The sequence below is a fragment of the Arachis ipaensis genome, chromosome B9 (genome assembly GCF_059453495.1).
Source record: "Arachis ipaensis isolate K30076 ecotype BB chromosome B9, ASM5945349v1, whole genome shotgun sequence".
Classification (NCBI taxonomy): Eukaryota; Viridiplantae; Streptophyta; class Magnoliopsida; order Fabales; family Fabaceae; genus Arachis; species Arachis ipaensis.
Window position 1 is genome coordinate 96,105,503 of NC_142444.1, and position 72,089 is coordinate 96,177,591.

General features: G+C 39.0%; 4 non-coding genes across 4 annotated transcripts; 1 reads left to right on the forward strand and 3 right to left on the reverse strand.

Annotated features, from left to right (window-relative positions):
- Window positions 1-8,144: 8,144 nt before the first annotated feature.
- Window positions 8,145-8,252, reverse strand: LOC148545547 (small nucleolar RNA R71). The gene has a single exon (XR_015901614.1). It is a non-coding gene; the product is annotated as a small nucleolar RNA R71 (small nucleolar RNA).
- A 28,331-nt stretch (window positions 8,253-36,583) lies between these two features.
- LOC148545548 (small nucleolar RNA R71) lies at window positions 36,584-36,687 on the reverse strand. The gene has a single exon (XR_015900274.1). It is a non-coding gene; the product is annotated as a small nucleolar RNA R71 (small nucleolar RNA).
- A 5,336-nt stretch (window positions 36,688-42,023) lies between these two features.
- LOC148545549 (small nucleolar RNA R71) lies at window positions 42,024-42,127 on the reverse strand. The gene has a single exon (XR_015900465.1). It is a non-coding gene; the product is annotated as a small nucleolar RNA R71 (small nucleolar RNA).
- Window positions 42,128-69,496: 27,369 nt separating this feature from the next.
- On the forward strand, window positions 69,497-69,603 carry LOC148545550 (small nucleolar RNA R71). The gene has a single exon (XR_015901562.1). It is a non-coding gene; the product is annotated as a small nucleolar RNA R71 (small nucleolar RNA).
- Window positions 69,604-72,089: the final 2,486 nt, after the last annotated feature.

Below are 72,089 nucleotides of genomic sequence, written 5' to 3' on the forward strand. Positions count from 1 at the left end.
CATGGAGAAATCATCCAAATTTCTCATGGAAGGATCAAAGGCCTCAACAAGGCTTTAATAATGGTGGAAGAAACAGGTTTAGCAATAGCAAGCCTTTTCCATCATCCACTCAGCAACAGACAGAGAATTCTGAGCAGAATCCATCTAGCTTAGCAAACTTAGTCTCTGATCTATCTAAGGCCACTGTAAGTTTCATGAATGAAACAAGGTCTTCCATTAGAAATCTGGAAGCACAAGTGGGCCAGCTGAGTAAAAGGATCACTGAAATCCCTCCTAGTACTCTTCCAAGCAATACAGAAGAGAGTCCAAAAGGAGAGTGCAAGGCCATTGACATAAGTACCATGGCCGAACCTGTAAGGAAAGGAGAGGACGTGAATCCCAAGGAGGAAGACCCCCTGGGACGTCCAGTGATCAATAAGGAGCTTCCCTTTGAGGAACCTAAGGAATCTGAGACTCATCTAGAGACCACAAAAAATTCCATTGAACCTCCTTATACCATTCATGAGCTCTGATGAGTACTCCTCTTTTGAAGAGAATGAGGATGTTACTGAAGAGCAAATTGCCAAGTTTCTTGGTGCAATCATGAAGCTGAATGCCAAATTATTTGGTATTGAAACTTGGGAAGATGAACGTCCCTTGTTCACCAATGAACTAAGTGATCTGGATCAACTGACATTGCCTCAGAAGAGACAGGATCCTGGAAAGTTCATAATACCTTGTACCATAGGTACCATGATCTTTAAGGCTCTGTGTGACCTTGGTTCAGGAATAAACCTCATGCCCCTCTCTGTAATAGAGAAACTGGGAATCTATGGGGTACAAGCTGCTAAAATCTCATTAGAGATGGCAGATAATTCAAGAAAACAGGCTTATGGACAAGTAGAGGACGTGTTAGTAAAGGTTGAAGGCCTTTACATCCCTGCTGATTTCATAGTCTTAGATACTAGGAAGGAAGAGGATGAATCCATCATCCTAGGAAGACCTTTCCTAGCCACATCAAGAGCTGTGATTGATGTGGACAGAGGGGAATTGATCCTTCAATTGAATAAGGACAACCTTGTGTTTACAACTCAAGGATCTCTCTCTGCATCCATGGAGAGGAAGCAAAAAAAGCTTCTCTCAAAGTAGAGTCAAACAAAGCCCCCACAGTCAAACTCTAAGTTTGGTGTTGGGAGGCCACAACCAAACTCTAAGTTTGGTGGTGAACTCCCATATCTAAACTCTAAGTTTGGTGTTGGAGAGTCTCAACAATGCTCTGCACATCTGTGAGGTTCCATGAGAGCCCACTGTCAAGCTATTGACATTAAAGAAGCGCTTGTTGGGAGGCAACCCAATTTTTATCTAACTATATTTTTCTTAGTTACATGTCTTTATAGGTTCATGATCATGTGGAGTCACAAAATAAATATAAAAATTGAAAATGGAATCAAAAACAGCAGAAGAAAAATCACACCCTGGAGGAAGCACCTGCCTGGCGTTCAACGCCAGAACAGAGCATGGTTCTGGCGCTGAACGCCCAAAATGGGCAGTGTCTGGGCGCTGAACGCCCAGAACAAGCATGGTTCTGGCGTTCAACGCCAGAAATGGCCAACAAATGGGCACCAACCTGGCGCTGAACGCCCAGAGTTGCGTGCAAGGGCATTTTGCATGCCTAATTTGGTGCAAGGGTGTAAATTCTTGAACACCTCAGGATCTGTGGACCCCACAAGATCATCTCAGGATCTGTGGACCCCACAGGATCATCTCAGGATCTGTAGACCCCACAGGATCCCCATCTACCTCCACTCACTTCTTCTCATCCCTCCCCACTCTCTTTCACACAATCCCATAAAACCCTTCACCAATCACCTCAATCCCTCTTCCCCATCACCTCTTCACCACTCACATCCATCCACTCTTCCCCATAAACCTACCTCATAAACTCCACCTACCTTCAAATATCAAAACCAATTTCCCACCCAACCCACCCTAAATGGCCGAACCTTAACCCCCCTCCCTCCCCTATATATAGCCCTCCATTCTTCCTCTTTTTCACACAACAAAACCCTCTCCTCTCTAATTGGCCGAAACACACTTCACCCCGCTTTTCCATATTTTCTTCTTCTTCTTCATCTATTCTTTCTTCTCTTACTCGAGGGCAAGCAATATTCTAAGTTTGGTGTGGTAAAAGCATAAGCTTTTTGTTTTTCCATTACCATTGATGGCACCTAAGACTGGAGAATCCTCTAGAAAGCGGAAAGGGAAGACAAAAGCTTCCACCTCCGAGTCATGGAAGATAGAAAGGTTCATCTCCAAAGCCCATCAAGACCACTTCTATGATGTTGTGGCCAAGAAGAAGGTGATTCCCGAGGTCCCTTTCAAACTCAAAAGAAATGAGTATCCGGAGATCCGACATGAAATTCAAAGAAGAGGTTGGGAAGTTCTAACAAATTCCATCCAACAAGTCGGCATCCTAATGGTTCAAGAGTTCTATGCCAATGCATGGATCACCAAGAACCATGATCAAAGTAAGAACCCGGATCCAAAGAACTATGTTACAATGGTTCGGGGGAAATACTTAGATTTTAGTCCGGAAAATGTGAGGTTGGCGTTTAACTTGTCCATGATGCAAGGAGATGAACGCCCCTACACTAGAAGGGTCAACTTTAATCAAAGGTTGGACCAAGTCCTTATGGACATATGTGTGGAAGGAGCTCAATGGAAGATTGACTCCAAAGGCAAGTCGGTTCAACTAAGAAGATTGGACCTCAAGCCTGTGGCTAGAGGATGGTTGGAGTTCATTCAATGCTCAATCATTCCCACTAGCAACTGATCTGAAGTTACTGTGGATCGGGCCATCATGATTCATAGCATCATGATTGGAGAGGAAATAGAAGTTCATGAAGTCATCTCTAATGAACTCTACAAAATAGCCGAAAAGTCATCCCCCATGGCAAGGCTAGCTTTTCCTCATCTTATCTGCCATCTATGTTACTCAACTGGAGCTTTCATAGAAGGAGACATTCCTATTAAGGAAGAGAAGCCCATCACTAAGAAAAAGATGGAGCAAGCAAGAGAGCCCATTCATGGAGCTCAAGAGGCGCAAGAAGCTCACCACCATGAGATCCCAGAGATGCCTCAAATGCATTTTCCTCCACAAAACTACTGGGATCAAATCAACACTCCCTAGGAGAATTAAGTGCCAACATGGGACAATTAAGGGTGGAACATCAAGAGCACTCCATCATGCTCCATGAAATAAGAGAAGATCAAAAAGCAATGAGGGAGGAGCAACAAAGACAAGGAAGAGACATAGAAGAGCTCAAGGACATAATTGGTTCCTCAAGAAGGAAACGCCACCATCACTAAGGTGGATTCATTCCTTGTTCTTATTTCTTCTACTTTTCGTTTTCTATGTTATGTGCTTATCTATGTTTGTGTCTTCATTACATGATCATTAGTGGTTAGTAACTTTGTCTTAAAGTTATGAATGTCCTATGAATCCATCACCTCTCTTAAATGAAAAATGTTTTAATTCAAAAGAATAAGAAGTACATGAGTTTCGAATTTATCATTGAACTTAGTCTAATTATATTGATGTCGTGGCAATGCTTCTTGTTTTCTGAATGTATGCTTGAACAGTGCATATGTCTTTTGAAGTTGTTGTTTAAGAATGTTAAATATGTCAGCTCTTGAAAGAATGATGACAAGGAGACATGTTATTTGATAATCTGAAAAATCATAAAAATGATTCTTGAAGCAAGAAAAAGCAGCAAAGAACAAAGCTTGCAGAAAAAAAAATAGGCGAAAAAAAAAATAAATAGAAAGAAAAAGAGAAAAAAGCAAGCAGAAAAAGCCAAAAGCTCTTAAAACCAAGAGGCAAGAGCAAAAATCCAATAACCCTTAAAACCAAAAGGCAAGGGTAAATAAAAAGGATCCCAAGGCTCTGAGCATCAGTGGATAGGAGGGCCCAAAGGAATAAAATCCTGGCCTAAGCGGCTAAACCAAGCTGTCCCTAACCATGTGCTTGTGGCGTGAAGGTGTCAAGTGAAAACTTGAGACTGAGCGGTTAAAGTCAAGGTCCAAAGCAAAAGAAGAGTGTGCTTAAGAACCCTGGACACCTCTAATTGGGGACTTTAGCAAAGCTGAGTCACAATCTGAAAAGGTTCACCCAATTATGTGTCTGTGGCATTTATGTATTGATGAGCGGATAATTTATACGCTTTTTGGCATTATTTTTAGTATATTTTTAGTAGAATCTAGTTACTTTTAGGGATGTTTTTAATAGATTTTATGTTAAATTCACATTTATGGACTTTACTATGAGTTTGTGTGTTTTTCTGTGATTTCAGGTATTTTCTGGCTGAAATTGAGGGACTTGAGCAAAAATCAGATTCAGAGGTTGAAGAAGGACTGCTGATGCTGTTGGATTCTGACCTCCCTGCACTCAAAGTGGATTTTCTGGAGTTACAGAACTCGAAATGGCGCGCTTCCAATTGCGTTGGAAAGTAGACATCCAGGGCTTTCCAGCAATATATAATAGTCCATACTTTGGCGAATAATAGACGACGCAAACTGGTGTTCAACGCCAGCTCTCTGCCCAAATCTGGCGTCCAGCGCCAGAAAAGGATCCAAAACCAGAGTTGAACGCCCAAACTGGCACAAAAACTGGCGTTCAACTCCACAAATGGCCTCTGCACGTGTAACACTCAAAGCTCAGCCCAAACACACACCAAGTGGGCCCAGGAAGTGGATTTATGCATCAATAACTTACTTCTGTAAACCCTAGTGACTAGTTTATTATAAATAGGACCTTTTACTATTGTATTAGACATCTTTGGACGCCTGGTTCTTAGATCAGAGGGGCTGGCCATCTCGGCCATGCCTGGACCTTTCACTTATGTATTTTTAACGGTAGAGTTTCTACACTCCATAGATTAAGGTGTGGAGCTCTGCTGTTCCTCAAAGATTAATGCAAAGTACTACTGTTTTCTATTCAACTCATCTTATTTCGCTTCTAAGATATTCATTTGCACTTCAACCTGAATGTGATGAACGTGACAATCATCATCATTCCCTATGAACGCGTGCCTGACAAACACTTCCGTTCTACATGAAATAAGCTAGAATGAATATCTCTTAGATCTCCTAACCAGAATCTTCGTGGCGTAAGCTAGAATGATGGCGGCATTCAAGAGAATCCGGAAAGTCTAAACCTTGTCCGTGGTATTCCGAGTAGGATTCAATGATTGAATGACTGTGACGAGCTCCAAACTCGTGATTGCAGGGCGTTAGTGACAGACGCAAAAGGATAGTAAATCCTATTCCAACATGATCGAGAACCGACAGATGAATAGCCGTGCCGTGACAGGGTGCGTGAGCATATTATTCACTGAAAGGATAAGATGAAGCCATTGACAAAGGTGATGCCTCCAGACGATTAGCCGTGCCGTGACAGGGCATTGGATCATTTTCCCGAGAGATGACCAAAAGTAGCCGTTGACAATGGTGATGTATCACATAAAGCCAGCCATGGAAAGGAGTAAGACTGACTGGATGAAGATAGCAGGAAAGCAGAGGTTCAGAGGAACGAAAGCATCTCCATTCGCTTATCTGAAATTCCTACCAATGATTTACATAAGTATCTCTATCCCTATTCTATTATTTAGTATTCGAAAACATCATTATCAATTTATATCTGCCTAACTGAGATTTGCAAGGTGACCATAGCTTGCTTCATACCAACAATCTCCGTGGGATTCGACCCTTACTCACGTAAGGTATTACTTGGACGACCCAGTGCACTTGCTGGTTAGTTGTATCGAAGTTGTGAACCATGGTATTGGCACCATGTTCTTGGCGCCATTGCCAGGGAAATAAAGAGCCATGAATTTTACATAATTAAAGTGTAATCACGATTACGCGTACCAAGTTGCTCACGTTGCCAGGGATTGTTCGAGCCTGGACATCACAATTTCGTGCACCAAGTTTTTGGCGCCGTTGCCGGGGATTGTTCGAGTTTGGACAACTGACGGTTCATCTTGTTGCTCAGATTAGGTAATTTTCTTTTTGTTTTCTCTTCAAAAATTTTTCAAAAAAATCTTTCAAAAAAATTTTTCTTTTGTTTTCGAAAAAAAATAATAATAAAAATAATATTTTCAAAAATAAATTATTCTATGGCTTCAAAACATTCAAGAATGAATTCTAGAATTTCATGGTAACATGTTGAATCCTATCTGGCTGAAAATCCATACCCAAACTCCTTTGGGATTGGTCTTCAACTAATCACCTCAATGGATTTAAATCCATTCTAAAGCTTGACTGGCTATTAAGCCATGTCTAACCCTCAGATTGGAGCTTTAGACTAAAGAGTAAGATTCTTGGAATTCATATGAAAAATTTTGAATCCTTATTTTTCTTTTTCAAAATGATTTTCAAAAAAAAAAATTTTAAAAAAAATTAGAAAATCATAAAAATCAAAAATATTTTTCTGTTTCTTGTTTGAGTCTTGAGTCATGTTATAAATTTGGTGTCATTTGCATGTGCATCTTGCATTTTTCGAAAATTTCATGCATTCATAGTGTTCTTCATGATCTTCAAGTTGTTCTTGGTAAGTCTTCTTGTTTGATCTTGATGATTTTTTTGTTTTGTGTTATATGGTGTTTTTCATATGCATTCTTGAATTCTTAGTGCGTAAGCATTAAAGAATTCTAAGTTTGGTGTCTTGCATGTTTTCTTTGCATTAAATTTTTTTCAAAATTGTGTCTATGATGTTCATCTTGACATTCATAGTGTTCTTGGTGTTCATCTTGACATTCATAGCATTCTTGCATGCATTCATTGTTTTGATCTAAAATTCTCAATGTATTGCATCATTTTTCTTGTTTTTCTCTCTCATCATAAAAAATTCAAAAATAAAAAAAAATATCTTTCCCTTTTTCTCTCATCAAATTCGAAAAATTGAGTTGACTTTTTCAAAAATTTTTAAAAATCAAAGTTGTTTCTTATGAGTCAAATCAAATTTTCAATTTAAAAATCTTATCTTTTTCAAAATCTTTTTCAAAAAATTCAAATCTTTTTCAAAAACTAATTTCTATCATATCTTTTCAAAAATATCTTCTTATCTTATCTTTTTCAAAATTTGATTTCAAAATATCTTCTCTAACTTCCCAACTTCTTATCTTTTCAAATCTGTTTCAACTAACTAACTAACTTTTTGTTTGTTTCTTAACTTTTTCAAAACTACCCAACTAACTCTCTCTCTCTCTAATTTTCGAAAATATCTTCCCTCTTTTTCAAAAATTTCTTTTTTATTAACTAATTATTTTTATTTTTGATTTTAAAAATTTTTCGAAAAAAATACTAACCTTTTTCAAAAACTATTTTCGAAAATCACTAACTCTTTTTCAAAAACTGTTTTCGAAAATTCACTTCCCCCTCTCATCTTCTTCTATTTGTTTATTGATATACTAACATCTTTCCTTCAACTCTCCAAAAATCCGAACCCCCTCTCTCTCTGAGTTCAGATTTTCTACCCTTCTTTTCTTCTACTAACACAAGGATCCCTATACTGTGGTATAAAGGATCTATATTATTATTACTATTTTTTCTGTGCCCTCTTCTTTGTCATATGAGCAGGAGCAAGGACAAGAACATTCTTGTTAAAGCAGATCCAGAACTTGAAAGGACTCTGAAGAAAAAAGTTAAGAGAAGCTAAAATACAACAATCCAGAGATAACCTTTCAGAAATTTTCGAACAGGAAGAGGAGATGGCAGCCGAAAATAATAATAATGTAAGGAAGATGCTTGGTGACTTTACTGCACCTAATTCCAATTTACATGGAAGAAGCATCTCCATTCCTGCCATTGGAGCAAACAACTTTAAGCTGAAACCTCAATTAGTTTCTCTGATGCAGCAGAACTGCAAGTTTCATGGACTTCCATCTGAAGATTCTTTTCAGTTCTTAACTGAATTCTTGCAGATATGTGATACTGTTAAGACTAATGGAGTAGATCCTGAAGTCTACAGGCTCATGCTTTTCCCTTTTGCTGTAAGAGACAGAGCTAGAATCTGGTTGGACTCTCAACCTAAAGATAGCCTGAACTCTTGGGATAAGCTGGTCACGGCTTTCTTAGCCAAGTACTTTCCTCCTCAAAAGCTGAGCAAGCTTAGAGCTGATGTTCAAACCTTCAGACAGAAAGAAGGTGAATCTCTCTATGAAGCTTGGGAAAGATACAAACAGTTGACCAAAAAGTGTCCTTCTGACATGCTTTCAGAATGGACCATCCTGGATATATTCTATGATGGTTTATCTGAGCTATCAAAGATGTCACTGGACACTTCTGCAGGTGGATCTATTCACCTAAAGAAAACGCCTGCAGAAGCTCAAGAGCTCATTGACATGGTTGCTAATAACCAGTTCATGTACACTTCTGAAAGGAATCCTGTGAGTAATGGGACGCCTATGAAGAAGGGAGTTCTTGAAGTTGATACTCTGAATGCCATATTGGCTCAGAATAAAATATTGACTCAGCAAGTCAATATGATCTCTCAGAGTCTGCATGGAATGCAAGCTGCATCCAACAGTACTCAAGAGGCTTCTTATGAAGAAGAAGCTTATGATCCTGAGAACCCTGCAATAGCAGAGGTGAATTACTTAGGTGAACCTTATGGAAACACCTATAACTCATCATGGAGAAATCATCCAAATCTCTCATGGAAGGATCAAAAGCCTCAACAAGGCTTTAATAATGGTGGAAGAGACAGGTTTAGCAATGGCAAGCCTTTTCCATCATCCACTCAGCAACAGACAGAGAATTCTGAGCAGAACCCATCTAGCTTAGCAAACTTAATCTCTGATCTATCTAAGGCCACTGTGAGTTTTATGAATGAAACAAGGTCTTCCATCAGAAATTTGGAAGCACAAGTGGGCCAGCTGAGTAAAAGGATCACTGAAATCCCTCCTAGTACTCTCCCAAGCAATACAGAAGAGAATCCAAAAGGAGAGTGCAAGGCCATTGACATAAGCATCATGGCCGAACCTGTGAGGAGAGGAGAGGACGTGAATCCCAAGGAGGAAGACCTCCTGGGACGTCCAGTGATCAATAAGGAGCTTCCCTCTGAGGAACCAAAGGACTCTGAGGCTCATCTAGAGACCATAGAGATTCCATTGAACCTCCTTATGCCATTCATGAGCTCTGATGAGTATTCCTCTTCTGAAGAGAATGAGGATGTTACTGAAGAGCAAACTGCCAAGTTTCTTGGTGTAATCATGAAGCTGAATGCCAAATTATTTGGCATTGATGCTTGGGAAGTTGAACCTCCCTTGTTCATCAATGAACTAAGTGATCTGGATCAACTGACATTGCCTCAGAAGAGACAGGATCCTGGAAAGTTCATAATACCCTGTACCATAGGCACCATGATCTTTAAGGCTCTGTGTGACCTTGGTTCAGGAATAAACCTCATGCCCCTCTCTGTAATAGAGAAACTGGGAATCTATGGGGTGCAAGCTGCTTAAATCTCCTTAGAGATGGCAGACAGCTCAAGAAAACAGGCTTATGGATAGGTAGAGGACGTGTTAGTAAAGGTTGAGGGCCTTTATATCCCTACTGATTTCATAGTCTTGGATACTGGAAAGGAAGAGGATGAATCCATCATCCTAGGAAGACCTTTCCTAGCCATAGCAAGAGCTGTGATTGATGTGGATAGAGGAGAACTAGTCCTTCAATTGAATGAGGACAACCTTGTGTTTACAACTCAAGGATCTCTCTCTGCAACCATGGAGAGGAAGCATGAAAAGCTTCTCTCACTACAGAGTCAACCAGAGCCCCCACAATCAAACTCTAAGTTTGGTGTTGGGAGGCCATATCGAAACTCTAAGTTTGGTGTTGAACTCTCATATCCAAACTCTAAGTTCGGTGTTGAGGAGTCTCAACAAAGCTCTGCACATCTGTGAGGCTCCATGAGAGCCCACTGTCAAGCTATTGTCATTAAAGAAGCGCTTGTTGGGAGGCAACCCAATTTTTATTTATCTAACTATATTTTTCTTAGTTATATGTCTTTATAGGTCCATGATCATGTGGAGTCACAAAATCAATTGAAAAATTGAAAACGGAATCAAAAACAGCAGAAGAAAAATCACACCCTGGAGGAGCATCTGTCTGGCGTTCAGCGCCAGAACAGAGCATGGTTCTGGCGCTGAACGCCAGAACAAGCATGGTTCTGGCGTTCAACGCCAGAAATGGCTAGTAAATGGGCGTTGAACGCCCAAAATGGGCACCAACCTGGCGCTGAACGCCTAGAGTTGTGTGCAAGGGCATTTTACATGCCTAAATTGGTGCATGGATGTAAATGCCTTGACACCTCAGGATCTGTGGACCCCACAGGATCATCTCAGGATCTGTGGACCCCACAGGATCCCCACCTACCTCATCATCTCTCTCCCACCCAATCCCACCCATATGGCCGAATACACACTCCCATCCATCTCCTCCATATCTTCTTCTTATTCTTCTATTCTTTCTTCTTTTGCTCGAGGGCGAGCAACATTCTAAGTTTGGTGTGGTAAAAGCATAGCTTTTTTAACCATTGATGGCACCTAAGGCCAGAGAAACCTCTAGAAAGAGGAAAAGGAAGACAAAAGCTTCCATCAAGGGTCTATAGCTCAGTGGTAGAACATTTGACTGCAAATCAAGAGATCCCTGAGATACCTCAGGGGATACATTTTCTTCCACACAATTATTGGAAGCAACTAAGGATGGAACATCAAGAGCACTCTATCATCCTTCATGAAATCAGAGAAGATCTAAAAGCAATGAAGGAGGAGCAACAAAGACAAGGAAGAGACATAGAAGAGCTCAAGGACATCATTGGTTCCTCAAGAAGGAAACGCCACCATCACTAAGGTGGATTCATTCCTTGTTCTTATTTCTTCTGTTTTTTTCGTTTTCTATGTTATGTGCTTATCTATGTCTGTGTCTTCATTACATGATCATTAGTAGTTAGTAACTGTGTCTTAAAGTTATAAATGTCCTATAAATCCATCACCTCTCTTAAAATAAAAACTGTTTTAATTCAAAAGAACAAGAAGTACATGAGTTTTGAATTTATCCTTGAACTTAGTTTAGTTATATTGATGTGGTGGCAATGCTTCTTATTTTCTGAATGTATCCTTGAACAGTGCATATGTCTTTTGAAGTTGTTGTTTAAGAATGTTAAATATGTTGGCTCTTGAAAGAATGATGACTAGGAGACATGTTATTTGATAATCTGAAAAATCATAAAAATGATTCTTGAAGCAAGAAAAAGCAGCAAAGAACAAAGCTTGCAGAAAAAAAAAATAATAATAGGCAAAAAAAAAATAGAAAAAAATAGAAAGAAAAGCAAGCAGAAAAAGCCAAAAGCTCTTAAAACCAAGAGGCAAGAGCAAAAAGCCAATAACCCTTAAAACCAAAAGGCAAGGGCAATAAAAAGGATCCCAAGGCTTTGAGCATCAGTGGATAGGAGGGCCTAAAAGGAATAAAATCCTGGTCTAAGCGGCTAAACCAAGCTGTCCCTAACCATGTGCTTGTGGCGTGTAGGTGTCAAGTAAAAACTTGAGACTGAGCGGTTAAAGTCAAGGTCCAAAGCAAAAAAAAGAGTGTGCTTAAGAACCCTGGACACCTCTAATTGGGGACTTTAGCAAAGCTGAGTCACAATCTGAAAAGGTTCACCCAATTATGTGTCTGTGGCATTTATGTACCCGGTGGTAATACTGGAAAACAAAGTGCTTAGGGCCACGGCCAAGACTCATAAAATAGCTGTGTTTAAGAATCATCATACTGAACTAGGAGAATCAATAACACTATCTGAACTCTGAGTTCCTATAGATGCCAATCATTCTGAACCTCAATGGATAAAGTGAGATGCCAAAACTATTCAAGAGGCAAAAAGCTATAAGTCCCGCTCATTTGATTGGAGCTATGTTTCATTGATAGTTTGGAATTTATAGTATATTCTATTCTTTTTATCCTATTTTGATTTTCAATTGCTTGGGGACAAGCAACAATTTAAGTTTGGTGTTGTGATGAGCGGATAATTTATACGCTTTTTGGCATTATTTTTAGTATATTTTTAGTAGAATCTAGTTACTTTTAGGGATGTTTTTAATAGATTTTATGTTAAATTCACATTTCTGGACTTTACTATGAGTTTGTGTGTTTTTCTGTGATTTCAGGTATTTTCTGGCTGAAATTAAGGGACTTGAGCAAAAATCAGATTCAGAGGTTGAAGAAGGACTGCTGATGCTGTTGGATTCTGACCTCCCTGCACTCAAAGTGGATTTTCTGGAGCTACTGAACTCGAAATGGCGCGCTTCCAATTGCGTTGGAAAGTAGACATCCAGGGCTTTCCAGCAATATATAATAGTCCATACTTTGGCGAATAATAGACGACGCAAACTGGCGTTCAACGCCAGATCTCTGCCCAAATCTGGCGTCCAGCGCCAGAAAAGGATCCAAAACCAGAGTTGAACGCCCAAACTGGCACAAAAACTGGCGTTCAACTCCACAAATGGCCTCTGCACGTGTAACACTCAAAGCTCAGCCCAAACACACACCAAGTGGGCCCAGGAAGTGGATTTATGCATCAATAACTTACTTCTTTAAACCCTAGTGACTAGTTTATTATAAATAGGACCTTTTACTATTGTATTAGACAGCTTTGGACGCCTGGTTCTTAGATCAGAGAGGCTGGCCATCTCGGCCATTCCTGGACCTTTCACTTACGCATTTTTAACGGTAGAGTTTCTACACTCCATAGATTAAGGTGTGGAGCTCTGCTGTTCCTCAAAGATTAATGCAAAGTACTACTGTTTTCTATTCAACTCATCTTATTTCGCTTCTAAGATATTCATTTGCACTTCATCCTGAATGTGATGAACGTGACAATCATCATCATTCCCTATGAACGCGTGCCTGACAAACACTTCCGTTCTACATGAAATAAGCTAGAATGAATATCTCTTAAATCTCCTAACCAGAATCTTCGTGGCGTAAGCTAGAATGATGGCGGCATTCAAGAGAATCCGGAAAGTCTAAACCTTGTCCGTGGTATTCCGAGTAGGATTCAATGATTGAATGACTGTGACGAGCTCCAAACTCACGATTGCAGGGCGTTAGTGACAGACGCAAAAGGATAGTAAATCCTATTCCAGCATGATCGAGAACCGACAGATGAATAGCCGTGCCGTGACAGGGTGCGTGAGCATATTATTCACTGAGAGGATAAGATGAAGCCATTGACAAAGGTGATGCCTCTAGACGATTAGCCGTGCCGTGACAGGGCATTGGATCATTTTCCCGAGAGATGACCGAAAGTAGCCGTTGACAATGGTGATGTATCATATAAAGCCAGCCATGGAAAGGAGTAAGACTGACTGGATGAAGATAGCAGGAAAGCAGAGGTTCAGAGGAACGAAAGCATCTCCATTCGCTTATCTGAAATTCCTACCAATGATTTACATAAGTATCTCTATCCCTATTCTATTATTTAGTATTCGAAAATATCATTATCAATTTATATCTGCCTAACTGAGATTTGCAAGGTGACCATAGCTTGCTTCATACCAACAATCTCCGTGGGATTCGACCCTTACTCACGTAAGGTATTACTTGGACGACCCAGTGCACTTGCTGGTTAGTTGTATTGAAGTTGTGAACCATGGTATTGGCACCATGTTCTTGGCGCCATTGCTAGGGAAAGAAAGAGCCATGAATTTTACATAATTAAAGTGTAATCATGATTACGCGTACCAAGTTGCTCACGTTGCCAGGGATTGTTCGAGCCTGGACATCACAATTTCGTGCACCATGTATCCAGTGGTAATACTGGAAAACAAAGTGCTTAGGGCCACGGCCAAGACTCATAAAATAGCTGTGTTTAAGAATCATCATACTGAACTAGGAGAATCAATAACACTATCTGAACTCTTAGTTCCTATAGATGCCAATCATTCTGAACCTCAATGGATAAAGTGAGATGCCAAAACTATTCAAGAGGCAAAAAGCTATAAGTCCCGCTCATTTGATTGGAGCTATGTTCCATTGATAGTTTGGAATTTATAGTATATTCTATTCTTTTTATCCTATTGTGATGAGCGGATAATTTATACGCTTTTTGGCATTGTTTTTAGTATGTTTTTAGTAGGATCTAGTTACTTTTAGGGATGTTTTCATTAGTTTTTATGTTAAATTCACATTTCTGGACTTTACTATGAGTTTGTGTGTTTTTTTGTGATTTCAGGTATTTTCTGGCTGAAATTGAGGGACTTGAGCAAAAATCAGATTCAGAGGTTGAAGAAGGACTGCTGATGCTGTTGGATTCTAACCTCCCTGCACTCAAAGTGGATTTTCTGGAGCTACAGAACTCGAAATGGCGCGCTTCCAATTGCGTTGGAAAGTCGACATCCAGGGCTTTCGAGCAATATATAATAGTCCATACTTTGGCCAAGAATAGATGATGCAAACTGGCGTTCAACGCCAGCTCTCTGCCCAATTCTGGAGTTCAGCGCCAGAAAGGGATCAAAAACCAGAGTTGAACGCCAGAAATGGATCAAAACCTGGCGTTCAACTCCACAAATGGCCTCTGCACGTGGAAAGTTAAAGCTCAGCCCAAGCACACACCAAGTGGGCCCCGGAAGTGGATTTATGCATCAATTACTTACTTCTGTAAACCCTAGTAGCTAGTTTATTATAAATAAGACCTTTTACTATTGTATTAGATATCTTTGAAAATCTTTTGATCATCTTAGGATCTCAGGATCATCTTTGGATGCCTGGTTCTTAGATCAGAGGGGCTGACCATTCGGCCATGCCTGGACCTTTCACTTATGTATTTTTAACGGTAGAGTTTCTACACTCCATAGATTAAGGTGTGGAGCTCTGCTGTTCCTCAAAGATTAATGCAAAGTACTACTGTTTTCTATTTAACTCATCTTATTTCGCTTCTAAGATATTCATTCGCACTTCAACCTGAATGTGATGAACGTGACAATCATCATCATTCCCCCATGAACGCGTGCCTGACAACCACTTCCGTTCTACTTTCGATTGAATGAGTATCTCTTAGATCTCTTAATCAGAATCTTCGTGGTGTAAGCTAGAATGATGGCGGCATTCAAGAGACTCCGGAAGGTCTAAACCTTGTCTGTGGTATTTCGAGTAGGATTCAATGATTGAATGACTGTGACGAGCTTCAAACTCGCGATTGCCGGGGGTAGTGACAAACGCAAAAGGATAGTAAATCCTATTCCAGCAGGATCGAGAACCGACAGATGAATAGCCGTGCCGTGACAGGGTGCGTTGACCATTTTCACTGAGAGGATAAGATGAAACCATTGACAAGGGTGATGCCTCCAGACGATTAGCCGTGCCGTGACAGGGCATTTGGATCATTTTCCCGAGAGAAGACCGAAAGTAGCCATTGACAGTGGTGATGTATCACATAAAGCCAGCCATGGAAAGGAGTAAGACTGATTGGATGAAGATAGCAGGAAAGCAGAGGTTCAGAGAAACGAAAGCATCTCTATTCGCTTATCTGAAATCCTCACCAGTGATTTACATAAGTATTTATATCCTTATTTTATTGATTATTTTTGAAAACCTCATTACTATTTTGTATCCGCCTGACTGAGATTTACAAGGTGACCATAGCTTGCTTCATACCAACAATCTCCGTGGGATTCGACCCTTACTCACGTAAGGTATTACTTGGACGACCCAGTGCACTTGCTGGTCAGTTGTGCGAAGTTGTGAACCATGGTATTGGCATCATATTTTTGGTGCCATTACCAGGGAAAGAAAGAGTGATGAATTTCATATAATCAAAGTGTAATCACAATTTCTGTGCACCAGCTGTCTAATGCGCCTGCAACCTTTCAGAGATGCATGCTCTCTATTTTCTCTGATATGCTGGAAAAATTTCTGGAAGTCTTCATGGATGACTTCTCAGTATATGGAGATTCATTCAGCTCTTGTCTTGATCACCTGACATTGGTTTTGAAAAGATGCCAAGAGACCAACCTGGTTTTAAACTGGGAAAAATGTCACTTTATGGTGACTGAAGGAATTGTCCTTGGGCATAAAATTTCAAACAAGGGAATAGAGGTGGATCAAGCTAAAATAGAGGTAATTGAAAAATTACCACCACCTGCCAATGTTAAGGCAATCAGAAGCTTTCTGGGGCATGTAGGATTCTATAGGAGGTTTATAAAGGATTTTTCAAAAATTGCAAAACCTCTAAGCAACCTGCTATCTGCTGACATGCCATTTGTGTTTGACACAGAGTGTCTGCAGGCGTTTGAAACTCTGAAAGCTAAGCTGGTCACAGCACCAGTTATCTCTGCACCAGACTGGACATTACCGTTCGAATTAATGTGTGATGCCAGTGATCACGCCATTGGTGCAGTACTGGGGCAGAGGCATGACAAGCTTCTGCATGTCATTTATTATGCTAGCCGTGTTTTGAATGATGCCCAGAAAAATTACACAACCACAGAAAAAGAATTGCTTGCAGTGGTTTATGCCATTGACAAGTTTAGATCATACTTAGTAGGATCAAAAGTGATTGTGTACACAGATCATACTGCTCTTAAATATCTACTCACAAAGCAGGATTCAAAACCCAGACTCATAAGATGGGTGTTGCTTCTGCAAGAGTTTGATATAGAAATAAGAAACAGAAAAAGGACAGAGAACCAAGTGGCTGACCATCAGTCTCGGATAGAACCAATGGAAGGGGTGTCCTCCCCCTCTATTGAGATCTCTGAAACTTTTCCGGATGAGCATTTGTTCGCCATTCAGGAATTACCATGGTTTGCAGATATTGCAAACTACAAAGCTGCAAGGTTCAATCCCAAGGAGTACAGCAGGCAACAAAAGAAAAAATTAATTACTGATGCAAAGTACTACTTGTGGGATGAACCCTATCTCTTTAAAAGATGTGCAGATGGCATAATCCGTAGGTGTGTGCCTAAGGAAGAAGCACAAAGGATCTTATGGCATTGCCATGGGTCACATATGGAGGTCATTTCAGAGGTGAGCAAACAGCCACCAAGCTCCTCCAATGTGGTTTCTACTGGCCTACACTTTACAGAGATTCCAGAGAGTTTGTACGTAACTGTGGCAGTTGCCAGAGAGCTGGTAATTTGCCTCACAGTTACGCCATGCCTCAACAAGGAATCTTGGAGATTGAGTTGTTTGACGTATGGGGTATTGATTTCATGGGGCCTTTCCCACCATCATACTCAAACACTTATATTCTGGTGGCGGTTGACTATGTATCAAAGTGGGTAGAGGCCATTGCCACACCTACCAATGATACTAAAACAGTACTGAAGTTCCTCCAGAAACATATATTCAGCAGGTTTGGTGTCCCTAGAGTACTAATCAGTGATGGGGGCACTCACTTCTGCAACAAACAGCTTTACTCTGCCATGGTCCGGTATGGGATTCGCCATAAGGTGGCAACTCCATATCATCCACAGACAAATGGGCAAGCTGAAGTGTCTAACATAGAACTAAAAAGAATCCTAGAACGGACTGTATGTACCCGTAGAAAGGATTGGGCACGAAGCTTGGATGATGCTCTGTGGGCTTACAGAACAGCATTCAAGACTCCCATAGGGACCTCTCCTTACCAACTTGTGTATGGTAAGGCTTGTCACCTGCCCGTGGAACTGGAACATAAGGCCTACTGGGCAACCAGATTCCTTAACTTTGATGCCAAATTAGCTGGAGAGAAAAGATTGCTCCAGCTGAATGAACTAGAGGAATTCAGATTCACTGCTTTCGAAAATGCCAAGCTTTACAAAGAGAAATAAAAAAGGTGGCATGACAGAAAGCTGTCATCTAGAATCGTTGAACCAGGACAAAAGGTTCTGTTGTTTAACTCTAGGCTCAGGCTATTTCCCGGGAAACTGAAGTCCCGGTGGAGAGGACCATATGTGATTACAAGTGTATCACCATATGGTTATGTGGAGCTTCAAGATATTGATTCTGATAAGAAGTTCATTGTTAATGGACAGAGAATCAAGCACTATCTTGAAGGCAATATTGAGCAAGAGTGCTCAAGGCTGAGGCTAGATTAAAAACTCAGCAAGGTGCAGCTAAAGACAATAAAGAAGCGCTTGCTGGGAGGCAACCCAGCCATGTGGCATCACTTCCTCTAAGCATTTTGCCCTATTCTTGATTTTATTTGTTTATATAAAGTTCATTGATACTAAGGTAAAGAGTCAATTATATAAGTTTACAGGGTTACAGAAGGATTCTGCACACAAAACAGAGAAAAAGAGCTCACTGGCAAGAAAATGCCAGTAAAAGTCTGTTTTGGGCGTTCAACGCCCAAAAGAAGCATCCACTGGGCGTTGAACGCCAGTAAGGATAGCCATCTGGGCGTTAAACGCCAGAAAGAAGCATCTTCTGGGCGTTGAACGCCAGAAAGAAGCTCCTTCTGGCGTTTAACGCCAGATTTACAGCGTCCTGGGCGTTCAGAAAAATGCCCAGTGACAAAGGAGTTCCTGGCGTTCAACGCTAGAAAGAAGCAACAGCTGGGCGTTGAACGCCCAGGATAAGCAGCAGTTGGGCGTTGAACGCGCAAAACATGCAGCGTTTGGGCGTTCAAACGCCAGGATGGTGGGGAGGAGGTAAATTCGTTTTTTCTTCATATTTTTCATTTTAATCTTAATTTTCATGTTTCAATTCATGATTTCTTGCATAAACATGTTACAAACCCTGATTTCTAAAATCCCTAATTTCTAAAAACCCCACTTTAAAAATATCAAATGTATCTTAATCCATAAGTACAAATCCTTTTTTTATCCAATTCAACTCTTTTTCAAAATTTTCAAAACAAATCTATCTCTTTTCATTCAAAAATCTTTTCAACTAATCAATATCTTTTTCAAATCTCCATATTATCTTTTTCAAAAAAAAATCCAAATTTATCTTTTTCAAATATCTTTCATATCTTTTCAATTTTAAATTATATCTTTTTTTATCATACTTATCTCTTTTTAAATCATATCTTCTATCTTATCTTTCTCCCTATTTTTGAAAAACCCACCCCCCTCCCTTTTAAAAACACATTTGGCCTCCTTCCTCTCATCCACCATTCAACACTAGCTCTCCTTCTATCCCTCTCCTTTCTTTTCTTTTGCTTGAGGACAAGCAATCCTCTAAGTTTGGTGTGTTTATCCGTGATCACTAAATCATACCCACTAAGATCATGGCTCCTAAAGGAAAATAACCCACTCCAAGAGGCAAGAAAGAGAGTATTCCAAAACCACTTTGGAATCAAGGGAGGTTCTTAACCAAAGAACATTCAGACCATTACTACAAAATAATGGGTCTAAGATCTGTGATCCCGGAAATCAAGTTCGATCTGAAAGAAGATGAATATCCGGAGATCCAAGAGCAGATTCGAAACAGGAACTGGGAAGTCCTAGCTAATCCTGAAATGAAAGTGGGAAGGAATATGGTTCAAGAATTCTACGCTAATCTGTGGCAAACAGACAGGCAGAGAATATCTGGAGCTGCCCTCTATGACTACAGGACTGTGGTCAAAGGAAAGATTGTTCACATCCACCCTGACAAAATCAGGGAGATCTTTAAGCTACCTCAGCTGAAAGATGACCCAGACTCCTTCAATAGGAGAATAATGAGAACAAACAAGGGCCTGGATAAGATTCTAGAGGATATATGCTTTCCTGGAGCCAGGTGGACCACCAGCACGAAGGGTGCCCCAAGTCAACACAAGAGAGAAGATCTCAAACCAGTCGCCAAAGGATGGCTGGACTTCATTGGGCGTTCTATATTGCCCACCAGCAACCGTTCTGAAGTCAATATTAGAAGAGCAGTGATGATCCATTGCATTATGTTAGGAAAAGAAGTAGAAGTTCATCAACTGATCCCATCTGAATTCTACATACTTACCAACAAGAACTCCAAGGATGCCAGGTTGGCTTATCCAAGCCTAATCTCTATGCTCTGCAAAGATGCTGGAGTAAAGATGGGAATAACAGAGTATATCTCAGTGGAGCAACCAATCACTAAAATCACAATGGAAAAACAACAAATAAAGGATGACCCCATCAAGAGGAGGGCGCAAGAATTCCTACCAGAACTCCCTCAATTTGAATACTGGGAGCATCTTGAGGCATCTGTCACTAAGTTGCAAGAAAGCATGGATCAATTGAAGGAAGAACAGCAAAATCAAAACAGCATACTTTGCAAACTGCTCAGAGAACAAGAGGTGCAAGGGCGTGAGTTAAGAGAACTAAAGCGTCAGAAACTATCTCTTGAAGGGCCAACCACCCCACAGACTAAAGAGGCATCCGCTTTCCAAAGTCAAGGTTGTTGAGTTCTGATCTTAACCTTAACCCTGTGATAACTTTTTTTCTATTATTTGAGTTTCACCTTAGGAGTCATATAATCGCAATTAGTATTTATATTTTGGTTTTATCCCGAATTAAGCTATAATTTATTTTTCTCATCATCATTAAACATGAATAAAATTGAAGATTTTCTTTAGAACAAGGAGGCAATAATTTTCGAGTTTTTAATAAAACAAATTCTAATTGTTTACATGTGGTGGCAATGCTTTCTGCCTTCTGAATGAATGCTTGAACAGTGCATATGTCTTTGGAATTTGATGTTCTTGAATGTTAAATATGTTGGCTCTTGAAAGAATGATAAACATGAGACATGTTATTGGTAATCTGAAAAATCATAAAAATGATTCTTGAAGCAAGAAAAAGCAGTGAATACAAAGCTTGCAAAAAAAAAAAAAAAACAAGCAGAAAAAGCCAATAACCCTTAAAACCAAAAAATAAGGGTAATAAAAAGGATCCAAGGCTTTGAGCATCAGTGGATAGGGGGGCCTAAGGAAATCAAATCCTGGTCTAAGCGGCTAAACCAAGCTGTCCCTAACCATGTGCTTGTGGCGTGAAGGTGTCAAGTGAAAACTTGAGACTGAGCGGTTAAAGTCAAGGTCCAAAGCAAAGAGAAGAGTGTGCTTAAGAACCCTGGACACCTCTAATTGGGGGCTTTAGCAAAGCTGAGTCACAATCTGAAAAGGTTCACCCAATTATGTGTCTGTGGCATTTATGTATCCGGTGGTAATACTGGAAAACAAAGTGCTTAAGGCCACGGCCAAGACTCATAAAAGTAGCTGTGTTCAAGAATCAACATACTGAACTAGGAGAATCAATAACACTATCTGAATTTTAAGTTCCTATAGATGCCAATCATTCTGAGCTTCAATGGATGAAGTGAGATGCCAAAACTGTTCGGAAGCAAAAAGCTACTAGCCCCGCTCATTTAATTAGAATCTGAGCTTCACTCAAAAACTCTGAGATATTATTGTTTCTTGACTCATTTTTATTCTATTTTATCTATCTAGTTGCTTGAGGACAAGCAACAGTTTAAGTTTGGTGTTGTGATAAGCGGATATTTTATACGCTTTTTGGGGTTAATTTCATATAGTTTTTAGTATGTTTTAGTTAGTTTTTAGTTTATTTTCATTAGTTTCTAGGCAAAATTCATATTTCTGGACTTTACTATGAGTTGTGTATTTTTCTGTAATTTCAGGTATTTTCTGGCTGAAATTGAGGGAGCTGAGCAAAAATCTGATTCAGGCTGAAAAAGGACTGCTGATGCTGTTGGATCCTGACCTCTCTGCACTCGGAATGGAATTTCTGGAGCTACAGGAGTCCAATTGACGTGCTTTCAATTGCGTTGGAAAGTAGACATCTAGGGCTTTCCAGAAATATATAATAGTCCATACTTTGCTCAAGGATAGATGATGTAAACTGGCGTTCAATGCCAGTTCCATGTTGCAGTCTGGCGTCCAGCGCCAGAAACACGTTACAAGTTGGAGTTCAACGCCAGAAACAGGTTACAGCCTGGCGTTGAACGCCCAAAACAGCCCAGGCACGTGAGAAGCTTTAGTCTCAGCCCCAGCACACACCAAGTGGGCCCCAGAAGTGGATTTCTGTACTATCTATCATAGTTTACTCATTTTCTGTAAACCTAGGTTACTAGTTTAGTATTTAAACAACTTTTAGAGACTTATTTTGTATCTCATGACATTTTAGATCTGAACTTTGTAATCTCTGACAGCATGAGTCTCTAAACTCCATTGTTGGAGGTGAGGAGCTCTGCTGTGTCCTGATGAATTAATACAAGTATTTCTGTTTTCTATTCAAACATGTGTGTTCCTATCTAAGATATCCATTCGCACTTCAACATGAATGTGATGAATGTGACAATCATCATCATTCCCCCACGAACGCGTGCCTGACAACCACTTCCGTTCACCGTAGAATGAATGAATATCTCTTGGATCTCTTAATCAGAATCTTCGTGGTATAAGCTAGATTGATGGCAGCATTTAAGAGAATCCGGAAAGTCTAAACCTTGTCTGTGGTATTCCGAGTAGGATTCAGGGATTGAATGACTGTGACAAGCTTCAAACTCGCGAGTGCTGGGCATAGTGACAAACGCAAAAGGATAGTAAATCCTATTCCGGTACGATCGAGAACCTGCAGATGATTAGCCGTGCGATGACAGCGCACCTAGACCCTTTTCACTGGAAGGATGGATGGTAGCCATTGACAACGGTGATCCACCAACACACAGCTTGCCATAGGAGGACGTGCGTGCGTGAATCAGAACCAGAGGAAAGCAGAATTTCAGAAGACAAAGCATCTCCAAAACTCCAACATATTCTCCATCATTGCATACAAGTATAATTTGTGTTCTGCCCTTTTATTCCTTGCAATCAAATTTGATAAGTGAATTATTTTATTGTTTTCCTGACTAAGAGTTACAAGATAACCATAGATTGTTTCAAGCCAACAATCTCTGTGGGATCGACCCTTACTCACGTAAGGTATTACTTGGACGACCCAGTGCACTTGCTGGTTAGTTGTGCGAATTTGTGAAGAATTGTGATCTCCAATTTCGTGCACCAGCTACCATCTAGTTGAGAACCCTACTCTTATTTGGCATTAGCCCCTGCCTATGTTCTATTTGCTTTAATATCTTTGTTGTGGGCTTAATTTTCTTTCTTTTTCCCTCCTTTTAGGCTGGCCACCATGAAGGGACAGGAAAAGCTTCTAAATGGGGGCAACATACAAGTCCCTCCGCACAACCTTTTGAAGGAGCTTGTCAGTTATAGCAACCCGTCCACCTTGCTCTTCTTTGCATGCACCGAGGACGGTGCAATCTTCAAGTGTGGGGAGGTTCGGTCGTCCAACCGACCTCCGTGGGTAACAATTCCCTTTTCTAACACCGATTCTTGATTTTCTTTTTTAGTTAGCTATTGCATTGCATGATAGATTGTATGTTAGTTAGAGCTTGTACATATTTTACCACTTCTTTTTATGTAAGGACTACTTGGTTGAGGTGATGATTTCCTTTCCAAGAAAACTGTTTTAGGGCACCCTACCAATTTGAAAAAATTTTTGTGTTGAACTTGCTTGAAGGAATTAATTTTGGAACATGGCTTTTGAGCTAAGAACACAAGCATGTAAGTTTTGAGCCTAATTGTGTGGTTACATCATATGTGTATTATTCTCTTTCTATGATTGTAATCTTTAATTTGTTTGATTCTTTATGTCCATTATTTCATGTATGAATGCATTTATATGATTGAGGCCATCATTTTATTTAGCTCACTTACCCAAATAGCCTACCTTTCATCAACCATTGTTAGCCAATTTTGAGCCTATTTAATCCCTTTTGTTCTTAATTTTAACACATCACTACCCCTAAGTGAAAAAAAATAAATGTCCCTTAATTTGGGTATTGGGAACTTGGAAACATTGGTTGAGGTAAGAGTGTATTTTGTATTTTTGTTGAAAATCATGGGATTGGATACATGATCATGCATTAAATATGTAAAACCATATACATTGATACGTTTGTATATACTTTAGTGAAAAAATGATAAAGAAAAATAAAAAGAAAAAAATATATAAAAAAAAGAAAAAGAGAAAAATAAAAGCAATAAAAAGGGGACAAGAATGCCCAAAAGCAAAGTAATAATAACAATGCATATGGAATGTGAATTAAAGAGAATGCATGAGTAGCTAGGTATTGTATTAGAATTGTATAGGTTGTTACACTACTAGAAATAGGGCTTTTTCGGACGAATTTTGAGACGAAATTGAAATAAATTTCGAACAAATTAGAGACAAATTTTTTTTTTCAAACAAAATTGGGACGAATTTTTTTTGTCCCAAAAAGCCTTGTTGCTAATTTAAATTTTGTCTGAAATTTCGTCCGAAATTTTTTTCAGACGATTTTGTGACGGATTTCGAATAGGCATTTATCTGCTAGATTTTTAACTATTATGATGTATTTTAGACGAATTTCAGACAGATTAGCCAACATAAAAATAACGTATTTCAGACAAATTTCAAACATAAAAATATTAATTTTTAGACAAATTTCAAACAAAAAATATACTTTATTTCAGACAAATTTCTAACGAATTTAGTCAAATATAACAAATTTTTTTCGAACAAATTTTAGACAAATCAAATATTTCTTTTCAATTAAATTTTAGACAAATTTAATTTAAAAGAATTTAGGTATTTGAAACAAATGTCATACAAAAGAATTATTTTCGCACAAATTTTATATAAATTTAATATAATATTTCAAACAATTTTCATACAAAATAATTTGCTATTTAATATATAAATATTTTAAAAAATAAATTGTATTCGATCTGCTTTCTATATTAAGACCATCATAATCATTGTTTTCATATTACATCATCGAAATCATAAACACATAATAAAATCATGAAAAAATTAATTACCATAAAAGAGTTAAAAAAATATTTATTATTAAAATACTTTTATCCATAAATGTAATCAAACTAAGATAAGAAAAAAAATACTTAAACTAAAACAAAGAAAGCCTTTAAAAAGGTCAAATATCATGAATAAAATAAAATGCACTAACTAATTCACCTAAAAATTCCTTAATCTAAATCAGAAAAAACATATACTCCTGACATCAATCACTTATGTTATCATCCTCATCATCACTAGAGCCTGTCCCAAGCTTATCTTCTGCAGGATTAGACAAGGTTGAAGGAAGTGGGAGATTCAACTTTTTATACAAAGCATTAATTGTCTTTTTAGTAGAACCAATTCTTTTCTGTTGAACCTTTAGTTGACGTCCTGATCTTTTAACTTGTGCTCAGCATTACTTAACATTTTGCTCTGACCACTGGAGAATACATAAATCAAAACAAAATGTTAAATTCAAAAACATTGGCAAATGATAGAAAAAGAAAAGTGTTAATAGAGTTGAAGGAAAACTACTAACATTGTTAATAGGATTAAGAGTTTGTATTAAATCAACAACCATAGCACGAGGAAAAAGAAGCTGAGCTTTCTTCAATATGTCTTAAAACTAAATTAAGATAAAAAAGCATACAAGTATCTAGACTTCACCATACAGTTCTCGCAAGTTAAGGCTATTACATGAAATAATCGCTTAATAGGACCCAGACAATAACTTCAATAAAAATCCATGTATAAAATAGAAAATAATATGGCAAGAAGAATGCTAGCAGCAAAACTAATCAGAAGAAATCCAGATTTTCACCTCAATATCAGTACTTGAATATAAATATATACCTGATTTAATCCTAAGGCATTCTGCTTTGTTACCAATATGCTCAAGGTTCTGTCACATGACACAAAACAAAATAAATGCAACCAAATTAGAGAAGGTTAACTGACTCTAAACCCAAAGCACCGTCACAAATCCAAATATTAAACTTCAGTGCCCACATCAGGAAAATCAAATATTATCCCAAACTACAATAGCAGGATGCAGGAAAGAAACCCAAACCAGACACATATAAAACTCGAGATTGCCTTCACTGCAACCCTTTGCTATCATTGTTGCCATCTTCCAATCAAATTGTGACAATAAAAGAAAGCATTATTGGTAAGAGTTTTGTATCCTCTTAATTTAAAAGAAATCAAATTGAACTCCTCCCAAGTCTAATCAGCAAAATCTGAAACAAGATAGATAATAATAACATTACAATCCACAAGATCGATTCTGTTACAAGTGAGCAAACTATTCACCATTTATTTTCTCTATCCCACATAAAAGAATTCTAATTAGCATTAAATCTATATTTAAACACTCATGTAACAGTAGCAATAATAATAACAATCAAGTATTAAATCTACATTAAAACAGCAATAATCAAATATTAATATGGTAACAATTAAGTATTAAATTTACAATAAATCAGTAACAATCAAATATTAAACCAAAATTTACAATAAATCAGTAACAATCAAATATTAAACCAGCAACAATCAAGTATCAAGTATTCTATACAATAACAATTAAGTATTAAATTTAAATTAAACAAGCAACAATCAAGTTTTAATCCAACAACAATCAAGTATTCTATACAAATTCCAATTAGCATCAAAAGTTTAAAACGACAACACCAGCATCAAATTCCAATTGCTTTCAAATTTGCTTTAAAATGTCACTGTATATAAATTCTAATAAACATCAATTTATTTATTCTAAATCTACAATTAAACAGCAACAATCAAGTTTTCAAAATCAATATACAATAACAAAAAAAATAGAAGTCCAGAATCACAGCTATCTCACAGTGTTTCAATCTATTCCCATCATAGAGCCAAAGTCAGAGGAGGCATGAGATGGAGAGGGCCAGAAGCAGAAACAGAGGAGGCACAAGATAGGTACAAGGCAGAGGCAGAACACGCGCAAAGAATAGGGCGACCAAGCACGACGAAGCAAAACCTGGCAAGGGGGAGGCAGAAGCAACAGAGAGCCACGCCGAACAATGACGACAGAGACGCATAAGAGAAAGGAGATGCGCCAATGCAGTGAAGGCGAACCACGGACATAGGCGACGGCGCAGTGAAGGAGATGCACAAGAGACGACAAGACGATGCAAAGAAACCGGTGATGTGCGGTGGCGGTGACAAACTGAGTGAGAGAATGAGATGCTGAGAGCTTTGCCTCTGTGAATTGTGAGTTGTTAGAGTCAGAGAGAGTGAAGGGGAATGGGGCTGCGTTAGGGTTTTAATTTTTCCAAAAAGAAGAGTGGGGGAACGGCGTCGTTTTCGTGGGAGGTGTTTAAAAGAAATAAAAATCGAACCGGTCCGGTTTTTTAAACTCGCCGGTTCAGCAGTTTTTCTTAGAACCGACCGGGTCAAACCGGTTCACACCAGTTTTTTCCTTGTTTGGTCTCTTGTTCTACCTGGACCGGTTCACCAGTTTTCTGGTCCAATCGGCCGGGTCGGTCCGGTTCTAACAACATTGGTTGAGAGGGAGATTGAGAGATGGAGACAGTGAGGCTTGAGAGATTAGGAATTTAGGGGTTTTTTTATATATAAATCAGCAAAACGAACCAGTCAGTTATTTAAAACCGCCGGTTGACCGGTTTTATCAAACCCGTCCGATCCAAACCGGTTATCACTGGTTCTTTTCCTTCTTCGGTCAGACACTTCAACCAGACTAGCTACCTAACCGGTTTACTGATTTTTTGGTCGAATCGGCCGGTCCGTTAAAATGGTTCTTATAACTATGGATTCACAGCCAAGGAACCAAAATAATGACCCTTATCATAAGAACAGAGAAACAGAGGGAAGAAATAGTTACCTTGTACTATTCATGGTGAGGGTTGAGCACCGATTGAGGGATAGGCAGTGACGGTTGAGCGCCGTTTGAGGGATACGCAACAATGTCTTTGGTGTTTAGGGTTTACGACAAACAGCACCAATTGAGAAAGGGCGCGCCGACGGAGTAGCGCCGATGGAGGGTTGTGAGAGAGGGTGCGAGGTTGCGAATCTGAGGAGGAGGCTTGCGGTTAGGGTGCGAGGGTTGCGACAGAGAGGGTGCGACGGAGGGCTGCAAGATAGGGATCAGAGAGAGGGCTAGGTGCAAAGGTTCTCAGCAGTAATAAAGGTTCTCAACAGTGATGAAGATGAAGGGCTGGGTGCCGAAAAGCCTTTGATGTATTCATTTGTATTTTTTTTTTAATTTTTAATATATCTTAATCTTATATGAAAAAAGTATATGATTTTTTTTATTTTACGTGATTTTTTTATTCTTATTTATTATTTGTATTATTTTTTTAAAAGATTGGATATAATATATTTTTAAGTTTTTATATACCTGATTCTTTTAGATACATTTTGTCTTAAATTTTGAATTATTATAACGTAAATAATTAAAAGGATAAATTAAAAAATAATAGACTAATTTAAAATATAAACAATATTTATATACTAAATGTTAAAATTTTTCAATAAACATTTGAAATTTGTTTGAAAACTGATGCACTTTTAAACAGAATTTACCAATGATGTTATTTTCATCCCAAATTTGCAGGAAAAAATTTTAGCTACTTCGAAGGATAAGCTATAGTAAAAGCATTTAAGACTAATTATAGACAAATTTGGGATAGAATTAACATTTTTCAAAATGTGTCCCAAATCCGTCTGAAATTATTGCGCATATTCAGATGGAATACAGACGAATTATAGTTTTTGTCCAAAATATGTTGCTAATCTGTATGAAAATTTTGGCGCCATCCAAAAAAAATTTGGCGCCAAAATTTGGGACAAAATTTAGACAAATTTAGGACAGAATATATTATTCCAATGTCTCCACTAAAAGTTGTTCAACATTTGTCTCAAATTTGTCCGAAATGAAAAAGTCATTCAGACGGAATAAATTTCGTTTGAAATTTTCGTCCGAAAAAACCCTATTTCTAGTAGTGTTATATGTGTTTGGTGAGAGCTTAAGTTAATCAAAGATTCAAATTTCAAGTTCACCTGGCCATATATGCATCCCTACCTTTACCCTAGCCCCATTACAACCTATGAATAAGTCCTCATGATAAATGTATGCATGCATTGAATAATTGTTGATTGTTAAATGAAAAACAAATCTTGGAAAGCATGATTAGAGGAGAATTGAGTGAATCAACCCTATACACTTGAGCGACTAGAGCGGATACACTTCCGGTGAGGGTTCAATGCTCAATTCCTTGTTCGCTGCTTTCACGAGCTTTCTTCTTGCAAGTCTATTTGAACTTCATTTTGATATTTGAATTGGTGGGATTCATGAATTGTGATATGATCTTAGCCCTACTTGTTCATATACGTTCTTGGAGATTGATTTACTTTTAACCAAGTAGGTAGAATCATTTTGTATTTAGTTGCACGCATGTAGATAGGTGCATATAGTTTATTTGCATTGAATAAATTTTCATACCCATTTTCTTGTCTTTCTTAGTTTAGCATGAGGACATGCTCAGTTTAAGTGTGGGGAGGTTTGATAAATCCCAATTTTGTGGTTTATCTTCTGTTGGATTTAGGAAATTTTATCAACTTTTCTCACATTTATTCAATGAAATAGCATAGTTTTGTAAATTTCTCCTAATTTGTGCTTAAGAGTAAAATCATACTTTTTAGGCCTTTAAATTGATAAATTTAATTCACTTTAATTCTATTTGATGCCTTGATATATTTGTTAAGTGATTTCAGGATTAGAAGGCAAGTATTGGATGGAAGAAGTGAAGAGAAAAGCATGCAAAGTGGAGAATTCATGAAGAAATGAGCATTTGGAGAATTGAATCTACGCGCACGTGTCACCCATGCGTACGCGTGAGAAGGACATTTGCAAGGCCACGCGTACGCGTTACCCATGCATATGCATGAGAATGAAATCTGCCAGTGACGTGCATGCGTCGTCCACGCGCACGCGTGACGAGCGGCACGTGAATCACTTAAAGTGAATTTGCTGGGGGTGATTGATTTCTGAGCTTTCCAGGCCCAAATCCAACTCGTTTCTGAGGCTATTTCATGCAGAATTGAAGATTGGACAAAGGCGGAGCAATTAGATTAGCTTAGGATCATGTAGGTTAGTTTTCTAGTGAGAGAAGCTCCCACTTCTCTATAGAATTAGGGTTCTTAGGCCAATTTTCTTCTTAGATCTATGTTTTAATTCTTGTTTTCATCTAGTTTTCCTTGCAGTTTCTTATTCCTATATCTTTATTCTTCTTAGTTTTCTTGTTAATTTCCCTTTTGAGCCTCTTTTTATGTTTATGAATTATTGTTGGATATGGATTTCTTCTCATGCAATTTTATGTTTCCGTATCCTTTTATGTTGATCTTAGTTACTATTGTTGATTTCTTGTTTGTGTTAGTTATGATTTTCATTAATTCTTCCATTTTGTGATATTTACTTTTATTGCACTCTAGGTGTTTGTTAAAATATTTTCTCTAATTTTAGAGTAGTTTTCTTTACCTTTGAACTAAGCTAAGGGAATTGAGTGACCTTGAGTCATTGGGTCTCTTTGAATTGGTGATTTGAGAACCCTATGTGGCCAATTTATTACCATTAACACTAGCCTACTACTAAATCAATTAGTAGCTAAGTTAAGACTTATGGATTGATGTTGATCAAGCCTATTTGATGTACTTCAAGCATTGAAGTAGACATTGTACGTACTTCAACCATAGAAGTAGACTAAATGGGTTGGTCCCTTATAATTATCAATACATGGTTTGTAGACAAGGATGGTGATCTGAATTCCTATGCCTAGCCAAGAGTTCTTTCCCTTTCTTTTTTAGTTCTTGTTATTTACTTTCTTGTTATTTATTTTTCTTGTCGAATCATCAAATCAAACCCCCTTTTTCCCCTTTATAGCCAATAATTGATCACTTTATTGCAATTCCTTGTGAGACAACCGGAGGTTTGAATACTTCGGTTAGTTTTCATTGGGGTTTGTACTTGTGGCAACCAAATATTAAAATTTGATGTGAGAGTTATTAGTTAGTTTGGAACTATGCTTACAACGAAGAAATTCTATTTTTATTGAGGAATTTCTAGACCAACGATAATTCTCACTTATCACCCACACATCAAATAGTTCCAATTCCATGATGTACTTTTGTGGCTTTTCATTCTTCTTGGGTAAACTCCCAACTCTCTGACACTCATTGCAATTCTTCACCAACTCTCTTGCTTCTTTGAAGATTCTAGGCCAGAAAAATCCACATTGTAGCACCTTAGCAGTAGTTCTCTCTCCTCCAAAATGTCCTCCATAGGCAGATCCATGACATTGCCAAATGACCTCTTGTCTTTCTTCATGTGAGATGCAAGTATGCCATCAATGCATCTTTTGAAGAGGTAAGGCTCATCCCATATAAAGTACTTGGTATCATTGATGAGATTCCTTCTCAAGTGTTTGTTGACTTAGGGGGTAATTCTCCAATAGCTTTGAAATTGGCATGTCTGCAAACTATGGTGCCTCCTTGATCATCATTAATTGCTCATCTGGGAAGCATTCATTAACACAGGCATTGTAGGCTTCATTCTCCTCACATGGGATTCTTGAAAGGTGGTCTGCTACCTTGTTTTCTTCTCCACTTTTGTCTTTGATTTCAATGTTGAACTCCTGGAGTAATAGGATCCATCTGATCAACCTTGGCTTGGACTCTTGCTTAGTTAGCAAGTATTTAAGTACTGCATGGTCAGTAAAGACAACTACTTTAGAACCAATGAGATACGATCTGAATTTGTCAAAAGCAAAGACAATAGCTAAGAGTTCTTTCTCTATGGTGGTGTAGTTCTTTTGTGCTTCATTAAGGACTTTACTGGCATAATATATGACATGCACTAATTTGTCTCTCCTCTGTCCCAATACATCACCAATAGCAAAATCTGATGCATTACACATCAACTCAAAGGGTAGTTCCCCAATTAGTGCTGCTATAATGGGTGCAGAAGAGAGCTTACTCTTAAGCTCCTCAAAAGCCAGCATGCATTCTCTATCAAATATAAAGGGGTACATTAGAGACAAACAAGTTACTCAATGGTTTAGCAATTTTTGAGAAGTCTCTAATGAACCTTCTATAGAAGCCAGCATATCCCAAAAAGCTCCTAACTGCTTTCACATTGCAAGGTGGGTGTAATTTTTCAATCACTTCCATCTTGGCTCTGTCCACTTCTATGCCTTTCTTAGAGATTTTGTGACCAAGGACTATCCCTTCCGTAACCATAAAATGACACTTTTCCTAGTTTAAAATCAGGTTAGTCTCTTGGCATCTCTTTAACACTAAGCCAAGATGGTGTAAGCAATTATGGAAAGAGTCACCAAATACTGAAAAATTGTCCATGAAGACCTCTATAAACTTCTCAATCATGTCAGAAAAAATGGGCAGCATGCATCTTTGGAATGTGGCAGGTGCATTGCACAAGCCAAAGAGCATGCGTCTGTATGCAAAAACACTATATGGACAAGTGAAAGATGTCTTTTCTTGGTCCTTAGGGTCCACTACAATCTGGTTATAGCCTGAATATCCATCCAAGAAATAATAGTACTCATGCCCAGCAAGCCTCTCCAACATTTGATCCATGAAGGGTAGAGGGAAGTGATCCTTCCTTGTGGCTTCATTAAGTTTTCTGTAGTCTATACACATGCGCCATCCGGTGACTGTTCTTGTTGGTATTAGCTCATTCCTTTCATTTGACACAACTGTGATTCCTTCTTTCTTGGGAATTACTTGAACAGAGCTCACCCAATGACTATCTGAAATGGGGTAAATACCCCTGCTTGCCATAGCTTCAGCACTTCCTTTTGCACAACTTCTTTCATTGATGGATTCAATCCTTTTTATGGCTGGATTGTGGGCTTGGCATCCTCCTCAAGAAGGATCTTATGCATGCACATTGAGAGGCTTATTTCTTTCAGGTCAGAGAGAGTGATGAGCGGATAATTTATACGCTTTTTGGCATTGTTTCTACACATTTTTCAGTATAATTTAATTAGTTTTTAGTATATTTTTATTAGTTTTTAATTAAAATTCACATTTCTGGACTTTACTATGAGTTTGTGTGTTTTTCTGTGATTTCAGGTATTTTCTGGTTGAAATTGAGGGACTTGAGCAAAAATCAGATTCAGAGGTTGAAGAAGGACTGCAGATGCTGTTGGATTCTGACCTCCCTGCACTCAAAGTAGATTTTCTGGAGCTACAAAACTCCAAATGGCACGCTCTCAGTTGCGTTGGAAAGTAGACATCCAAGGCTTTCCAGCAATATATAATAGTCCATACTTTGCCCGAGTTTAGATGAAGCAAACTGGCTTTCAACACCAGTTCCATACTGCATTCTGGAGTTAAACGCCAGAAACAGGTTGCAAAGTGGAGTTAAACGCCAGAAACAGGTTACAAACTGGCGTTCAACTCCAAGAGAAGCCTCTACATGTGTAAAGCTCAATGCTCAGCCCAAGCACACACCAAGTGGGCCCCAGAAGTGGATTTCTGCATCATTTACTCATTTCTATAAACCCTAGTAACTAGTTTAGTATAAATAGGACTTTTTACTATTGTATTTACATCTTCAGATTAGATCTTTGATCAGTTTTATGCTATCTTAGACCTTTATGGGGGCTGGCCATTCGGCCATGCCTGGACCTTCATCACTTATGTATTTTTAACGCTAGAGTTTCTACACACCATAGATTAAGGTGTGGAGCTCTACTGTTCCTCATGAATTAATGCAAAGTACTATTGTTTTTCTATTCAATTCAAGCTTATTCCTATTCTAAGATATCCATTTGCATCCAAGAACATGATGAATGTGATGATTATGTGACGCTCATCATCATTCTCACTTATGAACGCGTGCCTGACAAACACTTCCGTTCTACATGCAAACAAGCTAGAATGAATATCTCTTAGATATCTAATACAAAAGACCGAGTCCGAGATATTAGAATCTTCATGGTATAAGTTAGAACCCATGGACAGCCATTCCTGAGATCCGAAAAGTCTAAACCTTGTCTGTGGTATTCCGAGTAGGATTTGGGAAGGGATGGCTGTGACGAGCTTCAAACTCGCGAGTGCTTGGCGTAGTGACAGATGCAAAAGGATAGTAAATCCTATTCCAGAATGATCGAGAATGGACAGATGATTAGCCATGCAGTGACAGCGCATTGGACCATTTTCACAGAGGGGATGGGATGTAGCCATTGACAACGGTGATTCCCTACATAAAGCTTGCCATGGAAAGGAGTAGGAATGATTGGATGAAGATAACAGGAAAGCAGAGGTTCAGGAGGAACGAAAGCACCTCTATACGCTTATCTGAAATTCTCCCCAATGAATTACATAAGTATCTCTATCCCAGTTTATATTTTATTTATGTTTTTATTATCAATTCATCTTAACTATTTGAATCCACCTGACTGAGATTTACAAGGTGACCATAGCTTGCTTCAGGCAGACAATCTCCGTGGGATCGACCCTTACTCACGTAAGGTTTATTACTTGGACGACCCAGTGCACTTGCTGGTTAGTTGTGCGAAGTTGTGATAAAGAGTTGAGATTACAATTGTGCGTACCAAATTGTTAGCGCCATTGATGATCACAATTTCGTACACCAAGTTTTTGGCGCCGTTGTTGGGGATTGTTCGAGTTTGGACAACTGACGGTTCATCTTGTTGCTCAGATTAGGTAATTTTATTTTAATTTTAAGCTTTTTATTTCTTATTTTCGAAAAATACAAAAAAATTTATTCTTTTTCGTTTTTCCAAAATAATTTTCAAAAAATCCAAAAAAAATTAATAAAATCATAAAATTAAAAATAATATTGTGTTTCTTGTTTGAGTCTTGTGTCAAATTTTAAGTTTGGTGTTAATTGCATCCTTTTATTTTTCTTAAAATTTTTTCGAAAACACATGCATTGAGTTTCTTTCTTGTTCTTCATGATCTTCAAGTTGTTCTTGATAAGTCTTCTTGTTTGATGATTAAAATTTCTTGTTTTGTGTCTTTTCTTATTTTTCTTATGCATTCTTGAATTCTTAGTGTCTAAATATTAAAAATTTCTAAGTTTGGTGTCTTGCATGTTTTCTTTTATTAAAAATTTTTTCAAAAATACATACTTGATGTTCATCATGATCTTCAAAGTGTTCTTGGTGTTCATCTTTGCATTCGAAGTGTTCTTGCATGTTTCCTTTGTTTTGATCCAAAATTTTCATGCATTGAGTCTTTTTGATGTTTTTCTCTTTCCTTGTTAAAATTCAAAAATAAAAAAAATTCTTTCTCTTATTTCACTCATAAATTTCGAAAATTTGAGTTGACTTTTTCAAAAATTTTAAAATCTAGTTGTTTCTTATGAGTCAAATCAAATTTTCAATTTAAAAATTTTATCTTTTTCAAATCTTTTTCAAATCAAATCTTTTTCAATTTTTTGTCTTTCATATTTTCGAAAATTTCAAATTAATTTTCAAAATCTTTTTCTTATTTTTATTCCATATTTTCGAATTTAATGCTAACCATTAATGTGATTGATTCAAAAATATTAAGTTTGTTACTTGCTTAATAAGAAAGGTTCAATCCTTAAATTTTAAAATCAAATCTTTTTGTTTCTTGTTAGTCAAGTAATCAACTTTAATTTTCAAAATCAAATCTTTTTAAAATTCTTTTTCAAATCTTTTTCAAAATAAATTTCAATCACATCTTTTTCAAAATTTAATTTCAAAATCTTTTCTAACTTTTTATCTTTTCAAATTTGATTTTCAAATCTTTTTCAATTAACCACTTTACTTTTTGTTTGATTCTTATCTTTTTCAAAACTACCTAACTAACTCCCTCTCTAATTTTCAAAAATCCCTTCCCTCTTTTTCAAATTTCCTTTTTAATTAACTAATTGTTTTAATTTCAATTTAATTTGATTTCAATTTTAATTTTCGAAATTTAACTTTAAATTTTATTTTTATTTTAATTGATTTTCGAAATTCCCTCTCTCTCATCTCCTTCTATTTATTTATTCATCTACTAACACTTCTCTTCCACCCAAAAATTCGAACCCCATCTTCCTCTCTGTGTTCGAGTTTTTCCTCTTCTCCTTCTTACATTCTTCTCTTCTTATACTTGCATAAGGAATCTCTATACTGTGACATAGAGGATTCCATGTTTTCTGTTCTCTTCTTTTTCATATGAGAAGGAACAAGGATAAGAATATTCTTGTTGAAGCTGATCCTGAACCTGAAAGGACTGTGAAGAGGAAGCTAAGGGAAGCTAAAGCCCAACTCTCTGGAGAAAATCTGACAGAAATTTTAGAAAAAGAAGGAGACATGGCCGAAAATAATAACAATGCAAGGAAGATGCTTGGTGACTTTACTGCACCAAATTCCAATTTACATGGAAGAAACATCTTAATTCCTACCATGGGAGCAAACAACTTTGAGCTTAAACCTCAATTAGTTTCTCTGATGCAACAGAACTGCAAGTTCCATGGACTTCCATCAGAAGATCCTTTTCAGTTCTTAACTGAATTCTTGCAGATCTGTGATACTGTTAAGACCAATGGGGTTGATCCCGAGGTCTACAGGCTTATGCTTTTCCCGTTTGCTATAAGAGACAGAGCTAGAATATGGTTGGACTCTCAACCTAAGGATAGCCTGAACTCTTGGGATAAGCTGGTCACGGCTTTCTTAGCCAAGTTCTTTCCTCCTCAAAAGCTTAGTAAGCTTAGAGTGGATGTTCAAACCTTCAGACAAAAGGAAGGTGAATCCCTCTATGAAGCTTGGGAGAGATACAAGGAACTGACCAAAAAGTGTCCATCTGACATGCTTTCAGAATGGACCATCCTGGATATATTCTATGATGGTATGTCTGAATTATCAAAGACGTCATTGGACCATTCTGCAGGTGGATCCATTCACCTAAAGAAAATGCCTGCAGAAGCTCAAGAACTCATTGACATGGTTGCAAATAACCAGTTCATGTACACTTCTGAAAAGAATCCTGTGAGTAATGGGACGCCTATGAGGAAGGGAGTTCTTGAAATTGATGCTCTGAATGCCATATTGGCTCAGAATAAAATATTGACTCAGCAAGTCAATATGATTTCTCAGAGTCTGAATGGAATGCAAGCTACATCCAACAGTACTCAAGAGGCATCTTCTGAAGAAGAAGCTTATGATCCTGAGAACCCTGTTATAGCAGAGATGAATTACATGGGTGAACCTTATGGAAACACCTATAACCCCTCATGGAGAAATCATTCAAATTTCTCATGGAAGGATCAACAAAAGCCTCAACAAGGCTTTAATAATGGTGGAAGAAATAGGTTTAACAATAGTAAACCTTTTCCATTATCCACTCAGCAACAGACAGAGAATTCTGAGCAGAATCCATCTAGCTTGGCAAATATAGTCTCTGATCTATCTAAGGCCACTTTGAGTTTCATGAATGAAACAAGGTCATCCATTAGAAATTTAGAGGCACAAGTGGGCCAGCTGAGTAAAAGAGTCACTGAAATCCCTCCTAGTACTTTCCCAAATAATACAGAAGAGAATCCAAAGAGAGAGTGCAAGGCCATAGATTTAACCATCATGGCCGAACCTACAAGGGAGGGAGAGGACATGAATCCCAGTGAGGAAGACCTCCTGGGACGCTCAGTGATCAATAAGGAGTTCCTCAATGAGGACCTAAAGGAATTTGAGGCTCATCTAGAGACCATAGAGATTCCATTGAACCTCTTTCTGCCCTTCATGAGCTCTGATAAGTACTCTTCTTCTGAAGAGAATGAAGACATTACTGAAGAGCAAGTTGCCAAGTACATTGGTGCAATCATGAAGCTGAATGTCAAATTATTTGGTAATGAGACTTGGGAAGATGAACCTCTCTTGCTCACCAATGAACTGATTGTATTGGATAGGCAGAAATTACCTCAAAAGAAATAAGATCCTGGTAAATTCCTAATTCCCTGTAACATAGGCACCATGAACTTTGAGAAAGCTCTATGTGACCTGGGGTCAGGAATAAACTTAATGCCACTCTCTGTAATGGAGAAACATGGGATCTTTGAGGTGCAAGATGCTAGAATCTCATTAGAGATGGCAGACAACTCAAGAAAACAGGCTTATGGACAAGTAGAGGACGTGTTAGTAAAGGTTGAAGGCCTTTACATCCCTGCTGATTTCATAATCCTAGACACTGGGAAGGATGAGGATGAATCCATCATCCTTGGAAGACCCTTCCTAGCCATAGCAAGTGCTGTGATTGATGTGGACAGAGGAGAATTGATCCTTCAACTGAATGATGACAACCTTGTGTTTAAAACTCAAGGATCTCCTTCTGTAACCATGGAGAGGAAGCATGAAAAGCTTCTCTCACTGCAGAGTCAATCAAAGCCCCCACAGTCAAACTCTAAGTTTGGTGTTGGGAGGCCACAACCAAACTCTAAGTTTGGTGTTGAACCCCCACATTCAAACTCTAAGTTTGGTGTTGGGAGGTTCCAACCTTGCTCTGATTATCTATGAGGCTCCAGGGGAGCTCACTGTCAAGCTATTGACATTAAAGAAGCGCTTGTTAGGAGGCAACCCAATGTTATTTAATCATATCTATTTTATTTTCTCTTTGTTATTTCATGTTTTATTAGGTTGATGATCATGTGGAGTCACAAAAACTACTGAAAAATAAAAATAAAATGAAAAAAACAGCATTGAAAATAGTACACCCTGGAGGAGAACAGTTTGGCATTTAAACGCCAGAAACAAGCATCTGTCTGGCGTTTAACGCCAGAAACAGGCTACATTTGGGCGTTTAACACCAGAAACAGGCAGCAGCCTGGCGTTAAACACCAGAATTGCACAGCAAGGGTGTTTTACACGCCTAATTGGAACAGGGATGTTAAGTCCTTGGCCCACTGGATCTGTGGACCCCACAGGATTGATACACACAAAACTTGTCTCTCAACAAATTTTCTTCGGCAAGTGTGTGATGCTAGGGCATCTTGGCCAGTTTCACTGACCTTTTCTTTACTGTTTTTAGGGTAGTTTCATGCATTTCTTTAGGAAATAAGCTAGTTTTGGGTAGATATTCACCTACACCTTGATTCAAGCATACATTGTGCATTTTACATTATTTCATGAGGATTTTGCATGAATTTAGTGACAAATTATATGCTGCATTACCCATGACTTGGACTAGAACTTTGATGCACTCTGTTGCTTAATTTTAGGACCAAAGGAAGCAAGGAAAGGGAGGTAACTTGCAAAGTTAATGAGAAAAGTGATTGCCAATAACACTCTCAAAGCCATCATTGCCCACGTTAAGAGTCACGTTAACTAAGTTAACGTGCACTCTAACGTGGAGAAGGAAAGTTGAGCCAACGTTAGTGACACTTAACATTGTCACTAACGTTGGCAAACACTCATGAGTGGCCACGTTAGAGCCCACGTTAACCTAGTTAACGTGACCTCTAACGTTAAAGGGGGAAGAGAAGCCAACGTTAGTGACATTCAACATTGTCACTAACATTGGCCTAAGGATGCAACACACCACGTTAACTCCCACGTTAACTTGGTTAACGTGGGAGCTAACGTGAGAAGTGAGAATTGTCGACAACGTTAGTGACACTCAACATTGTCAGTAACGTTGGAAGCAACCACACAACCCCCCAAGGAACCACGATAACCTCCACGTTAACTTAGTTAACGTGGAAGCTAACGATGAGGAATGAATGATGAGCCAACGTTAGTGACACTCAACATTGTCACTAACGTTGGAATGGCTAAGAATGGCCACGTTAGAAGCCACGTTAACCTAGTTAACGTGGACTCTAACGTGAGATCTAGGGACACATTGGAACGTTAGTGAAAATGTTAAGTGTCACTAACGTTCTCGAAGTTTGGCAAGGCCACGTTAGAAGCCACGTTAACCTAGTTAACGTGGGCTTTAACGTGAAGCAAATAGGGGCACACTGGAACGTTAGTGACAATGTTGAGTGTCACTAACGTTCTCGAAGTTTGGCAAGGCCACGTTAGAAGCCACGTTAACCTAGTTAACGTGGGCTCTAACGTGAGGCAAAGGGGTACATTGGAACGTTAGTGAAAATGTTGAGTGTCACTAACGTTCTCGAACTTATACTTTCACTAAATGTTAACACCCCTAATGCCCTGAGCTAAAGTCTCTGCCCACTTAGCACTTTCTCTCTGCAAGTAAAGCCAAGCCCAAATGAAGAAAAGAACTGCTTCAAACTCAAGATCCAAAGGCCCAAGACTTGAAGAGCAAACTAGAAGCTAAGAAGAGTAGTATATATAGGAGTAGCTTTGAATTGAAAGGGAGTTCTGAAAGTTGGGAAAAAGAGAATTACTCTCTGTATTTTACTTTTCTCTGCAATTTCTAGTTCTATGATGTATTCTCCATCTTTATTTTCATTTTCAAGAGCTATAAACAACTAAACCCCTTTCATTGGGTTAGGGAGCTCTGTTGTAATTTGATGGATCAATACTAATTTTCATTATTCTTCTTCTATCTTTTCTCTTGATTTTACTTGAAAGCTTTCGATCTTCATCCCATTGAGTAGTTATCTTGGAAGAGAAGCTATTCAAACTTGGATCTCTTTTGAACCTTGAAAGAGGAATGAAGAGATCAAGCTAGAAATGCTTTCTCATGCTGGACCAAATTGGGTTTGGATGGGTATGTGACTATAACCCTCTTAATACTTGATTTGGGAAATGTATGTGGTATAATCAGTGACCATACTTCATCTCTTCTCATGAGCAATTGACCAAGGAATTGGCTATTGATCAAGATTTGAGAGATTGAATTGCAAGAAATTGTAATTCAATCACTTAAGATTGCCAAGGAGATCAATGAGTGCATTGATTGAGGAAGAGATGAAAATGAACTTGATCCAGAGAATTGCAACATCTCCTAAGCCCAATGAACTCCCCATCTCTGATCTTACCCATTCTCTTTAATTTCTGCCATTTACTTTTATGAGCAAATCCCCCATTCCCATTTACAATTCTGCAATTTATTTTCAGTCATTTACTTCCATTCCTTTAATTCTAGCATTTACTTTTCTGTTATTTACATTCCCGCCATTTTATTTTCTGCAACTCTCAACCCAAATTCTGGATTCGCTCAACTAGAACATTCTTCTAATTAAAGTTGCTTGATCAATCAATCCCTGTGGGATTCGACCTCACTCTATTGTGAGTTTTTACTTGACGACAAATTCGGTACACTTGCCGAAAGGAGATTTGTTGAGAGACAAGTTTTCCGTGCATCAAGTTTATGGCGCCGTTGCCGGGGATTGATTGTGCATCAACAATGATTAAATTGGAAGATCACTAGATTGAGCATTTTTATTTCTGTGAATTTCATTTTCTGTTTGAGTAATTTACTTTTTGTTTTCGTTAAACTTCTTCCCTTCCCCCTCTACTCTGTTGTTTTACTTTGTTATTTTTAATTCTGTTTACTAACCCACTAACTGTTCGATATATTGCATCACCCACAACTAACAGTAATTCTGACACAAATACTTTCAGCACCTATCTTTTCTTGCTTGCACTTGATGGTTGTATGACAGGGAGAAGAAGCGGGGCTTCAACTTCCTTCGATTCTGAACCTGAGAGGACCTTCCTTAGATTAAGGAGGGAGGCAAGAGGAAAGAAAGTGGTTGGTGCTGAGGAAGAAGAGGAATTCTTTGAAACAAACATGGAAGACAACATGGAAAACCATCATGAAGAAGAGGATCACAACCATGGGGGAGGAGGTAGAGCAAATCATGCTGGGGAGGATAGAAGAGTTTTGGGCTCTTACATCAATCCAAACCCAGGCAATTATGGAAGTAGCATCCAAAAGCCAACAATACATGCCAACAACTTTGAACTTAAACCACAGCTCATCACCCTTGTTCAGAACAACTGCTCGTTTGGAGGAGGTGTTCAAGAAGACCCCAATCAACATTTGACCACCTTCCTGAGAATATGTGACACAGTGAAGTCTAATGGTGTTCACCCTAATGCCTATAGACTGCTCCTATTTCCATTCTCACTTAGGGACAAAGCAGCCAAGTGGCTGGAATCCTTCCCAAGGGAAAGCTTGACAACTTGGGAAGACGTGGTGAACAAATTTTTAGCAAGATTTTACCCTCCTTAACGAATCAATAGGCTGAGAACTGAGGTTCAAACTTTCAGGCAACAAGATGGTGAGACTCTATATGAAGCATGGGAGAGGTTCAAGGACTTAACAAGGAGGTGTCCACCTGACATGTTCAACGAATGGGTGCAGCTGCACATTTTCTATGAAGGACTCTCTTATGAGTCAAAGAAGGCCGTAGACCATTCATCCAGAGGATCTTTGAACAAGAAGAAGACTATTGAGGGAGCCATAGATGTTATTGAAACAGTAGCAGAGAACGACTACTTCTATGCTTCCGAAAGAGGGAACACAAGAGGAGTAATGGAGCTAAACAATATAGATGCTCTGTTGGCCCAAAACAAGCTCATTACCCAGCAGCTGGCTGACCTCACCAAGAAGATGGAGATGAACCAAGTACCAGCAATCTCCACTTCATCAACAACCCAAGAAGGAGTGAATGAAGAAGCAGAGGGGAGTTAGGAGCAAGCCAACTACATTGGGAATTCACCAAGAAAAAACTATGATCCATACTCCAAGACCTACAACCCTGGATGGAGAAACCACCCAAACTTTGGGTGGGGAAGTGAGCAAAATCAAAACCAAGACCAGAGATGTTACAACTCCAACAACAATACTTCTCCACACGCCTATCAAAACCAAAACAGCATATCTGCTCTGAATCACCCATCAATTGATGACAAGCTCTCTAAGATCGAAACCTTAATTGAAGGAGTATGCAAAGACATTCGAAGCAGTAAAGCATTCAGAGAGGAAGTGCAGTCAAACATGCACAATCAAAATACTGCCATCAAGAAACTGGAGACACAAATTAGCTATTTGTTTAAGCAGCTTCCTAACCACAACTTTTGCTATGATGCCTATTCAAGCAAAAGGGAGGAGTGTCAAGCTATCACACTTAGGAGTGGGAAGGAACTGAAGGAACGTCCCTAAAAACCACAAGAAGAAGGCTCAAATGAAAAGGGAGAAGAGCAAGATGGAGTTCAACCTCCCACGCCAAGTCTGCAGAAAGAAAAAGGGATACCACAACTGAATATCTCAAGAGCTCCATATCCCCAGCAATTGAAGAAAAGGGAAGATGACAACCAGTTCTTGAGATTTTTGGAAATCTTCAAGAAGCTACAAATCAACATACCCTTTGCTGAAGCCATAGAACAAATGCCACTCTATGCCAAGTTTTTGAAGGAGCTAATGACTAAGAAGAGAAGCTAGAAGAACAATGAGACTGTGATATTAACCGAAGAGTGCAGTGCTATCATTCAACATAAACTACCGCAGAAACTGAAGGATCCTGGGAGTTTTCAGATCCCTTGTATTATAGGAGAAATCACAGTGGAAAAGGCTCTTTGTGACTTAGGGGCCAGCATCAATTTGATGTCAGTAGCTATGATGAGAAAGATGAAAATTGAGGAGGCTAAACCAACAAAAATGGCCCTACAACTGGCAGACCGATCGTTCAAATTCTCTCATGGGATAGTAGAGGATTTGCTGGTAAAAGTGGGAGATTTCATATTTCCAGCAGATTTTGTGGTGCTGGACATGCAGGAGGACGCCAAGACCTCCATCATCTTGGGAAGGCCATTCTTGGCCACTGCTGGAGCTGTCATTGATGTTCAGAAGGGTGACCTCACCCTGAGATTACACAAAGAAAAGATGACATTCAATGTGTTCAAGGCCATGAGTTACCCACCCGAACAATTGGGGGAATGCATGAGGTTAGATGCACTTGAGGATGAAGTGCAGGAGAATTTTGAAGAAGAAGAACCTGAAGAGGACGAGAGATTGGTGGAGGAAGAATCTGAATCAAGTGAAGAGGTGGCCACAGCAGAAATACCTATACCAGATGCACCAAAGAAAGGGAACGAAAAGTTAGAAGCACCCAAACTTGAACTCAAAGTACTGCCACCCACTCTCAAATATGCATATCTAGGAGAAAATGAAAACTACCCAGTAATCATAAATTCATCCCTCAGTCAAGATCAAGAGGACGAGCTACTCAAGGTGCTGTGGGAGCATAAGGATGCCATTGGATGGACCCTTGCTGACTTGAAGGGAATCAGTTCAGCCATATGCATTCATAAAATACTGTTGGAAGATGATGCCAAGCCATCCATTCAATCCCAAAGAAGGCTGAACCCAATCATGAAGGAAGTGGTACAGAAAGAGGTTATGAAGCTTTGGCAAGGAGAGGTCATATACCCAATTTCGGACAGCCCTTGGGTTAGCCCCATACATGTTGTGCCTAAGAAGGGAGGAATCACTGTGGTTACCAATGAGAAGAACGAGCTCATACCTACAAGGACTGTCACAGGATGGCGGATGTGCATAGACTACAGAAAACTCAATGAGGCTACACGAAAGGACCATTTTCCCCTTCCATTCATGGATCAGATGTTGGAAAGACTTGCAGGGCACGCATATTATTGTTTTCTCGACGGTTATTCAGGATATAACCAAATAGTGGTTGATCCGAGAGACCAAGAGAAAACCTCATTTACTTGTCTGTATGGAGTGTTTGCCTATAGGCGCATGCCATTTGGGTTATGTAATGCTCCTGCAACTTTCCAACGCTGCATGCTTTCTATCTTTTCAGATATGATAGAAAAATTCATTGAAGTTTTTATGGATGATTTCTCGGTATTCGGAGATTCCTTTCCTAGTTGCCTACATCACCTCGCCTTGGTATTGAAAAGATGCCAAGAGACCAATTTGGTCTTGAACTGGGAAAAATGCCACTTCATGGTGACAGGAGGAATAGTCCTTGGTCATAAGGTCTCTCACCAAGGCATTGAGGTTGATAGAGCTAAAGTAGAACTTATTGAAAAATTACCCCCACCCAGTGATGTCAAGGCAATTAGGAGTTTTTTAGGGCATGCTGGTTTTTACAGAAGGTTCATTAAATATTTTTCAAAGATAGCCAAGCCCTTAAGCAATCTCCTTATATCTGATACACCATTTATCTTTGATGAAACATGCATGCTAGCATTTTCACATTTGAAAATGAGGTTATCCTCTACTCCTATCATCTCCCCACCTGATTGGAACTTACCATTTGAATTGATGTGTGATGCATCTGATTTTGCAGTTGGGGCAGTGTTAGGACAAAGGAAAGATAACTTAGTTCGTGTGATATACTATGCTAGCAAAGTCCTTAATGAAACTCAAAGAAATTATACCACAACTAAAAAGGAGTTGCTAGCAATAGTTTTTGCTTTTGACAAATTTAGATCATACCTCATTGGTGCTAAAGTGATTGTCTTTACAGATCACACAGCACTTAAATATTTGTTTGCCAAGCAAGAATCAAAGCCAAGACTAATAAGGTGGATCTTACTGTTGCAGAAATTTGATATTGAAATCAGAGACAAGAAAGGAGTGGAGAACAAGGTGGCAGATCACCTATCCAGAATCCCTCATGATCAAGGTGGAGGAAATGATACAAATGTGAACGAGCTCTTCCCAGATGAGCAGTTGATGACAGTTCAAAAAGCACCATGGTTTGCAGATATTGCAAATTTCAAGGCAACTGGGGCATTACCTCCAGGGATCAATAAACATCAAAAAAGGAAGCTCATGAATGATGCAAAATACTTTGTCTGGGATGAGCCATATCTCTTCAAGAAATGTTCAGATGGAATCCTTAGAAGATGTATTTCGGAAGAAGAAGGAAGAGAAGTCCTGTGGAATTGCCACAGTTCATGTTATGGTGGGCACTTTGGAGGGGACAGAACTGCCGCAAAGGTGTTACAAAGCGGATTCTTTTGGCCCACCCTTTTCAAGGATGCCAAAGAACTAGTAAAAAGCTACAATGAATGCCAAAGATCTGGAAACCTGCCCAAAAGAAATGCCATGCCACAAAATTTCATCTTGGAACTGGAACTGTTTGATGTGTGGGGAATAGATTTCATGGGACCATTCCCAACCTCATATGCAAACAAGTACATCCTGGTAGCAGTGGATTATGTTTCCAAGTGGGTAGAGGCTATTGCAACCCTAACTAATGATAACAAGGTAGTCATGAACTTCCTCAGGAAAAATATCTTTAGCCGGTTTGGAGTCCCAAGATGCCTCATTAGTGACGGAGGGAGCCACTTTTGTAACAAACCACTAGAAGCTATCCTCCTACGATATGGGGTAAAACACAAAGTAGCCACACCTTACCATCCTCAAACAAGTGGGCAAACTGAGATATCCAACAGAGAGCTAAAGAGGATCCTGGAAAAGACTGTGGGTGCATCTAGAAAGGATTGGTCGAAGAAGCTGGATGATGCTCTTTGGGCATACAGAACAGTATTCAAAACTCCACTTGGAATGTCTCCATATCAACTGGTCTATGGGAAGGTTTGTCATTTACCACTGGAGCTGGAGCACAAAACTCTCTGGGCTATCAAGATACTAAATTTTGACAGCATTGCTGCTGGTGCAAAAAGGATCTTGCAGCTGCAAGAGATGGAGGAATTCAGGTCACAAGCCTATGAAAACACTAAGATGTATAAAGAAAAGGCAAAGAGAAAACATGACATGCATCTTGCGCCCAGAAGTTTTGAAAAGGGGCAGCAAGTACTCCTTTACAATTCTAAATTAAGGCTGTTCCCAGGAAAACTCAAGTCAAGGTGGTCCGGACCTTTCATGGTTACGAAAGTTTCACCATATGGCCACATCAAAATCACGGATGAAGGTTCAGAGAGGAATTTTACAGTGAATGGACAAAGACTCAAGCATTATCTGGGCAACATGGGGGAAAGTCCCAGAGTAAAGTACCATCTCAAGTAATTAAGGACTCGTCGAGCTAGCGACGATAAAAGAGCGCTCTGTTGGGAGGCAACCCAACCTCAGGTAGTTTGACTTTCATCTTTATTTCAATAAAAAAATTTCACAAGTCGTTTCTCCTGTATTGCAAGGAGCTAAGTTTGGTGTTCCACACCAGAACAATCCAAGAGTGATGGTATAATTCTAAGTTTGGTGTTCCACCAAAGGACATTGGTTAGAATTACACTCCACTCCAGAGGAACATTGCTATCTCCATCCAATCAAGAGAAACCACTTAGATGTAGTTAGACTATAGGTTATCATTGCTTTGTTGACAACAAGATATGGGGTTCTCTGCATATGTGTGATGTTTGGACTGGGCAAGGAACTAAGTTTGGTGTTCACACATCAAATTGAGTTCAAAAAGCACCAGCATACATGCAAGCTAACTATGTCTCAAGTGCTTTGGGAACAAGCAACTTCCAGTAACCTTGCAGAAACCTTATGAGGAAATGGTGCACCTCAACCCAAAGAAGCTAGGCAGTAAAAACTAGGATGATTACAAAGAGAGAGGGCAACCAGAAATCATCACCCAAAGGTTGTATTGTTACTTAATTCCATTGTATTCAGAATTGTTGAAAGTTGGAAGTCCGAATGCACTTTTGATTTGTAGTTACTCGTAGTTGAACCCTTTTTAAATTCTGTCTTTTAAGTTCTGAATAGGTCTATGTGTGCTAGTCTTTATGTCACTGCATCCTCCTTAACTTACTTGTAAGCTTGTCCATTTTAAATCAAATGAAGAAGAGAATGTTTATGTTTTTTTTAAAAAGACCAGAGTAGAGTTCATAATGTGGAAGTGCATTCATGAATCTTTGGGGTAGTCATAAGTTAGCTAAGTTGGTTCAACCACAAGGCTAGGAGGACAACTATCTATCCTGAATACTTGACTTTGGATCTACCCATGAGACTAAGTTAATAACAAGATCCTAAAAAGAGAAAAGGGAAAGAATAATGGAAGTGAAAAAAACAAAAGAAAAAGAGTAAGCAATAAGGCTAGGCACCAATGGTTTGGACCTTGAGACAAGTGTCTGTGGTGCTCCTGTGTGAGGGATCTACTTGGATGAATAAGCTCTCAGGGGTGCTTTATCACTTGGTAACTTGGGTTAACTAACCCGGGATTATCAGCTGAAAATCCATTATCAAGAGTAACCCTCACTACAGAACATTTAGTAACCCAAAGAGGTGCTGGACACCAAGGTCTCAAGAAAAGAAAATAAATAAACTATATGCCTGTGGTGTGTATGCATGGGGGAGAGACTTGAGGGAGTAAGTCCTTAGGGGTGCTTCAACACCTAGCACCTTGAACCAACTGGTTCGGGAGTGTTGGCGGAAAGCTTATCTTAAAGAGTTGCCCCCTTACAGAGCACTTAGCCTAAATAACACAAATAACCCTTGAAATAACAATAAAAGGATCAATGAATAAAAGTCTCATGGGATATAAACAAAGTAAGTGTTTAGGGACATGATAAAAGTCTGAAAGCCAGTAATGGAATGAACCTAAGTTGCTATGCATGAAACCACCATAAAATCAGTAACATGACTTCCACAAGAATGACTCATTCCTCTGGATATTCCATTCATCATTCTCTTGTTCTAGTACTTGCTTAGGGACAAGCAAGCTTTAAGTTTGGTGTTGTGATGCCAGGGCATCTTGGCCAGTTTCACTAACCTTTTCTTTACTGTTTTTAGGGTAGTTTCATGCATTTCTTTAGGAAATAAGCTAGTTTTGGGTAGATATTCACCTAAACCTTGATTCAAGCATACATTGTGCATTTTACATTATTTCATGAGCATTTTGCATGAATTTAGTGACAAATTGTATGCTGCATTACCCATGACTTGGACTAGAACTTTGATGCACTCTGTTGCTTAATTTCAGGACCAAAGGAAGCAAGGAAAGGGAGGTAACTTGCAAGGTTAATGAGAAAAGTGATTGCCAATAACACTCTCAAAGCCATCATTGCCCACGTTAAGAGTCACGTTAACTAAGTTAACGTGCACTCTAACGTGGAGAAGGGAAGTTGAGCCAACGTTAGTGACACTTAACATTGTCACTAACGTTGGCAAACACTCATGAGTGGCCACGTTAGATCCCACGTTAACCTAGTTAACGTGACCTCTAACGTTAAAGGGGGAAGAGAAGCCAACGTTAGTGACATTCAACATTGTCACTAACGTTGGCCTAAGGATGCAACACACCACGTTAACTCCCACGTTAACTTGGTTAACGTGGGAGCTAACGTGAGAAGTGAGAGTTGTCGACAACGTTAGTGACACTCAACATTGTCAGTAACGTTGGAAGCAACCACACAACCCCCCAAGGAGCCACGTTAACCTCCACGTTAACTTAGTTAACGTGGAAGCTAACGATGAGGAATGAATGATGAGCCAACGTTAGTGACACTCAACATTGTCACTAACGTTGGGATGGCTAAGAATGGCCACGTTAGAAGCCACGTTAACCTAGTTAACGTGGACTCTAACGTGAGATCTAGGGGCACATTGGAACGTTAGTGAAAATGTAAAGTGTCACTAACATTCTCGAAGTTTGGCAAGGCCACGTTAGAAGCCACGTTAACCTAGTTAACGTGGGCTTTAACGTGAAGCAAATAGGGGCACACTGGAACGTTAGTGACAATGTTGAGTGTCACTAACATTCTCGAAGTTTGGCAAGGCTACGTTAGAAGCCACGTTAACCTAGTTAACGTGGGCTCTAACGTGAGGCAAAGGGGTACATTGGAACGTTAGTGAAAATGTTGAGTGTCACTAACGTTCTCGAGCTTATACTTTCACTAAATGTTAACACCCCTAACGCCCTGAGCTAAAGTCTCTGCCCACTTAGCACTTTCTCTCTGCAAGTAAAGCCAAGCCCAAATGAAGAAAAGAACTGCTTCAAACTCAAGATCTAAAGGCCCAAGACTTGAAGAGCAAACTAGAAGCTAAGAAGAGTAGTTTATATAGGAGTAGCTTTGAATTGAAAGGGAGTTCTGAAAGTTGGAAAAAGAGAATTATTCTCTGTATTTTACTTTTCTCTGCAATTTCTAGCTCTATGATGTATTCTCCATCTTTATTTTTATTTTCAAGAGCTATGAACAACTAAACCCCTTTCATTGGGTTAGGGAGCTCTGTTTTAATTTGATGGATCAATACTAATTTTCATTATTCTTCTTCTATCTTTTCTCTTGATTTCACTTGAAAGCTTTCGATCTTCATCCCATTGAGTAGTTATCTTGGAAGAGAAGCTATTCAAACTTGGATCTCTTTCGAACCTTGAAAGAGGAATGAAGAGATCAAGCTAGAAATGCTTTCTCATGCTGGACCAAATTGGGTTTGGATGGGTATGTGACTATAACCCTCTCAATACTTGATTTGGGAAATGCATGTGGTATAATCAGTGACCATACTTCATCTCTTCTCATGAGCAATTGACCAAGGAATTGGCTATTGATCAAGATTTGAGAGATTGAATTGCAAGAAATTGTAATTCAATCACTTAAGATTGCCAAGGAGATCAACGAGTGCATTGATTGAGGAAGAGATGAAAATGAACTTGATCCGGAGAATTGCAACATCTCCTAAGCCCAATGAACTCCCCATCTCTGATCTTACCCATTCTCTTTAATTTCTGCCATTTACTTTTATGAGCAAATCCCCCATTCCCATTTACAATTCTGCAATTTATTTTCAGTCATTTACTTCCAGTCTTTTAATTCTAGCATTTACTTTTCTGTTATTTACATTCCTGCCATTTTATTTTCTGCAACTCTCAACCCAAATTCTCGATTCGCTCAACTAGAACATTCTTCTAATTAAGGTTGCTTGATCAATCAATCCCTATGGGATTCGACCTCACTCTATTGTGAGTTTTTACTTGACGACAAATTCGGTACACTTGCCGAAAGGAGATTTGTTGAGAGATAAGTTTTCCGTGCATCAGTGTACCGAATTTGTCGTCAAGTAAAAACTCACAATAGAGTGAGGTCAAATCCCACAGAGATTGATTGATCAAGCAACTTTAATTAGAGAAATGTTCTAGTTGAGCGAACTAGAATTTGATTTGAGATTTGTAGAAAATTAAATGGCGGGAAAGTAAATAGCAGAAACAGTAAATGCTAGAAATAAAGAGCTGAATGTAAATGGCGGAAAGTAAAGTGCAGAATCTTAAACGGGAATGGGGCAATTGCTCATAAAAGTAAATGGCAGAAATTAAAGAGAATGGGTAAGATCAGAAATGGGGAGTTCATTGGGCTCAGGAGATGTTGCATTCTCCGGATCAAGTTCATTTTCATCTCTTCCTCAATCAATGCATTCATTGATCTCCTTGGCAATCTTAAGTGATCGAATTCCAATTTCTTGGTAATTCAATCTCTCAAATCTTAATCAATAGCCAATTCCTTGGTCAATTGCTCATGAGAAGAGATGAAGTATGGTCACTGATTATACCACATGCATTTCCCAAATCAAGTGTTGGTAGGATTATAGTCACATATCCATCCAAACCCAATTTGGTCCAGCATGAGAAAGCATTTCTAGCATGATCTCTTCATTCCTCTTTCAAGGTTCAGAATTGATCCAAGTATGAATAGCTTTTTTTCCAAGATAACTACCTAATTGGATGAAGATCGAAAGCTTTCTAGTAAAATCAAGAGAAAAGATAGAAGAAGGAGAATGAAAACTAATATTGATCCATCAAATTACAACAGAGCTCCCTAACCCAATGAAAGGGGTTTAGTTGTTCATAGCTCTGAAAAATGACAACCAAGATGGAGAATACATGATGAAAGTAAAACTAGAAGTGCAGAGAAAGTAAAATACAGAGAGTAGTTCTATGCCAAAGGCTCCCTAAAGTTTTCCAACTCCCTAACTAATTCAAAGCTACTCCTATATATACTACTCTTCTCATCTTCTAGTTGGCTCTTCAAGTCTTGGGTATGGGCCTCTGAATCTTGAGTTTGAAGCAGTTATCCTTTTAATTGGGCTTAGCTTTGCTTGCAGAGAGAAAAGGTGAAGTATGCAGGGACTTTGACTCAGGACGTTAGTGGTGCCAACGTTAAGTGAAAGTGTGGGTTCGAGAATGTTAGTGACAATCACCTTTTACACTAACGTTCCTAACCCAAATATGATCACGTTGACTTACCTTTCCCAATAACGTGGAGAGTCCTTCCATGTCCCTACGTTAGAGTCCACGTTAACTAGGTTAACGTGGCTTCTAACGTAGCAGTGCCAATTCTTCGAGAACGTTAGTGACACTTGCCTTTGTCACTAACGTTCCAATGTGCCCCTATTTCCCACGTTAGAGTCCACGTTAACTAAGTTAACATGGCTTCTAACGTAGTCATGCTAGCCATCTCCAACATTAGTGACAAAGGTGAGTGTCACTAATGTTGGCTCATCATCTCTTTATCCACGTTAGCTTCCACGTTAACTAAGTTAACGTGGGAGTTAACGTTGCTCATGGTGGCTCTTGGTGGTTCACCCCAACGTTAGTGACAAAGGTAAGTGTCACTAACGTTGGCTATCAATTGCTCTCTCCACGTTAGCTTCCACGTTAACTAAGTTAACGTGGGAGTTAACGTGGCTTATGGAGGCTTGGCCAACGTTAGTGACAAAGGTGAATGTCACTAACGTTGGCTTCTCTTTTGCTTCTTAACGTTAAAGTCCACGTTAACTAAGTTAACGTGGCTCTTAACGTGGCCACTTATGAGCTTGGTCCAACGTTAGTGACAAAGGTAAGTGTCACTAACGTTGGCTCCATTTTCTTTCTTCCACGTTAGAGTTCACGTTAATTTAGTTAATGTGACTCTTAACGTGGGTTATGATGGCTTCGAGAGCGTTATTGGCGATTACTTTTCTCATTAACGTTGCAAGCTAGCTCCCATTCCACGTTAGTGGTCACGTTAGTTAGGCTAACGTGGCTGCTAACGTGGTTCTTCCTTGCTTCCTTTGTCCTGAAATCAAGCAATAAAGTGCATCAAAGTTCTAATCCAAATCATGAGACATGCATCCTCTAATTTGTCATATAATTCATGCAAAATTCTCATGAAATCATGTAAAGTGCACAATGTATGCTTGAATCAAGATGTAAGTGAATATCTACCCAAAACTAGCTTATTTTCTAAGAAAATGCATGAAACTACCTTAAAAACAGTAAAGAAAAGGTCAGTGAAACTGGCCAAAATGCCCTGGCATCAAGGATCCCCACATTTTCTTCTCTCCTCTTCACACCTTTTCATAACTCTCTTCCGCAAATACCCTTCACCAATCACCTCAATCACTCTTTCCCATCACCTCTTCACCACTCACATCCATCCTCTCTTCCCCATAAACCCCACCTACCTTCAAAATTTAAAATAATTTCCCTCCCAAACCCAACCCTAATGGCCAAACCCTACACCCCCCCCTCACTCCTATATAAACCCCCCACTCCTTCTTCATTTTCACACAACACAACCCTCTCTTCTTCTCCTTGGCCGAATACATCTTCCCCCATCTCCTCCATTTTCTTTTTCTTCTACTACTTTCTTTCTTCTTTTGCTCGGGGACGAGCAAATATTTTATGTTTGGTGTGGTAAAAGCATAGCCTTTTGTTTTTCCATAACCATTTATGGCACCTAAGACCAGAGAAACCTCTAGAAAGAGGAAAGGAAAGGCAATTGCTTCCACCTCTGAGTCATGGGAGATGGAGAGATTCATCTCAAAGGTCCATCAAGACCACTTCTATAAAGTTGTGGCCAAGAAGAAAGTGATCCCTGAGGTTCCTTTCAAGCTCAAAAAGAATGAGTATCCGGAGATCTGACCTGAGATCCAAAGGAGAGGTTGGGAAGTTCTCACCAACCCCATTCAACAAGTCGGGATCCTAATGGTTCAAGAGTTCTATGCAAATGCATGGATCACTAGGAACCATGATCAAAGTGTGAACCCGAATCCAAAGCATTGGCTCACCATGGTTCGGGGGAAATACTTAGATTTTAGTTCGGAAAATGTAAGGCTGGCGTTCAACTTGCCAATGATGGAAGAGAACGCATGCCTGTACACAAGAAGGGTCAACTTTGATCAAAGGTTGGACCAAGTCCTCATAGACATATGTGAGGAAGGAGCTCAATGGAAAATTGACTCAAGAGGCAAGCCGGTTCAATTAAGAAGGCATGACCTCAAACCAGTGGCTAGGGGATGGCTAGAGTTCATTCAACGCTCAATCATTCCTACTAGTAACCGGTCTGAAGTTACTATAGACCGGGCCATCATGATCCATAGTATCATGATTGGAGAAGAGGTGGAAGTTCATGAGATTATACCTCAAGAACTCTACAAGGTGGCTGACAAGTCCTCCACTTGGGTAAGGTTAGCCTTTCCTCACCTCATTTGCCACCTCTGTAATTCGGCTGGAATTAACATAGAGGGAGACATCCTCATTGAAGAGGACAAGCCCATCACTAAGAAAAGGATGGAGCAAATAAGAGATCATGGACCTCAACATGAGCATGAGGAAATTCCTCACCATGAAATCCCTGAGATGCCTCAGGGGATGCACTTTCCTCCACAGAATTATTGGGAGCAAATCAACAATTCCCTAGGAGAATTAAGTTCCAACATGGGACAACTAAGGGTGGAGCACCAAGAGCACTCCATCATCCTCCATGAAATTAGAGAAGATCAAAGAGCTATGAGGGAGGAGCAAGAAAGACAAGGAAGAGACATAGAGGAGCTCAAGAGCACCATTGGTTCTTCAAGGAGAGGAAGACGCCATCCTCACTAAGGTGGACTCATTCCTTAATCTCCTTGTCTATTTATTTTCTGTTTTTCGGTTTTTGAGCCTTATGTGTTATTTATGTTTGTGTCTTTACTACATGATCATTAGTGTTTAAGTGTCTATGCCTTAAAGTTATGAATATGAATCCATCATCTCTCTTGAATGAAAAATGTTTTAATTACAAAAGAACAAGAAGTACATGGTTTCGAATTCATCCTTGAAACTAGTTTAATTATTTTGATGTGGTGACAATACTTTTTGTTTTCTGAATGAATGCTTGAACAATGTATGTCTTTTAAAGTTGATGTTTATGAATGTTAAATATGTTGGCTCTTGAAGAATAAGGAAAAAGGAGACATGTTATTTGATAATCTGAAAAATCATAAAAATGATTCTTGAAGCAAGAAAAAGCAGTGAATACAAAAAAATGCGAAAAAAAAGAGAAAAAGAAAAAGAAAAAGCAAGCAGAAAAAGCCAAAAGCTCTTTAAACCAAAAGGCAAGAGCAAAAAGCCAATAGCCCTTAAAACCAAAAGGCAAGGGTAAATAAAAAGGATCTAAGGCTTTGAGCATCAGTGGATAAGAGGGCCTAAAGAAATAAAATCCTGGCCTAAGCGGCTAAACCAAGCTGTCCCTAACCATGTGCTTGTGGCGTGAAGGTGTCAAGTGAAAACTTGAGACTGAGCGGTTAAAGTCGAGGTCGAAAGCAAAAACAGAGTGTGCTTAAGAACCCTAGACACCTCTAATTGGGGACTTTAGCAAAGCTGAGTCACAATATGAAAAGGTTCATCCAGTTATGTGTCTGTGGCATTTACGTATCCAGTGGTAATATTGGAAAACAAAGTGCTTAGGGCCACGGCCAAGACTCATAAAGTAGCTATGTTCAAGAATCAACATACTGAACTAGGAGAATCAGTAACACTATCTGAATTCTAAGTTCCTATAGATGCCAATCATTCTGAACTTCAATGGATAAAGTGAGATGCCAAAACTATTCAAGAGGCAAAAAGCTACAAGTCCCGCTCATCTGATTGGAGCTAAGTTTCATTGATATTTTAGAATTTATAGTATATTTTCTTCTTTTTATCCTATTTGATTTTCATTTGCTTGGGGACAAGCAACAATTTAAGTTTGGTGTTGTGATGAGTGGATAATTTATACGCTTTTTGACATTGTCTCTACACAGTTTTCAGTATAATTTAATTAGTTTTTAGTATATTTTTATTAGTTTTTAATTAAAATTTACATTTCTGGACTTTACTATGAGTTTGTGTGTTTTTCATGATTTCAGGTATTTTCTAGCTGAAATTGAGGGACTTGAGCAAAAATCAGATTCAGAGGTTGAAGAAGGACTGCAGATGCTGTTGGATTCTGACCTCTCTGCACTCAAAGTGGATTTTCTGGAGCTACAGAACTCCAAATGGCGCGCTCTCAATTGCGTTGGAAAGTAGACATCCAGGGCTTTTCAGCAATATATAATAGTCCATACTTTTCCCGAGTTTAGACGACGCAAACTGGCGTTCAACGCCAGTTCCATGCTGCGTTCTAGAGTTAAACGCTAGAAACAGGTTGCAAAGTGTAGTTAAACGCCAGAAATAGGTTAAAAACTGGCGTTCAACTCCAAGAGAAGCCTCTACACGTGTAAAGCTCAATGCTCAGCCCAAGCACACACCAAGTAGGCCCCAGAAGTGGATTTCTGCATCATTTACTCGTTTCTGTAAACCCTAGTAACTAGTTTAGTATAAATAGGACTTTTTACTATTGTATTTACATCTTCGGATCATATCTTTGATCAGTTTTATGCTATCTTAGAACTTTATGGGGGCTGGCCATTCGGCCATGCCTGGACCTTCATCACTTATGTATTTTCAACGGTAGAGTTTCTACACACCATAGATTAAGGTGTGGAGCTCTGCTGTTCCTCATGAATTAATGCAAAGTACTATTGTTTTTCTATTCAATTCAAGCTTATTCCTATTTTAAGATATCCATTCGCACCCAGGAACATGATGAATGTGATGATTATGTAACGCTCATCATCATTCTCACTTATGAACGCGTGCCTGACAAACACTTCCGTTCTACAAGCAAACAAGCTAGAATGAATATCTCTTAGATATCTAATACAGAGGACCGAGTCCGAGATATTAGAATCTTCGTGGTATAAGTTAGAACCCATGGACGGCCATTCCTGAGATCCAGAAAGTCTAAACCTTGTTTGTGGTATTCCGAGTAGGATTTGGGAAGGGATAGCTGTGACGAGCTTCAAACTCGCGAGTGCTGGGCATAGTGACAGACGCAAAAGGATAGTAAATCCTATTCCAGTATGATCAAGAACTGACAGATGATTAGCCATGCAGTGACAGCGCATTGGACCATTTTCACAGAGAGGATGGGATGTAGGCATTGACAACGGTAATGCCCTACATAAAGCTTGCCATGGAAAGGAGGAACGAAAGCACCTCTATACATTTATCTGAAATTCTCACCAATGAATTACATAAGTATCTCTATCCCAGTTTATATTTTATTTATGTTTTTATTATCAATTCACCATAACCATTTGAATCCGCCTGACTGAGATTTACAAGGTGACCATAGCTTGCTTCAGGCCGACAATCTCCGTGGGATCGACCCTTACTCACGTAAGGTTTATTACTTGGATGACCCAGTGCACTTGCTGGTTAGTTGTGCGAAGTTGTGATAAAGAGTTGAGATTACAATTGTGCGTACCAAGTTGTTGGCGCCATTGATGATCACAATTTCGTGCACTAGAGAGTCCACCCAATGGCATCCTTATGTTGTTTCAGCACCTTAATTAGCTCCTCCTCTTGTTCCTTACTCAGGGTTGAGTTGATGATCACTGGGTAAGTATCATTAACCCCCAAGTAAACATACTTTAGGTTAGGAGGTAGTGCCTTTAATTCCAGCTTGGGTGCTTCATCTTTCTCTTCTTTTGCTTTGTCTAACATGATTGGGATGTCCATGCTTTCTTGTGAAATTTCACTGCATGTTTGTTGCTCTTCCTCCATTACTTATTCAAGCTTGTCTTCTTCTAAGACCCCTTGGACCAGTGATTCCATTGCATCCACCATCATACACTCTCCAATAGACTCTTTTGGTAACTCATAGTAGTGAACACATTGAACTCTATCTTTTCCTCCTGAAGCCTGAGGACTAATTCTCCTTTTTGTACATCAATAATGGCTCCAGTTGTTGCCAAAAATGGTCTCCCTAGTATGATTGATGTATTGGCTTCTTCTTTCATGTCAAGTACCACAAAATCTGCTGGGAAGATGAAGTCATCCACCTTGACTAACAAGTCCTCCACTACTCCATGGGGGAACTTGAATGTTCTGTCTGCTAGCTGGAGAGCCATTCTTGTTTGTTTGGCTTCTTCAATCATCATTCTCTTTATCATGGATAAGGACATTAGGTTGATACTTGCTCCCAGGTCACATAGTGCCTTTATAATGCTGATGCCTCTAAAGAACGAATGATTGACGGTTTAGAATTTAGAATAAATTCCCGTTGCAAGTATAGTTTCTAAACCAAGCAATCATCCTTTCTTACAAACGTTTTGGTTGTCACAAGTAACAAACCCAATAAAATTTATAAACCAAAGTATTCAAACCTCGGGTCGTCTTCTCAAGGAATTGCAGGGAGGTGCTCTTATTATTAGTTATGGAAAACAGTGTTTTTGGGTTTTGAAAGGTTTGAACAAGGAAAATAAGTTGCAAGAATTAATAAATTAATATCTAATAAAACTCTTGGCAATGTATGAAAATTCAGAAGTCCTATCCTAGTTATCCTTATGAGAATTGAGTTTAATTCCACTTAGTTAACCTTTACGAAAGCAAGGGAAAGTCAAGTGGACTAATTAGTTAGATCCCCAAGTCCTAGCCAACTCCTAAGGAAAGACTAGAGTTAGTGGAATTCAATTCAATTAGCAAAAATAACAATAAACAATCACGATAAGTTTGATAACTCAAGAGCCTCCAGTTAATCAATTAAAGCCAAGAATATAAAAAGCTAAATAAGAATCATAAATCTGAAATACCTCAATTTATATCAAATAAAGAAAATCCAAACATGAATAGTTCATAAGCCAATTTGGCAACATAAGTAATTAAATAAAAGCATTAAGGTATCTGAAAGTAAAAGAGAAATATAAAGTAAAAGGAATATTGAACCTGAGAGGAAGTTGAAATAATAAGTTGAAATAATAAGAAATCCTAATTCCCTTAAGAAGAATTCTAATCCTAAAACCTAAGAGAGAGGAGAGAACCTCTCTCTCTAAAAACTACATCTAAACTATGAAAAGTGAATAATCGAATCCCTCATGAATGGATGCATTCTCCCACTTTATAACCTCTAATCTGTATTTTCTGGTCTTGGATATGGGCCAAAAGGGCTTCAGAAGTCGCTGGGGGCCTTTTTTGCAGTTTCTGGTGTCTGGCGTCTGTCACGCGTCCGCATAGGTCACGCAGTCGCGTCATCTGGGAGTTTTCCTTATCACGCGTTCGCTTCGCTCACGCATACGCGTCATTTGCGTTCTGCTCAAGGCACACGTCCGCGTCAGTCACGCGTCCGCGTCGCTGCCTTTTTGCGCTAGGCACGCAGCCACTTTGTCCATGCATTCGCGTCACTGCCCTTTTCTTCAAAACTGCATTTTTGTGCTTTCCTTCCATTCTTGTATGTTTCCTTTCCATCCTTTAAGTCATTCCTGCCCTATAAAGCCTGAAAGCACTCAACACACAAATCACGGCATCGAATGGTAATAAAGGATGATTAATTTTAATATTTCTAAAGCATAGGAAATATGTTTTTCACATATATCACATAATAAGGAAGGGAAAGTAAAACCATGCAAATTACATGAATAAGTGGGTGAAGGATTGAATAAATCACTTAAATTGAGCACAAAATACATCATAAAATATGGGTTTATCAACCTCCCCACACTTAAACAATAGCATGTCCTCATGCTAAATCCAAGAGAAAGGGTAAAGTTAGAATGGGGGAACCTCATGCAATGCATTCTATTCTAAATGCAAACTATCTAAATGAGTTATGCAATTCTAGTTATTATTCACTTGTATATAAAGCTAACATGTAGTTAAATTAATTCATATCCTCAAGGAATCATATATGCATAGCCAAACCCTAGATAATGTTAAAGCACTTTTACAATTGAGATGGGTGAAAGTATTTCACAAACTTGCAAGATAATTAACAATTAAGCAGAGATATATGGTGATGAGCTATTGAACCCTCACTGGATTTTGTGTTTACTCTCTAGTCACTCAATGTTTATTGGGTCAATCACTCTATTCTTTTTCTATCCTTGCTTTCTAAAACTTTGTTCTTCATCTAACCAATCAACAATTATGGAATACAGACATACAAAAATCATGAGGTCTTTTTCAAGGTTGTAATGGGGCCAAGGTAAAGGTAAAGGCATATGTATAAGGCTAAGTGAGCTAATAAGTGAATCCTTGATTAGTCTAAGATCTCACCTAACATACATACTTTATATAGTTTTAAAGTTCCTTTATCTATTGACCCAAATTTTCCCACTTTGTATTGCAAGATCATGTATTAATTTTAATTTTGAAATTTTGCCCCATGTGCATTGATTTTTATTTTGCAATTGGGGAATTTTTGTATCCCCTTATTTAAATACTGAAAATTAATTTTTTCTTTCATCAATGCACATGGTAATTCAATTGTTTTGATTTCTCATGAGCATGCTTCCCAATATTTTGTTTTTGAAACAACTTATTCTTTTTAAATTCTTACTTTGTTTCTATCATCCCATGTTCCCATAAAATTCCCTACTCTTAAATTGTATACAATATCTATCTTAAGCTAACCAAGGATTCAACTTGGGATTTTTATTTTGTTTTTTCTGCTTTAGGCTAGTAATGTGGTTATGGAACAAGAGGGGATTAAAAAGCTCAAGGGGGCTAACAAGGGTGATGTACATGGTAGGCTAATTTGGGATAAGTGAGAAAAAAATTCAAATGATGGCCTCAATCATCTCTTGGTATGTATCTATATTCTATATTGGACATATAGATTAAAACAAAGTAAAGAACATCAGAATGAAAAAGAAGGGCAAAACACACAGGAATAAAATTTATGGTTATTATGTAACCATACAATTAAGCTCAAAACTCACAGGCTGTGTGTTCTCCAGCTCAAAATCATATATCAGTTATGTATGTCATGCAAGTAGAAATTAAGAGTTCCCATTATTCTCAATGTAAATATTAGGGTGGCTTTTAAAATCTTAGTGTTCCTCCTTGATGAAATGTTGTTAACTAACTAACATGTAATGCTATATACAAGGTGTGTGGATGTTTGATTCTGTTAAAGTCTCTAGTTTACTTCATTTTATTTTCAATTAAACCAAACTATTATATGCTAAAAGGGTAAACTATACTAATTAATCCACATATTCTATAACTAATAAATTTAGAATTGCAAACTAAACTAAATGTCTAAGGTATAAACTAAAGTGCAAAATGCGGAAATAAAGTAAAAATATAGCAAAAGAACAATGTGCAAGTACTAAAAAAATAAAAATAAAGATAAAAATACAGAAAAATAAACAAAATAAGATAAAAAGAGTCTGTAGTGGTTCACCAAAAAGATACGTCAGGGATGGCGACCTCCCCACACTTAAAATATAGCATCGTCCTCGATGCTCACTCAAGTTGGGTGTGAAGAAGTGTCATCACCGGAAGGATGGGCTGCTGGAGTCTCTGTAGTGGCCTGAGGGTCTGCAGACTGGATAAGTGTAGGAGGATCTGTCTGCTGCAGTAGAGGTGCTGACTGTAGAGGGATCTCTGGGTCTGCGGCCTGAATCTGGTGTGGCTCCGCATGCTGTGGTGCAGCTTGCTCTGGTCCTGCCTGCTCAGCCTCTCTCTGTGCATGTGTCTCCTCCTCATGATCGTCCGCCTCCTCCTTAGATGGCTCTGATGGTGTGTCAGGCTTGGAGGGGATGTCGCCGCCAGATCGGATCATCAACTTGAGGTGCTCATAGCGTCGCTTGTGGCGACGCTCAAATCTCTCATATCGTCGCCAGTTGCGATGCTCCATCTGGTCCAGCTGCTGAAATAAGTGGTGCACGAGCTGGTAAACGGGCTCTGAGGTAGGTGGAGGTGCAGTAGTGGTAGCTAGTGCAGCAGTGGATGAAGAAGGGGCAGCTGAAGGTGTGGCGGTCTCATCAAAAACGGTGAGGAATGGGGGTCTGTGGCCTAAAGCCTGAAACTTCCTACTGTGAGGGATAATCTTCTTGCAGTCTGCAGCAGGTGGCTTCTCATCAGCAAGCTCCCAAGGCACGTCAGCTCGACGGCCTAGCTGGGTGATCAGATAAGGGAAAGGAAGAGTGCCTCTGACATGGACCCTAGCCATATAATATCGGATGAAATGTGGTGGATACAGGTCCTTACACTCCATCACACACCAGATGAGGGTGATCATAGCAGTGGGTAGCTCTGTCTCATAAGTGCTCAGCATCACATAGTTGCTCAGAATCTGGTGCCAGAGCCGAGCCTCATCATTCAGATAAATCAGCTTGATTCCCTTAGGCATCACTGTGTTCTTTCCCATGACCCATGGGACAGTAAGATTAAGGGCTATCTTCTGCTTGACAGCATCCCAGTTAAATCTCATAAAGCGCATATCCTCTTCAGCCTTTTGGTAACCGTCAGGCTGATCCGATTTAGGCTGAAGGTGGAGGATGTTCTCAATGGCTTCCTCAGTGACCAAAATCTGTTTCCCTCTGAGGTGCACTGCATCCAGGAAAGTCTTGAAACAGTTGCAGTAAAACTCTCTGACCCAAGAAGCATTGACCTCTGTCAAGTTTCTCTCCAAGAAGAACCAGCCTCTCTGTTTTATCTGTTCGGAGGTGTACTGCTGTAGTTCTTTTGGAATTTTCAGAGTTCTCTCTAGGTACAGGTTCCTGGAGGTGGCAAACACTGGATACTTTAGCTCACAGTATCTGTTTGCAAATTTAACTGGATCATTGGCAATGAGGAGCTGGTCAGCCTTCTCCTGTGGGGTAAAGTGCTTTTCCCGCCAGGAGTCGTCATGCATAATGTCGAGGATGGACATAGAGGATTCGCCTCTTTTCTATTTGCCAGTGGTTGCTTTGCCTTTTCCTTTGCGCTGAGGGTCAGACATCCTGAAAAGCAGAAATTCCAGGGTATGAACAAAGCAGGAAAATAAGTAGGCAAATAGAATAATAACAATATAAGCACATAGTGACAAAAGAGCAGTAGAATTATGAAATGAGTTAAGTATATGTGCATTATGGACTGTATTTGAGTTAGAAATCTGAGATGAAAAATCACAATCCAAAATGTAATATAAGTAGAATTCATGTTAATTAGGAAAAACAATAATCATGCATTGAGTTAGAAAGTTAAAGTAAATAGTTAAAAACCAAAAAGAGAAGTTTGAAGGTTAGATCGGTTAGGATTGAAAAAGAGGTTAGAAAGTGGAAATCAGTGAGTTAGGAGAAAGTATTTTAAAGTGAGTGGCATGATAAATGTTTCCTAGGTAACAATAATTTCACAAATTTAAAGAATAATCAACTCATATTCAAGCAAAAATATCAGGTTATTGATGATAATTTAGAAGGATAGAAAAGTTGCCAAACTAACATAAAATCATCAATAGTGCAAGTTATTAACTAGGGGATCAAAAGGAATAAGAATGCTAGCCCGGGCAGGCATGAATTGGTTTGGTTGTAGCCAAGTAAGGCAAAATAGTAAGTTACCAAACTCAATACATGAAAACAATTTGCAGAAAATTGGGCAGCATTCTAGCTAAAATTGGATGATCCTGAGTAATAAATAGCAAGAAAAATCAGTTCATTTAAATTTGAATAGAGCTACAAATAAATACAAATATCATGAACATGAAAGAGTAGTGTAACAGCAGCAAGAAACATGGAGGACAATGTATGAACAATATGAACATCACAGCAAAATCAGAATTGCGAAATAGATAAAACAGGTAGCAAGAATAGTGCAATTATTAGGCCTAAATCTACTAACCACATCCTAGCTACCTAACCACCAAGAATCCACTACAAACATGCATCTCTAACTAGCCTAATTCGAACATAATCTGAAAAATAAGCAAATAACTACAAGTGATAGAGAAATTAGCATTCGGCGGAACCTGGTATGTGTAAGAACAGAGGTGAGGGTAGAGAGATGGTGGTGGTGATACGGCAGCACTGGGAGGGAGCACGGCGGCACGGTGGTGGAGCAGGGGCGGTGGCAGGGGGCTTGGGTAGGGTTTAATGGTGGAGTGGGGTGGTGATGGTTGAGAAGAAAAGGGGGGTGAGGGTTGTGGTGGTAGTCGGTGGAGGTGGGGGACGGCGGTCTGAGGTTGGCCGCGGAGCGGGGGGGGGGCAATGGCGGAATGGGGTGAAAGGGGAGGGAAGAGAAGAAGAGGAGAAAGGAGAGAGGGGGGGCGTCGCGGGGTGGTCTGGGTGGTTGGGGGTGTTGCGGCGGTCAGAAGTGGTTGGTGATGGTGCATTGCTGGTGTGGTGGTGGTTGTAGAAGAGGGAGGGAGTTTCAGAGAAGAGAAGAAGAAGGGGGGTTATGGGGCGTGACGGGTAGGGTTTCACGTGAAAAGGGGGTTAGTGATTTTGAATCCACGCGAACGCGTGGGGCACGCGATCGCGTGACTAGGGTGATATGGGATTGACGTAGTCGCGTGATTGACGCGATCGCATGGGTTGAGTAAAAGATGGATGACGTGGACGCGTGAGGCACGCGACCGCGTCGCTGTAAATTGTGCTAAACGCACAATTCCAGCGTCGTTTCAGCGCAACTCTCTATTTCCATTTAGGGGGCCATGATATCCACGCGATGCGGACGCGTCGCTCACGATTCCGTGTGGGATGAGTGTTTTGCAAGTGACACGTTCGCGTCAGGGACGCGAACGCGTGGGCCATTTTGTGCTAAACGCACACCAGTCACACAATTCCAGCCCAGATTTCTGGGCGTTGGATCTTTACGCCAATTTCCAGGTCACGCGTTCGCGTGAGTGATGCAGACGCGTGGGAGGTATGTGTTCGCAACTGACGCGAACGCGTTAGTGACGCAGTCGCATGGAACAATTTGTGCCAAAGGCACACCTCCAGCCACGCTTTCGCGTGACTTTCTGTTCACTTTTTCTTCCTAATGCACTTGTGACGCGGACGCGTCAGCGATGCTTACGCGTCGCGTGCAAAAAAAATTTTATGCAATTATGCAGTATGCAATGCTAATGCAAATGCTACGAATAATATCCAGGTTCAATGAGAATAAAATAATATAAAAATAAACAAATTAAATAAAATTGAAACAAGAATGATCATACCATGGTGGGTTGTCTCCCACCTAGCACTTTTAGTTAAAGTCCTTAAGTTGGACATTTGATGAGCTTCCTGTCATGGTGGCTTGTGCTTAAATTCATCCAGAAATCTCCATCAATGTTTGGAATGCCAACAGCCTCCGGAGTCCCAAACTAGGCATGTAAAGCTTTTGAGCAACTTCAAATAGATTCTTAGGCTCCCGGGGTAACGAATGTCAGAATATTTTCCAGGATCCCAAACTTTGCTTTTAAATCCGCCTTTGTCTTGATCTATATTCTTCCATCCGGACGGTTTAGAAATTGTATTCTCACCAAGATGGCTAAACGTCTTCCGAGACCCATTCAATTGAACTTGATACCAATCCGTGCACTTCGAATTGAAGCGTGGAACCTTATTGATTCTTGCACACCAGCTCTTAGTACGAGCCATTTCCCTCTTACTCTTAAAGCCGCAGAGAGCTCCAAGCTGGCCATCTATTTCAAGCAAACCATATTCAAGTGGAAAAGTAAAGATAAAGGTTAAGGATTGTACCCACTTGAAGCTTGAATTAGGTGGTAATGGCCTTGGGATAGGTGTTTCCAGTGGTTCTATAAGCTCTACTCCCTTGTATTCTTCTGTGAATTCCTCCACTTCCTTACAAAATTCTTCAACTGCAACTGCGTCCTGATCAAAGTCTTCTATGTCTTCCTCGTCACTCAATTCATACGTTGGAGGTTGAGATAAATCTACCTCGACGTCATCTTCGTATTCACTTGGATAAGGTTCTTCAGGCTCATGGAGTTCAGTTACGGATGCAAGTTCGTAACTAGGAGAGCTTGATTCATGATCATCACTGCCCATGGAATCAACTTCTTGGTCTATTCCGTCCAATTTTTCACAAGGTATATGCATTGGAGGTTGTGCACTATCCTTCCTGGCATCAAATTCGAACTTCTCAGCAGAATCCTTTACAGTTCTTGATTCCCATGGAGGTTTAGCATCTCCTAAATCTTCAACCACTTCTTCCTCTACAACTATCATGGCTTCCTCCACTTGTTCCAATACAAAGCCATGCTCCTCATTGTCCACCGAAGTTTCTAGTGTCTCCTTCATGCTACGCTCTTCTTTAGATTCTCCACATGTAGCCATGGGAGTACTTTGAGTGCTCAGATGTCGGGAAGCTATTATATTTACTACCTTAGTTAAGGCAGTAGTGAGTTCCAGTACGTCCCTTTGCATCTTCGCTTGCCCTTGAAGAAGAACACAAAGTTTATCATCCATAGGAGGTTGCGGTGGGTATGAGGGTTCATTGGTTGGGGGAGAGGGTTCAAAATAAGGATGTGGTGGTTCTTGGGAGTAATGGGATTGGGATTGTGGTGGATAAAGGTCATACGGTGGTGAATGGTGAAAAGGAACTTGTGAGTGTGGTGGTTCAAAGCTACGTTGAGAGGATGGTCTATAAGCACAGGGTGGGGCTTGTTGGTAAATACAAGGGGGTCCACCATATGTATCAGCTTGGTATGCATTGTTGAGTGGTCCTTGCCCATGATATCTTGGAGGGTGTTGTTGCCTAAAGGGTTGATCAGATCCTCTTGGCTCCATCCATCTTTGATTGCTTAGACCTTGATGCATATTCCTGTTATAGCTTCCACTCCTTTCAACAGATTTAGAACCAAACTCAAAGCGAGAGGGGTGAGAATTCATAGTAGCTAATAGAAATAAAAGGGAAAAACAAAAACAAATAAACAAGTAAAAGAAAAAAAATATTTACAATAACCAATAATAAGGCACACATTTGTAATTCCCCAGCAACGGTGCCCTTTTGAAGAACGAATGATTGACGGTTTAGAATTCAGAATAAATTCACATTGCAAGTATAGTTTCTAAACCAAGCAATCATCCTTTCTTACAAACGTTTTGGTTGTCACAAGTAACAAACCCAATAAAATTTATAAACCGAAGTATTCAAACCTCGGGTCGTCTTCTCAAGGAATTGCAGGGAGGTGTTCTTATTATTAGTTATGGAAAACAATGTTTTTGGGTTTTGAAAGGTTTGAACAAGGAAAATAAGTTGCAGGAATTAATAAATTAATATCTAATAAAACTCTTGGCAAGGTATGAAAATTCGGAAGTCCTATCCTAGTTATCCTTATGAGAATTGAGTGTAATCCCACTTAGTTAACCTTTACGAGAGCAAGGAAAAGTCAAGTGGACTAATTAGTTAGATCCCTAAGTCTTAGCCAACTCCTAAGGAAAGACTAGAGTTAGTGGAATTCAATTCAATTAGCAAAAATAACAATAAACAATCACGATAAGCTTGATAACTCAAGAGCCTCCAATTAATCAATTAAAGCCAAGAATATAAAAAGCTAAATAAGAATCATAAATCTGAAATACCTTAATTTATATCAAATAAAGAAAATCCTAACATGAATGGTTCATAAGTCAATTTGGCAACATAAGTAATTAAATAAAAGCATTAAGGTATCTGAAAGTAAAAGAGAAATATAAAGTAAAAGGAATATTGAACCTGAGAACAAGTTGAAATAATAAGTTGAAATAATAAGAAATCCTAATTCCTTTAAGAGGAATCCTAATCCTAAAACCTAAGAGAGAGGAGAGAACCTCTCTCTCTAAAATTACATCTAAACTATGAAAAGTGAATAATCGAATCCCCTCATGAATGGATGCATTCCCCCACTTTATAACCTCTAATCTGTGTTTTCTGGTCTTGGATCTGGGCCAAAAGGGCTACAGAAGTCGCTGGGGGCGTTTTCTTCAGTTTCTGGTGCGTGGCGTCTGTCACGCGTCCGCGTGGGTCACGCGGTCGCGTCATCTGGGAGTTTTCCTTATCACGCGTTCGCTTCGCTCATGCGTACGCGTCATTTCCGTTCTGCTCAAGGCACGCGTCCGCATCAGTCACGCGTCCGCGTCGCTGCCCTTTTCTTCAAAACTCCATTTTTGTGTTTTCCTTCCATTCTTGTATGTTTTCTTTCCATCCTTTAAGTCATTCCTGCCCTATAAAGCCTGAAAGCACTCAACACACAAATCACGGTGTCGAATGGTAATAAAGGATGATTAATTTTAATATTTCTAAAGCATAGGAAACATGTTTTTCACATATATCACATAATAAGGAAGGAAAAGTAAAACCATGAAAATTACATGAATAAGTGGGTGAAGGATTGAATAAATCACTTAAATTGAGCACAAAATACATCATAAAATATGGGTTTATCAGTCTCCTATGATGCATGGGATTCGAAAGCTTCCAGGATCCTTCATCTTTTGAAGGAGATTCCTCTGTATGATGGCACTGCCCTCCTCTGTTAACAGCACTGTTTCATTGTTCCTCCAGTTTCTTTTCTTGGTCATGAGCTCTTTTAGGAACTTAGCATAGAGTGGCATTTGTTCTAATGCTTCAGCAAAAGGGATGTTGATTCGGAGCTTCTTGAAGATCTCCAAGAACCTAAAAAACTAGCTGTCCTTCCCATCCTTCCTCAATCGTTGAGGGTAAGGAGCTTTTGGAATATAAGGTTTCAGAGCCTCTTTTTCCTTTGGTGGGTTAGAGGCAGGTGCTTCCTCTTTATGACTTGTGGCTTCTTCAACTTCCTCTTCTTGTGTTTCTTTCGAGATTTCCTTTACTAATTTCCCATTCCTTAGTTTAATGGCTTTGCATTCCCCCCACGGATTGGTCATAGTGTCACTGGGAAAAGTATTTGTAGACATGGGTACTTGCTTGGATAGATATCCAACTTGTGCTTTCAACTTCGTAATTGATGCTCCTCTGTTGTTTAAGTTAGATCTGACTTCTTCTTGAAAAACCTCCAACTTCCTTTCATACAATGATTTTGTTATTGCTGCATCTTCTTCCATTTTCGCAAGCATGGATTCTATCCTTGCAAGTCTGTCACTATCACCGGATGATTGTGGGGTTGAGGATGGTATGTTGTGATTTGTTGGAGCTTGGAAATTATTGCCTTGTGAGTGCTGATTGGGTTGGAAAGGGGCATTATGTGAGTTTTGGTATGGTCTCTGATTAGGTGGTTGGTGGTTGGGATTGTTATAATGGTTAGAGTTTTGTGGCCTATGATCTTGAGTTTCGCTTTGCTGATTCCCCCACCCAATGTTTGGGTGATTTTTCCATCCAGGGTTGTAAGTTTTGGCATGGGGGTCATAGAGCTGTTTGGATTGATTCCCTACATAATTTGCTTGTTCCTAATATACTCCTCCTCTAGGCATGCTCCTTATTGACTGGTGCTTGAGTGTTAATTGCTGAGACTTGTGTTTTCTCCATTTTCTTTGTGAGGGTTGCCAAATGGGTTGTGATCAATTTGTTTTGCGCTAGCAAGGCATCCATCTGGTTTAATTCCATCATCCCCCTCTTGGAGTTCCTGCCTGAGGCATAGAAGTACTCATTGTTTACCACAGTCTCTATGATTTCTACGGCTTCTTCAATGGTATTCTTTGTGTTGAGGGAGCCTCCTGAAGAATTGTCCAGTGCCTTCTTTGCTTCTTGAGATAGGCCTTCATAAAAGATGTGCAGCTATACCCATTCATTGAACATATTAGGGGGACATCTCCTTGTCAATTCTTTATACCTCTCCCAAGCTTCATATAGAGTTTCTCCATCTAGTTGCCTAAAGATCTGCACCTCTGTTCTAAGCTTGATGATCTGTTGAGGAGGGTAAAATTTGGTCAAAAACTTGTTCACCATATCATCCCATGTAGCAAGGCTCTCTTTGGGGAAAGACTCAAGCCACTTGTATGCTTTGTCTCTAAGAGAGAAGGGGAACAAGAGCAATATATATGTATCTGGGTGAACACCATTGGTCTTTACTGTATCACAAATTATCAAAAAGGTTGATAGGTGTTGGTTTGGGTCCTCTTGAGCATTTCTTCCAAACTGATAGTTGTTTTGAACAAGGGTGATTAACTGTGGTTTGAGCTCAAAGTTATTGGCATGCACTGTGGGTGTCAATATGCTGCTTCCACAATTTCCAGGATTGGGGTTTATCAAAGAGCCTAACACTCTTCTCACTGGTTGAGCATGGTTACCAGCATGGTTACCAAGACCCTCTCCATGGTGATTATGCACTTCTTCCTCCATGTTTATGTCAAGATCTTCTTCTACTTCTTCTTTACCCACAACTCTTTTTCCTCTTGCAACTGCCTCTCTTCTTAGCCTTAGAAATGTTCTTTCTAGTTCAAAATCAAAGAAAGTTGATGTTCCTCTCCTTCCTTCTGGCATAAACAAAGCAACACACCAGAGAACAAGTGAAGATAACCACACCAGATAAACGAAGCTCCTAGTTTGTTCGCTAATCTCTGCTTATTTCTGTCCTTAAAACTTTACAGACTTTTTCTTCGATTTTTATCTTTTCTTCAACCTTTTATCTTTCCTTTGTCTTTGCCTCACTAATATGTTATTACCACTCCCTAAGTGTTTTATGAAGGTAATTATGAGATTCTGAGTTTAAAGTTGTCTTTCTAAACCTTTTACAAAAAATTGCCTTTTCTGTATTATTTTATTATTTTTATTAAAATATTATTTTTAATTAAATATTATTATTTTTAATTAAATATTATTATTTAATATTTTATTATTATTTATTATTTTATAATTAAATTTTAAAAAATTACCCCTTTTAACTTTTAACCTTTAAATTTCACTTTTTACTACCTATAACTTTTAATATTTCTACTTTAACCACTCTAACTTTTGAAAATTACAAAATAACCCCCCAAACACCAAAATATTTACTTCCTTGCCTTTTTATGGATCAAAAGCCTATTCTTCATTGTTCTTCACCACACTCAAAATTTTCTTCGTGTTCTTTGTAAACTCTTCAGATTCTTTCTCTGTTTTCACCCGTTTTTCAATCTTTTCAGTAACCGATTTTTACCAAAATTTATAATAAATTAGTAGCCACCAAAATCCCATATTTTTTACTTGATTTTAACACAAATTGAACCCTAATTTGAGGTTTAGGGTTTCATTTTCCAGCAACTACAAGAACACAAGTTTATAGCTTGAATTTCATCAAATTTCATCAAATTTTCACCAAAATTTCAACAAGAATCACTCATTTAAACAATTAATTTTAAACATAACCAAACCATATCATAATCACACAACTCAAACACAATTAATCAAGATTAATTCTACCAAACCCTATGATTACTGAAATTACTGTACCACTACAATAATTCCTTCGACAAGTATACCGAATTGTCGTCAAGTGAAAACTCACAAGAGTGAGGTCGAATCTCACACAGATTGATTAGTTCTGCAACTTTAGTCTTTAGGATATTCTAGTTGAACTAAACATTAATGGGTAAGGGTTGCAAGAATTAAAATGATAGAATTGTAAATGACTTGGAAATTAAACTGCTGAAGTAAAGTGAAGAAATGTAAAGTGCTGAAAACTTAAGTTGCATAAGGTAAATGAAGGTAAAAAGCAAGGAATCTAAATGACTGAAATGTAAGGGGAGTGGGTGATGAACAGAATTTAAACAAAGCTATGAAGAATGGGAAGATAAGAATAGGGAATTTTCATTGGAGTTATGAGATATTGTATTCTCCGGATCAATTTCAGATCACCTCTTCTTCAATCATGCAACTCATTGACCTCTTGGAAATCATGAGTGATCAAATCCCAATTCCTTGGTGATTCAATCTTCCAGATCTTGATCAATAGCCAATTCCTTGGTCTAATTGCTCATGAAAAGAGATTAAGCTTGGTCCCTGATTATACCACACATCCTCATAGATCAGAGTAGTGGGTAGATCTTAGCGTCATAATATCCAATCCCAAAATCCAGATCTACTCAATGTGAGAAAGGATTTCAAGCATGATTTTATGATTCCTCTTCCAAGGTTCACATAAAACCCAATTACATTCAATCTCTTTTTGGTGAGCGGAATTTAACTTCGCGCAACTGAACCAGCAAGTGCATTGGGTCGTCCAAGTAATACCTGAGGTGAGTCAGGGTCGATCCCACAAGGATTGTCGGCTTGCATCAAACAGTGGTTATTTTGTAAATCTTAGTCAGGCGGATAGAAAAGTTGTTTGGTTGTTTAAGTGCATAAAAGTAAAATAAAGATAACGTTACTCAATGGTTGTGAATTCAATGATAAGAAGATGGCAAAGG